The sequence below is a fragment of the Lygodium microphyllum genome, chromosome 16 (genome assembly GCF_053477565.2).
Source record: "Lygodium microphyllum isolate KBCC chromosome 16, Lygodium_microphyllum_v1.1.10, whole genome shotgun sequence".
Classification (NCBI taxonomy): domain Eukaryota; kingdom Viridiplantae; phylum Streptophyta; class Polypodiopsida; order Schizaeales; family Lygodiaceae; genus Lygodium; species Lygodium microphyllum.
In genome coordinates, this window is record NC_141150.1 from 5,769,226 (window position 1) to 5,841,314 (window position 72,089).

Consider the following 72,089-nt stretch of genomic DNA (forward strand, 5'->3'; position numbering starts at 1 on the left):
ATCCCAACTCGTGAGCGACCCACCGAAAGAGCAGTCTCCACAGTCTTCATCAATGGGATACAAAGTGAGGAACTCTACAAGGCCTTGGTTAGCAATTCAAGCTTGCAGCGAGATGCGCTAGCTAGGGTCTTTGACAATGCGATTAGAGTGGATGACTAGCTCAAAGAGAGAAGCTCCAAGAGCTCAACCCGAGAGGAGACTAATGCTAGAAACTTTGAGAGAGTTTCAACGTCAAGTGAAAAATCATTCCCAAGTACTTAGGATAAAGGAAAGGGCATAGGAGCAAGTCAGGAGCTAGCAGAGATGAAGACAAAGCTAGCCAAATTACAAGAAATGATGAGATGACCAAGATGCCCTCACATTCATGCATGTATTCTTGTGAAAACCACCTAACAGCTGAGTGTCAGGACCTAAGGTCTCAACCTTGCACCAATTGGTATGTTCGGCCACGATACCCTGCATTGCAGGTTACCGAGGAGACTCATGTACTCACAACAATATGGAGAGCCTTACCTAGTGAATAGGTTGCAAATTTTTTTTGAGAGAGGAGCCCCATTAGCTCTCTTAGAACCTAATGATAGCAAACCATCAATTCCTAGGATGGAAATAAACCCCACAGGCATACCTAGACTACCTAGACCCTACGTAGCCCATCCATCGACACTCCAGTCCACTGTGTCGAGGAGATACACTAGCTTAGACGTGACAGAGTGAGCAAACTTTGCTCGACTAAAAGATCTCTTTATTAAGAGATTCTCAAAAGCAGGATACTTTGATAACCTCAAAGTTTGACAGATGAATGTTAGTCAAAAGGACAAGGAGGGCATAAGAAACCATGTCACTCATGTGCGTAGCCTCTTTAAGAGAATCCCCGTGAATGAGCAACCCAATGAAAGAGCTGTCTCCACTATGTTCATAAACAGAATCTGTAGTGGGAAATTATACAAGGCTTTAGCAAGTAACTCTAGTTTGTAGCGAGATATGTTAGCTAAGGTCTTTGATGAAGCAATTAGGATGGATGATCAACTGAGAGAGAGAAGCTCTTGAAGTTCAAATTGCAACAACTCCAATCAGAGGACCTCAAAGGGGATCACAACCTCTAGCAAGGGATCAACCCCTTTCATGCAAGACAAGGGGAAGAGTGTAGATCAAGGCCACCAAGGTGAGGATGGAGCTAGCACGACTGCAGGAATTGGTGAGGAAACCAATGCGACTGCACGTCCAATGTGTGCATTGTGGCAGAAACTAACTCCGAGTCGAGTGATAGGATCCTAGATCTAGGCCTTGTGCAAATTGTGGTAAGTTCAGCCATAATGCCACGCACTGTAGGTTGCCTAGGAGATTCCCATATGTCCAACAGTACAATCCATTGTACCTATGGAATAGGCCGCCAAATTTCTTTGGAAAAGGAGCCCAGCTGGCGCTCCCAGCACCAAATGATGCAAAATCAGCTATCCCTAGGATGGAGATCAACCCAATGGGCATACCCAGGCCACCATGACCCTATGTAACCCATCCACCAAGCAATGCTCTAGTCCATTACATGGAGGAGACTAACGAAGATGAAGCCTATGTGAACCCTTACATCTCATACAACAAAGAGGGAAATCTAGTCCTGATGGACTATTGACCCGTATCGATGATGGTGTTAGGTAGAGTTAGGGGTAGAGGATTCACAAGGCCGCCAACCCAAGATCCAATCTTGTGTTGGACTTGCGCTCACCTAAGACATATCTCATCACGATGTCCAGAGAGAGAACAAGTGAATAGGGAGAAGGCTGACCTTAGATGTGTCGAGTGTGGCATCACTCATCTCTTCACCGATTGCCCTAGAGGAAGTCCTAGAGGAAAGCCATCCTCTAGCCTGGAAATTGTGTTATCAGCACCTTTGGGGCTATTCAGAGTCGACACATTCGATAGCGAGGATACACCCATCCCGCTGCATGTTATGACCAAAGCACAAACGAAGTAGGCACACATATCACTGCCAAGGCCCATCAATTTAGATGAAACCTCAATAGGAAAGAAGAGCCAAAGGTGAAGGAAGAAAAAGACTGACACAAAAGTCACACTTAAGACTAAGGATGCGATAATGCTAGTGACTGGCAAGAAGGTCACAAATGCAGAGGCAGAGACCACCGCTCCAAAGATGATAGAGAAAGGGAGTGCCAAGGTAGGGGAGTATCCTCACCCTAGGTGCCAACTTGAGGCAATAGCCAAAGTCAAGGAGTGGGTAAAGGAAGCCCAGGAGCACCTCAAGGAGGATGCTGAGCCTATCTTAGAGGATGAGATCAAGGATCTCTCTAGCATGAGCACACCGGTCTCGCCTGCACAACCAAGGTCTAGAGACACACCCATGCCATAGGCGGCACTGCCTAGGCCAAGTTTAGATGCTAAGGGCTAGCTAGTCAATAGACCAATGGCCAAGCACAAACCTAGGAGAGAGGCCTAGCAACAACAACCTCCTTGCAATGTTAGTGACCACCCTAGTGACTCTGCATTTAGGAGACTTGCTTAGGCAACACCGCACGCTATGGTAGGAGTTGAAACAATGGGTGAAAGAACCGATGGAGCATGCTGCCACTAACTTGTAGGATCATGATGCAGTCATGCAGGTACCCATCTTGATGTTGTACTGAGTGCCAAAGTCATTACACGTCAATGCCTTTTGGGAAGGCACTGAGACACCTTTTGGGAAGGCACTGAGACGCACACAGTCTTGCCTATCTTAGCCCTAGGAGACGTAACACGGAAGGGAATCATAGATACTGGGGTAGGAGTGAGTGTGTTGAGCCATAATGTGCTCTAGGCTTGGGGAAACCCACCTGTCAAAATTGCTAGGTTTCATCTAACGGAATGAAAGTAAGGCGATTTAGAGTCTTAAAGAATTGTCTAGTGAAGATCACGGGTGTCCAGTTCTTTGTGAACTTCATTGTCATGAAGGGAGTGGATTATGACATTATGCTAGGCTCACCCTAGATGAGGAACACTTGAGTCATTGAAGGCTGGGGCAATGGTATAATCTTTCTAGGAAACCGAACAGAAGCAACAAGGGTCAAGATGGACACTTGGAAGACAACCCGTGTCGACCTAGATGCCATCTCTGCCATGTTGAAGGGTGATGTGCCAGTAAAGGAATCGTACGGGCCATAACCAAGTACATCCCTTAACTTGAGGACGAGTGAGATTGGATGCACATCCTAATGACCATCGATCTCCCATTCTTAGACGAAGAGGCATACAAACAGGCTGCAAGAATTGTGAGCATGTCAAAGAAGGAGCCCCTTAGAGACCTCTTGGACGAACCTAAGTGGAGATGGACTAAGGTGCATGACTTGAACTTAATGTATAATTGGGCCTTCGTCAACAACAAAGGATAAGCTAGAGATGAGAGTCTAGGGGATGATGAGCAGTCAGGAGGAGCTGATTCTGACAATGAGTAAGAGGACTACCTCTTTGTTAGTGAGGAAAGTGAATAACAGATAGACACTATAGAGTACGACACTAAGGGAAGAGTGATAAAGCAGATAAGGGCAGACTCCAAGCCTAAAAAAGAGAGTGTTTACAAGATTGAGAGAGGAGTCATGCGGAGGGAGTGCGATTACTCCTAGTTGGAGCATGTAGGAGCAATAGATTACAAACAAGCAGGGATAGCCCACCACCCACAACACCCTTGCTTAGGACATATGCACTTACCGAGATATGACTACTAGGGGAAACTCCTTCCTCTAGCAAGGATTGTGAGTTTAATTCCAAATCAGAGGTCAATATAGAGAGTGACCGAGAGACACCCTGACCTCCTAGGACCAAATGCACCAAGGGGGACCTGCCAATCCACTTGAGGCACAGAAGAGTGAAGGAAGAAAGGAGAGAAGAGATGAAGAAGTCAGAGGCAGAACATCATAAGAAACCATAAGACCTACCAAAATGTTTCACGAAGTTTAAGAAAGGTGACAGGGTAGTGATCCTGCTGGGGGCGAAATGACAATAAGGATAGACAAGTGAGCCGATTGAGGGACCCACCAAGGTCAAAGAAGTCAACTTGGTAGGGGAAGGAGAGAAGCCTCAACCTATGTTTATAGTTGATGACCTGACCGAGGAGGAAGAGGCCAGTCTCATTGAGCCCTTGTAAGAGTACATGGATGTGTTCGCCTAGTCCTTAGATGAGCTCAAAGGAGTGGATCCTACAGTGGTGATGCACAACATACCAATGGCCTTGCGGTGCCTGTAAAATAACAACTATACCCTATGAATCCAAAACATGCCCAAGCCATGAAGGAGGAAATCAATAAGCTAATGAGGGCAGCATTCATCTATGAAATAGAGCACACAGGCTAGATATCACCAATTGTGATAGTCATGAAGAAGAATGGGAAGATTCGAGTGTGCGTGAACTATAAGAAGGTTAATGCTGTGACAAAAAGGTATAATTACCTATTACCATACATGGAGCACATGCTCAAAAGGGTAGCAGGTAAAGAGGCCTATAGCTTTCTAGATGACTTCTTAGGATACAACCATGTGCAAGTACATCTCGATGATAGGCACAAGACTGCGTTTGCTACTAAGTGGGGTGTCTTTTCTTATATTGTAATGCCCTTTGGGTTGATGAATGCACCTACAACCTTTCAGCATCTAATGTGCACCATCTTCAAAGATATGATTAGAAGAGAGCTAGAGGTGTTTGTAGATGACCTATGCATACACTCTAGTTGGGTAGAACACTTGGCTGCAAAGCAGCAGGGATGCATTCTAGGGCACGTGGTGTCCAAAAACAACATAGCCACTAGCTTTTCAAAAGTCAAGGTCATTTTTGACTTGCTGCCACCTAAGGATTATAAGGGAGTTCAATGTTTCTTTGGTCACACCGGATAGTATCGATACTTTGTGTTGAATTACACATTGATTGCAAGACCATTGTATAATCTATTGCTCATGTTTGAGTGGACTGACGAGTGCCAACGGGCATATGAGGAATTGAAAAATTCTCTCACAAATTGCACTAATCTTAAGAGCCTCAGACTAGGAGACTGGAGCATCACGTTCCATGTGCATATAGACGCATCTAAATTTGCTATTGGAGCTGTCTTGTATGCCAGCCTAGTGAACATACGTTGGATTACCCTGTGAGTTTTTCTAGTAGACAAATCACTGACACAGAGATGAACTACTCCACCACAGAAAGGGAGGGGTTGGCCATGGTATTTGATATAAAGAGGTTTCGACACTATCTCTTGGTCACACCTTTCATGTTTTTTGTAGACCATCAAGCCTTGTTGTATCTTGTGAATAAACCATGCGCTACAGGATGCATTGCTAGATGGTTGCTTCTTCTTCTAGAATTTGATTTCTTTGTGGTGGTACGTAAGGGCAAGAAATACTAGATGGTTGATCATATGTCCCGAATACCCACGGTAGAAGCCGCTAGACAATACATAGTTGATGATTTTCTAGACGCTCATCTTTTCAGCTTATCTAGTGAGAAATACTTGTTTAGAGCTGATCTAATGCCATGCTGGGAAGATGACGTAGTCCAAGTGTTAGAGCATGGTCTACCCAAGAGACCTATTGAGAAGGCCAAGCTTAGGAGACTTAATAAAAAAATCCAACCTTACCAATTGACAGCCGGTCAACTTTATAGGTTAGGGCAAGACTGGTTGTTACTACAACGATGTGTATGTGAGCATGACATGCACGAGAGAAGCACATGGAGAGATTGTTGGAGGGCACTTCAGCTGGGATACGACAGCCGGCAAGGTGTTGCAATCTCAATTGTAATGGCCCACCCTATTCCATGATGCTGCCAAGTTCGTAAACCATTGCGATGAGTGCCAAAAGACTAAAGTTCCTACATGAAAGGAAAAGATGGAGTTGCCTTGTCATTGCATAACAATCCTTTGAGAAATGGAGAATTGAATTCATTAGTTCCATCATCCTGCAGCACAATACTCATGGGCTAGATACATCGTCATAGCAACTGACTATATTACAAAATGGGCTGAGGCATGAGCCACTAGAAAGAACGCCGCTAGGACCACAACAAAGTTCTTGTGGGAGCAGGTTATCTCCCAATGTGGTTGCCCTATCGAATTAGTAAGTGACCAAGGCACTCACTTCATCAATGAGGTGAATGCCCACATGCTCTCAACCTTCTTAGTCATCCATAGGAAATCCTTACCCTACTACCCTCAAGCTAATGGCCAAGAAGAATCCATGAACAAGATCTTAGTCAATGTCCTTATGAAGGTAGTTTCTACCTCGCGAAGTGACTAGCACAACAAACTTATGGCATCATTATGGGCTTATCGAACAACCTATAAAACAATTGTGGGACAGATTTCCTTTAGGCTGAGCTATGGGACTGAGGCAATCTTGCCATTAGAATTATTTGTCCCTAGCTTGAGGATAGCAGTACATGAGAGATGGGAAGGGAAGGGAGCTTGGACCGACCGTCTCATGGAATTGGAATGACTCACTAAGACTCAGCTCCTAGCCATCCATGCCCTAATTTTTGAGAAAGCATGACAGAAGATGTGGTTCGACAAGCACGTCAAACAACATGACTTTGAGCAAGGAGACCTTGATTTGCTCTACTCGGTAAAGGGCCACAAGCAGAAATTGAAATTTCAAGGATTAGGACCTTCCCGAGTGCACACCATTAGTAGGATGGGTAACATAGAACTTGAAACCCTTGAAGGTGAGGGCATGGGCTTCTTTAATGGCAGTTGCATGAAGAAGTACTACCCTCCCACACACCCAATGCATGAGCCCCTATGCTAGAAGCCCTTGTCAATGTCCGCATAGCCACCATCACCAAACTAGAGGACGAGGATGAGGAGATAGTAGCACTAGCGTGACTGTGCATCACATCCACCGACCGGTGCGTGCACGTTGTCAGAGGGGTTTTTGTCGAAATGTCTTATCCATCGGGGATTAGAGATAGAAGGAGGTAGAGATAGAAGATGGAAGAGAAGAAAAAGAATAGACAAGAGGTAAACACAATAAAGACAAGGCACAATGAACCAAATCAATTTGTATTGATAGAACCTGAAATCCCTTGTTTGGCACTACTCAGAAGAAATCTCCAAGCATTAGATCTCTTTGAGCTCCCTCATAGACCAAAAATGTGGATAAAAAAATAGCTTCCTCTATGCTGCTCGGAACCGAAATTTGATGGCTCCGTTGGCTCCAAAAGGGGGGTAAAACTTTAGGACAGCTTCTCAAGAATCTCCCAGTTCACTCCTCATTCTTCCAGTTCAAAGTGTTGTTTTCAGACTATCAATTGTGATCGCGGTGCACGTGATTTTGCCCCTCTTTCTTTTTCATGAAAAATCCCAGAACTGACTAAAAAAGCAACTTGCTTTTTGCATGCCACCCAATTCTAGAACTTTTCTAGCTTTTTAGGATATTTACAATAAATAACATCCAAAAATAAAAAATAGGCTAGAATTGTCAAAAAATCTAGTATTTTTGGACCATCCATGCCGCTGACACTAGCACTAATGACTCAAATGACATTGACTATCTAGATCAATACGAAAGTTGGATGATGATGCATTCCAGAGTTTTTCACACTATGTTTGCGTAGTGGCATGACATCCAACCCCTCTAAACCTGTACATCCTCTGGTATGTGCCATTAATGCATCACCTGAATCAAACACCCATAGTGTCAACTTGTCACTCATCATGAATATAAGAAGGTATTCCCTTTACTCAGCATCTGCATAACTCTGGAGCCATACTTAGTATCCCTTCTAGGGTCATAAGGCCTTGGATGCATATCATACACTAGAGGCTATGGAATCTCCATATATAAGCTATCAATGTACCCATAAAAAATAACATAGCAACATGCTTGCTCTTTCAAAGTCCATCGCATGAGAAGCTACTTTTGATAACCTTTTTGCTCCACATGCAACATAAATTGAGCCTCACTTGCATCCAACACATTCTCACCATCACCAAAAATAATGAAGCAACCTATATCTTGAAGCATCTTAGAATTTCCTATCAAGGCCTCTGACAAAGCATCTGAAACATTTTCCAACTATGGAGCATTACATCTAACATCCTCTAGAGGCATATCTTTGAGTTCATGAACTGCCTTATAAATGATAACTTTATCATTCTGCAAATCATGTGCATCCACGTCACCAATCTCTGTTTGAGTCCCTACATAAAAAAAAACATGATCTTCGTAAACCTCTTCAGATGCATTAAGAAAATCTATAGGTGCAATGGTTGAATCTTCCAATATAGGATCTTCTAAGGTATTTAGACTACACCTAATATCCTAGTTGTTTGCCCTCTTGCTTGCTATCTTGTTTCTGCTCTTGTCTAACCTCTTCCATAACATACTTGGGAGGTGGTTGATTTACAACTTTAGAAAAATCCACACTTCTTTTTGTCACTTCTTTAGATATCCCTGCATTATCTTCATCTCTCTTCTGTTTCTCTTCCACAAATGCATCTGTGTTTTTCCCTTTTGCTAAATATGCATCCACTAAATATGCATCTACCGAGGTGATTCCCAACTAGTTATGTCACGAATGTCTTACCATGCACGAGACATTTCACTATCAAGTAACTTTTCTCTTTTCAGCTGCATGCAAAGCATGTGTCATATTGCAGCCTTTGGACCACTTGGCCATGCATTCTATCCAACCGTAGACCCCAAAAGTAGAAGTATGTACAATTGCATAAGCATTTCAGGGCCGTTTCACTCGGGCTCGTGCCTAGATCTGTGCCACAATCCCCATGCTCTCCTACTCATCAAGGCCTCACACTCACCCCGATGGGGCTGGGTAAAGGTTGCGTGTTTTAGCACCATCCATTTTTGGGGCTAGTTGATTCGGCAGGCGAGTTGTTACACACTCCTTAGCGGATTTCGACTTCCATGACCATCATCTTGATGTCTTAATCAATCAACACCCTTTGTGGGATCTAGGTTAGTGCGTAGTTCGAGTGCGTAGTTCGGCACCGTTACTTGGCTTTCGGTTCATCCCTCATCGCCAGTTCTGCTTACCAAAAATGGCCCACTTGGAGCTTGCATTCCATGCTGGGGTTCAATAGAGAAACCCCGACTGCTTACCTATTTAAAGTTTGAGAATAGATCGAGGTTGTTTCACCCCCAATGCCTCTAATCATTTGCTTTACATGATAAAACTGTGAGGAGCTCTGGCTATCCTAAGGGAAACTTCAGAGAGAATCAGCTACTAGATGGTTCGATTAGTCTTTCGCCCCTACACACAAGTCTGACAAACGATTTGCATGTTGATATCGCTATGAGCCTCCAACAGAGTTTCCTTTGGCTTTGCCCTGCTTAGGCATAGTTCACCATCTTTCGGGTCCGAATCTTGCCATCTTTCCAAAAGATGAGCTATCGTGTGCCAAGGCCTCCTGATAAGCAGTACAATCCTTCCTTTCATGCTACAAACTATCACACCACATACATCTTTTCCCTGGTTTAGGGAAAAGATGTTCCTTGTCTCCTTTCCTCTTTTCCTTTCTCATCCAATTTCGCGACCTTCAACTGAAGATATCACATGCCTTTGAACAATTTATCTAATACATCTTTCTCCCTAACAGTGGAAACAATAGCAGGTACAACCATAAGGTTAGCCACAGAAGTGGGTGGCTTACTGGATACATCAAATGTTTTGCTTGTAACATTGGGAAAGCTAGAGGCATGCAATCAATCTCTTCTTCTATGCTTTTTCACAAGTGTAGTAACAGCGTGTAGTTTGATCCTCTAGCAAATTATCAAGCTTATCTTGAAGCTCAGGATTTGTTGCTTGTAGAAAAAATTCAATTTTTTGACTTGCAAGAGCTTGCTATTTCGCAAGATCTAACTGCTCAAATTGACTTTCAAATTCCCTCAACAATTATGTAGCCACAATATCCTTATTGGGTTTTAAAACCCACTCCTGAAAAGTTTTTCGCGTAATCAAACTGGTATCTTCAATGTAAAATTCTTCCTTGAGTGTCTTCTTGAAAGCTACCTAGTCAACATTCTGCATGTACAATTCAGTATTTCATGCTTTCAATTCATGTACAACAATCTGAATAAAATACTGGCTGAGCCACTCCAAATATTTTCATCTTTTGAGCATAGGTATGTACATATGTAGATATATTCCTATTAAATAGGCAGGATCTAGAGCATGGCAGATGAGGAAGCTATGGAGGTTGGAAGAGAAAGAGTGAGTTCATGAAGACACTGACATGACTGTTTGTTACACAAGTGAATTAGGTTTCAAGATGGAAGCTTGGACTCATAAACACAATCTTGTCTATTGACTGACAGTGACACATAGACTTTATTGAAGGACAAAAGTACAATGGCATTGCATTTGAAAAGAGAGCAAGTACAATGCTTTATAGGAAATTGGATGGTAGCACTTCTCCTATTGTGCATATGGGATTATAGTCCTGAGCCCTCACTGCTCCTTACAAAGAGATTGAAGTAGGTGTGATTGCAAGCATCTCAACACCCCTCCTCATTCACAACCAGAAGTACAAAGCATATAGAGGATTTAGTGAAAGCAACACTTGAAAAGTGTGGGCACACCATAGACATGGAAAAACACCAGAGGTTGTCACAGAAAAGGCTAAGTGTGGGTACCACAAATATGGTGGACATCTAGAGGCTGTAACAGGGGGACTCACAAAAAGTGTATAGAGGCTGTAGTACAAGGCTACACGAGGAGTTTATAAGTTTATGTTTGAAGCATTATGGCTAGGCAGTACAAGGCTAAAAGAGTCTATCCGAATAGAAGGACTGATGAGGTTTTCTCCTAGTGATATTTTCTCGTTCTTCTTTGTTTGCTCCATGTTCTTCTTCTTCTTTAACATCAACTAGATAGACATTTTGGGACCTCTTTTTGGTGTGGCAGAACTTCTCGGTGTGTTTGGTCCTTTTGCAGAAGTCACAGAAAAGTTGATCCTTCTTGCCTTTAGCTTCTTTTCCTCCTCTAACAGTGATTCCTGGATATCAACAAGCTTAGGGTTTGGCATATTGATTAGAGTTGTTGATAGATTATTATATTCACGAGGCAAACTTTTAAGTAGAACACCAATGCAAACATCTTCTTCCATTTTAATGTTGATTCCTGCAAGCTGGGTTAGAAGTCCTTCCATGTAATTTAGATGTGTGGCAAGTGATATGGTGGACTTCATTTCAAGCTTGAAAAATTCAATCAAGAGACCATACTTTGATGACTTATACTGTGCACCAAACAAAGTGTCAGGTCTCTTCCATGGATCCTGTGAGCATCACAATTATCCACATGGTGGATATAGCTATTTTCTAGCTCCAATTTGATAATGGCATGAGCCTTATCATCATTCTTTTGCCAAGTGATTGCAAGGTCAGCATCACGAGGCTTCTTCTCTTTTCCAATGGTAATGGCCTATAGGCCTTTCTTCATTAGGATAAGTTTGATGTGGGTTTTCCAAGTGTGAAACCCGACTCCTTTGAAGGGAGCTATTGGAGAGTCTTTTGCATGTTGAATTTGCAAGAATAGTAGCAAATCAACTCCAGAATTCTCAGATTTTATTAGTAGAAGAGCTGATTACAATGTGTCAAGAGACACAAGTAATGACAATGTGAAAACACACTATGTAAAGACAATGTCTGAACTTGAATCTTCTTCGTTCTAGGTCGTCAATCCTTCTTCAATATTTCCAGGTCCTTCCCCTAGTAGATCAGAGTGGCAATGGGTTGCTCTAGGTGGCACAAGAGAGAAAATGATAAGATTTTTGAGCTTAGGTGAAAATGGTTATGGAGTCACAGTTAGGGTTTTTGGGGAAAGCCTGGTTTTTCTGACATTGCAGGAGCTATACTTGATCATTTTAAAAACTTTTTATATGGAAATGAAGCTTGAAGGATGGGCTATCAATGCCCTATGGTGGTTGTCAACATCGCAAACTATAGTGATGGCGGCAGCAGTACGAATGGCAGCAGGTGCATTCTAGGCATCAGCCACTCATTTTGGCAATGCTAGGCTTTGGAGTGGCCAATGTCAAGAAGTTATGGGATAGGAAGTTTATCCCTAAGTAAAGGAACAACTTTCTAGAAGGAAGCTTCCAAAGATATGACCTCTATGATGAGATATGAAAGCTCCAAGTACAATATGTCTTGTCTGGCTATGGTTGCCATAAGGTGACTGTGAGATTCAAGTGAGAAATGGGGGTCATGCACTCAAGTTGAGCTAGAGTGAGATGAAGAAAATTTGAGAGGAGTGAAAGGAGAGTTGTGCCATGCTTAGCTGAGCTTTGATACCATGTTAAATATGCAAGATTTAGAGCATGACAAATGCAGAAGCTATGGAGATTGGAAGAGAAAGAGTGAGGAAGACACTGACATGACTGTCTGTTACACAAGTGAATTTGATTTTTGCATGCCACCCTATTCTAGAAGTTTTTCTAGATTTTTAAGATATTTATAATAAATAATATCTAAAATATAAAAAATAAGCTAAAATTGTCCAAAAATCTAGTATTTTTGGACCACCCATGCCACTTACACTAGCACTAATGACTCAGATGACATTGGCTCTCTAGATCAATAAGAAGGTCGGATGATGATGCACTCTAGAGTTTTTCACACTGTGTTTGCGTGTAGTGGCATGATAACACATTTGATGCCTTGATCGATGAGGGAGTTCACTTTAATGTATTGACTCACGCTCATTAGACCCTCATTGGTCAACTACAATTGCAACCCACCAATGCTAAACTCAGCTCGTTCAGGGGAAAGTCATATGCACTCCTAGGGAAGTGAAAGATCGCAGTCTCTATTGAGTCTAAGAGCCTATTAATCATCTTCTATGTATTGCCAAATACGAAGGATGCACGTCAAGAATCGCTATTAGGATGCACTTTCAAGAAGCATGCACATTGCAACGTAGATTACGATCTATAGGGTATTCACCTTACCATTGGCAACATTCGAATTGTGACATCTTTCAGCAAGGGCAGCAAGGCTCCACCAAAGCATGCTATGCTAGCGATAGAGCTACCTAGGACAAAGCCTAGGGAGGGGGGTCGTGACTCATCACAACCCACCCAAACTACAAAACCACCACCAACTAAGGCCATCCCCAAAGCCATGGACCCCATGCTTAAATGGGTGCCAAAGCACCAAAAGTGACCTACTCATAGCATCAAGCTCTTGGACAACACTTTCACCACGTTTGCTAGGACAACACTTTCACCATGTTCGTTAGGAGCTATGAAAGGCTTGACCTCGGCTTGCTTGATGAACCCCTTGCCTCCGATGTTCGTTCCTTATCTTGCACTTGGGAAGAATATGCGTTCATGATTGTAAAACTCCCCAAGGTTGCAAAGGAGTTGATCGATAATGGTGAAATGTCAAAAGAGCACATGCTCATTAGATGGCTAATAACATCATACCACAAGCCCCAAAGGCGTGTGCCACCCACTGAGCTTGAGAAACTCACTCGTCTCGCTGATTCTGACTCATTTTTTTTACAAAAATAGTGCATTCTATGTCTCCAATGGGAGAAATGGGGTTGCCAAGTAATGACTAATGTTGAGTAGTGATGTGCCATTAAAATAATTGATTATGATCCAACTTACATAGCACCAACATTGTTCAGGGTCTTGGCCATCACTCAAAACAAACACCTAGACGACCAAGCCTTGGCCCATCCTTACATTGATTGCATCTTTACGAAAGAGGAGCTATATGTGGCTAGCCACATCAACTCGGGTGATTTTCCAACCAACGTCCTAACTTACATTACCCAAGTCTGCATTAGCCCTCCCATAGCTTCTGCATCTCCCATGTGAGAGAGTGAGGGAGTGAGTGTGTGAGAGTGAGGGATCGAGGAGAAGAAGCTCCCCATCTCCTCTCTTCATCTTCTTCTCTCCTCTTCTCTTCTTTTGTCTTGTGTGGCTATGGAGGATGGAGCTTGACGGAGAGGGATTTACATTGAGGATCGTGGAGCTACTAGTGTGCACGGGAGAGGAGGGTACTCGATCAAGCATCAAGGTAAGCTCACTACACCCCATAGGTAGGAAGAGCGTGTCGGCTATGTGAGAGGTATCCATGGACGCTTGGCTTGAAACACTTGACCAATAACCGGTCTGTAGGTCTCAGGGGTTGAGAGAGAGAGCTCCCTAGGGCTAGGAAATACAAGGCTAAAAAAGTCTATCAAAATAGAAGGACTAATGAGGCTTGTCCTTCTCCTAGTGGTCTTCTTCTTCTTCTTGATGACACCAAAAAAGCATAAAAACAAGGCACAAAAGAATCCAAGCATGCACCATATTTTTATGTTTTGTCAAGAGAATAATACTATATTGTTACAAAATCACTAAAATGATATCCCACATAAGGGGGAGGGGGGGCCACATCTATTAAAGTCAATGGTATGCTTTTAAGTGTTATGTGCATGCATTTGTAAAGGGTAGGAATACTCAAATTAAAGCAAAGGACTTATAATATCAAATGTATCAAAGTTTCAAAGAAATAATAAAATATGAAGGGGTGTGCTTTTTGGGGAAGAGGTGGGATGGAGTGCATGAGTGGTTATGTGCCTCTTTCCCTTCCCTCTCTTCTCCAATCACATATTCTCCCTTTTTGGTGGTGCCAAAAATTTGTTCTCTCTTCTCTCTCCTCTGTCTTTTGTGCAGAAATTTCTCTTTTCTCTTTTGTTCTTGCATAATGGTTGAAGCTATGGATGAAGATGAAAAAATTGTTTATTATTAAGAGAGATTTATGGTTTCTTTTCAATTTTTGAGATCAATGGCAAAGCCATGCACATAGATTTTGTGTGCTTTCTCCTCGGTCTTGTGGTTATTTATGTTTGTGGGAGGGTTGCTGTCATTTTGGTGTGCAGCCGGCTGATCTCAACAACAACTTGAGGGATATTTTTGTTGACAAGAAATCTTGATGTAGTGCTAAATTGAGAAGCTGGTGGCACACTCATAGTACACAAAAGAAGAGGAGAGAGAGATGAAAGGAGGAAGAGAAAGAAAAATAGGAAGATACACAAGAGGAAGAAAGAAGATAATGAAAGTCAAGCTAGAAGAAAGAATTCTATTTCTTTGTAGTTTGTTGTCTTGCCATGGTTTTGTGGAGCCAATGGGCATGATCAAGAACATGCTTTTCTCATTATGAGATATGAAACATAGAAAAAGAAAATAGTCTGCATACACCATAGCAAGAATTGATAGGAGAAGAAGAAGATAAAGGCATCTGTGTTAGGCACAGAAGAAGAGTCACATCCCATCAAAGCCTATCTTTGCAGGATCATGATCGACACCTTTCTTTGAGTTTTGCATAGCTCTTTCATTTTCAGAGGACAAAAGATGGCAAAAATCAGTGTCAAACCTAGTTTGATGCTTATAAAGAATGCAGAAAGGAGGAGGTTAGATATTGCTGGCCTTAATTACAAGGTCAACAAGAAAAGGGACTGAAAAGAAAAATAAGAAGCATCCAAAATTGGAGAGTGGTTGATAGGGCTTCACAAGCAAGGGACATGCGGAATCGCAACAAATGTACATGAGAGAGAGAGCTTGCTTTTCTTACAATGAAAACAAAATTTGAGATGTTGAGTAGAAGTTTGAAGAAGTCCCTACTTTGTTGCATTGCTGCCTATTGTTGCTTTTCAAGATAGGGGAAAATATGAATTGCACCTACACACATCCCATCGTCATGATCATCGTCCTCATCATTAGCTATAGAGAGAGATAGATTGACAGAAAGAGGGACATGCATGGTGTGTTCTTTCTATGTGTGTCTATTGGATGTTGTTGTCTATATGCCACATTTCTACAAACGAGAAGAAGTATGGGATAGTTGCTGCAAGAGATCAGAGAGTCTAGGATGGAATATGGATAGTAACCATTGGCACAAACAAACACCGATTCAAGAGAGAGAGACATGGATGTATAATGTACTCAGTACCACGTGACGGGCAACTTGGTTCCAGACTTGACGTAGACAGCGGATGCTAATGAGATGTGAGAGGAAACTGCCACACAGTGGTCATAACATTTTTGGCTCAATCATCGTCTATCCGAGAGAGAGAGAGAGAGAGAGAGAGAGAGAGAGAGAGAGAGAGAGAGAGAGAGAGAGAGAGAGAGAGAGAGAGAGAGAGAGAGAGAGAGAGAGAGAGAGAGAGAGAGAGAGAGAGAGAGAGAGAGAGAGAGAGAGATGACGTGTACATGAGGATAGATGAGGATAGGGAGAGCAACATCTACATGCTGTTGAGGGACTTGCCAACAATGAAGGACACATGGTCGTCCATCACTTACCTGCCATGCCACCTGCCACATCGAGACCCTACCCCTTCGGTGTAAAGTCACCCTCATGGTCCTTGACGAGTGAGTGAGAGAGAGAGAGAGAGAGAGAGAGAGAGAGAGAGAGAGAGAGAGAGAGAGAGAGAGAGAGAGAGAGAGAGAGAGAGAGAGAGAGAGAGAGAGAGAGAGAGAGAGAGAGAGAGAGAGAGAGAGAGAGAGAGAGAGAGAGAGAGAGAGAGAGAGAGAGAGAGAGAGAGAGAGGGTAGGATGCCCACCACATAGCGCTAGAAAAAAATGATATGTGCAGCGATGGAGGCACCTAGGCTTGCGATTGCATTTGCCATAGCACCGGTGGTGGCCGTGGATTCCAACAACCGACCCAATGCAGCAGCTCATGAAGGCAGAGGGTTCAGATGCCCTCTTGACAGTGGATCCGGTCAAACCTACCATGCATCCAAGTTTCTGGTTTGTGCAGGTTCATTAGGCTTTGGCACTCGATGACAAGGAGTCTACACCCGCTCAAGGACTCTTGATCTCTTTGTGATTCTCAAATTTCTTGGTGCCCTCTCGTGAGCAACTACGATGGCAGAAATAGAAGAAGAGAGTTTGCAAGAGATTGCAAAGGGGAGATGGTTCAAAAGGAACCTGACATCAGCAAGTGCAACATAATGCCCAAAATTGAAAGCAAAGTTGAAGCACAAAAGAAAGAAGAGTTGAAGCACAAGAGGGCATAAGATAGAGGGAGCTAGGGTCAACAAGATGCTGAAAACAACAAGCAAGAAGAGAAAGCGAGTAGGCGAAGATAGACACACAAGATGAGAAGATGAAGTCAAGTCACCCCTTCCATAGGATTAGTGTGTAGTGCAGCAAGGCATTTCTTTCCCCTTACCTTTCCTACCCTCTCCCTTATTATTTCCCTTCACCACAACCCTTCCATCACACCCTCCCTATTCAACTTCATTGTTGGCAACCTTCTTCATGAGTCGCCCACAACTCTTGCCCCCTCTTTCACCTTCTCTTCTCCTCTTGACCTCTCCCCCTTCCACCATGATTGTCCACTCACCACATGATCTGCATACCAGCACGGCCTCCTCTTTCTCGTCATCCCAAAGAATCCTATATTCTTCAAAAGAATACCCTTCCCTCTACATCACTGTTTGCCTGGTTCCCAACCAATAACCAAAGAAGAAGAAAGGAGAAGCATGAAGAAAGAAGGAAGAAGGAATTGGAGGAGGAGGGAAATAAGAAGAAGATGGAGTGCATGGCATTTGAGGTCTTCAAGTTGCGATGTAGCTAAGAAGGAAGAGAAGGACTCGTTGGCTTCATGAGCTCCATAGATCTAATGCCATCCATATAACAACTTCAGCCCTACTTCTTCATCTATGTGTCCCTCTCTCCCTCATCCTCCACACGGTATCCATGTTTGCTTTCTTCCCTCATCCCATCATATCCCCCCAATCCTTAACCTAAAAAAATTAATAAAATATTAATATGAATATTAAACACCATTGTTCTTACGTTTGATCTTACCCCCTTTCTCATCTTCCCCTTCAATTGTGGCACTTTCTTCCATCCCTTCGCCCTTTTACCTTATTTGTAGTACCTTAATATTACCACCCTACTTTTCTACATGTGGTGCTTTCCACCACCCATGATCACCATCAGCCTCTCATTCTACCATACATTGTTGTCATCCCTTATATCTTCCTTCTTCTTTTTCTTTTTCCCCCAAGCAACAACAATCAAGAAAAATGATAAGATAAACTGTTGAGTGTTGAAATGACCTATTTTTTGGCTGATTTTTGTTATTTTTGAGAGCTGAATGGTTGATTTTATGAAATGATTGATTGGTTTGGAAGTGGTTTGAGAGTGTTTTGGATAGGTTGGAATGGTTTTATTAAGCTCATGATGTTTATTAGTAGAGATGTGAAGTTCTGTTGATGTTCTGATATGTTCTGTTTGGTCCTGATAGCTTCTATTGAGCTTCTGTTTTGTTCTGTTTTCTCTTTGTATGGAAGGATGGAGTATTGATTGATAGGGTTTGAGATTGTTTGAAAGCTTATTGAGTGATTTTTGATGGTTTGGAATGGTTTTGGTATGAGTTATGTGGTTTTGATGCTTTCTGTTGACCTTCTGTAACTCTCTGTTGAGCTTCTGATGAGTTTCTGTAGACCTTCTGTATGCTTCTGTATGTGTTCTGTTGGATGAGAGTGTAGCTTGGGAAAGTTTTCTAGCCTTGGAAAGAGGTGAATACAAGTTCAAAAGAGCTAAAATAAGTGAAAGAAGTAGCTGCTGAAGACTCAAGTAAAGACTGGAGTGAAGTGACAGTAGTGAGCTATGAAAAGACACTGTAGTGGCTCTGGTGCCTCTTCATATCAGACATACCTCTTGGGAGGTGTATCCACGACCTAAGAAAGATTATTGAGGGTGATTATTGAGTGATTGTAGTGAGGAGATGATGTACTATTGATGGAGAGAGAGAGAGAGTCAGAGATAGCCAACTCTATCAAAACGGTGTAATTGTATATGAGAGATTGAGAGAGAGAACTATGAAGACATTGAAGATGAATAATATGTGATTGATTCCTATTCAAAGATGGTGTATTCCTTTGCTTTCTTTGTTATATTGATGGATTTTGTGAAGATGTTGAATAATATGGTTGATTCTATCAAATCCGTGGGAGATCTACATGATGCTGCATGAAGATTTATTGTGCATGGTGTTCTTTTCTTCATTGTGATCATATAAAACCTAATAAAAAAGCTTATTGATGTTACAAGATAGATTTTCTTGCAAGAGAATTTCCTTTTCCTTAGTGTTCCTCTTGGGGCTCCATGTTTTTGGTGCGCAGCCGGGGAAACTTGCCATCAACAAGCACCAGAAGAGGCTGAAAATGAAGGAAATGGCATTGCCAAGAAGAGAAGAATTCAATGGATGTTTGTAAAGTTCCTTCTTCCACTGAAGAGTTGGAATTTCTCATAATCAAAGCCACTTTCCACAAGAATTTCATCCCACAATGGCGGAAACATATCACCATCATGATGCATGCTCTATGTGGTGGATAGTTTCCTCCTCTTGTTGAAGCAACAGAAACTTGCATCTTAGTGGGAAACTTTTTGGGAACAAACTGAAGAGTAGAAATAGAGAGAATGACCATACATGGAAGATTTGGCATTCATTGAAAATTTTCCAGACATCATCAAGTGGGAGATTGTGAAGAAGCTTCAGGAGTCTTGGTCTGTGGAGGTTCACAAAGAAAAGAAGGAAAAGAGTTGGAATTTGTTCGTGGATGCTCAACAGCAAGATACATGGGATGCTTGGTGTTCTGACAATCTTCTGTTTGTTCAATTGGCAACCCACTGGAAGTTGGTAGACAGAGTGTTTTTCACAACATACACTATTGAAACCATCAGAAGCTAGCATTACTATGATGATGGCACCACCACAATGCTTAGACGTATGCATTTTGACACCTTCAGAATCGAATACCTTCCTCTGTGCAGTGGCATGAAAGCAAAATTCAGAGACGTTGAAAAGAAAGAAGTAGAGGAGATGTTGGCAAGAGAGTCCTCCAGAGACTGAAGCCTTCTGTTATCCCTCTATGGAGCACTAACAACATAGTGGAGCCAACCCCCTGATGAATGACACAATAAAGAGGCAAGCGTTAGAACGAGTCCATAGATACGTGAGAAGAGAGAAAGCAAGAATCAGAGCCGAGAACGAGCTCGTAGGAGAAGCCGCCTTTGACGCCCTTGCGGAACTCTTTACAGAAGTCCCAATGGCACATCAAGCCCTTCCTCCTCCTGCTGGAGGTCCACTTCCGAGCCTGATCTGTCGTGGAAATATTGATGATAGGCCACCGAATGTAGTTCCATGCCAGTTTTTAAGGGAGAGTACAATGAAGATCCTGATCTTCATATAGCAGAGTTTATGGTAGCATGTGTGGCTAACAATGCCAGAACCCCTGAGCATTGGTTAGCAATATTCCCCACCACTTTCAAGGGCGCGGCGTTTCACTGGTATGAGAGACAAGTAGCAGGAACTTTTGGCACATGGGATGACCTGAAGTTGGCCTTCCTCACTAAATTCAGGCGTGAAGGTTTTGAAGAGCAGATGTGAGAGGAATTTATGAATTTAAGTCAGTCCTCTGGAGAAAGAGTAGAAGCTTATGTCTCACGAATGGAATCCATCCTGAAGAGATGGACTAACCATAATCTAGATGATGGCATTCAGAAGGGGGTGTTTCTCAGAGGATTACAACCAGAAGTCCGTAAGTTTGTGGAGCTGCAAAGACCAGCCACACTGCAAGCTGCAACAGAAGGTGCAAGACTGTACGATGAAGTGGAAGCTAGATTGGCGATGAATCTAGGAAGAGGAGTCCTACCTCCTCTGATGCTAGGAATGATGTACCCACCAAATGCAATCCCAGAGACTGTCCCCTACCCCTACCAATAGATGCCCCCAGTATCACAGTACAGTGCACCAAATCCACAATGGCCACAATCAATGCCTCAAATGATGGTTCAACCACAACAACAATGGTCCCAACCAATTTCCGCAATGCCAAATCAATAGCAACAGTGGAACCCTACCAATTGGAGCCAATAGGCAACAGTTCAAACAGGAGCTCTGAATCAGAATCAGAACAGAGACCCCTCTACGTCAACCCAACCTATTTATGCAGTGATTACAGAGACTCCTCAAAACCCTACTGCCAGTGCCTTAGGAGGAGAAAGCTTGAAGGATTATTTATCCAACTCAGTTGCAAATATAAAAAAGGAGTTGATGGATGTGATTACAGAGCAGCTACAGATGCTGAAAGTGAATACCGCTAGCATATCCAATGTGGCAGGAGCAGGAAGGGATGTGATGCGGTCAAATACTTGGTGTGGTAAGTGTCATCAAGCAGGCCATTTAGCCACTGAATGTACACGAAAACCAACCATTCCTGGAGTCTTATGTTCCTACTGTTTGCGGAAGAACCATACAGAGGATATTTGCTCTTTGAAGGAGATGCATGATAGGAGAAGGAAGGAAGAAGACACAAGATTCAACTTGCTGGAATCCAAAATGACAACACAAGATATTGGACCCAAGCCTAGAGAGTTTGGTCCTAATTTCGGTCCAAGGAGGTTTCCCTCTCAAAGTTACAGAGGAAGACAGTCTGGCGGTGGTCAGAGATTAGAAGTGGAGTGTTTTAGATGCGGAGAAAAGGGACACATTTCACCAAATTGTCCAAATCCCAGAAAGTCAGTGGATTATAAGCCCTTATGCAGTCGATGCAAAGGAGAAGGCCACACTGCAAAAGACTATCCAAGCCCAACCCTAGTGAAAAACAGTGCTACTGATAATCCGGCCAAGGCCCAAGAGCCTACCTCCAATTTAGTGGAATTGGAAGGTGCTGCCATTACGCGTGCAAAGAAGAAGGAACCACCTATCCATAAAGAAAATAATCCTCTTGCCAGAAAAGTGAAGTTTAATCTTTCACCAGAAGAACAGAATAGAACAGAGCCTGACAGTGCCGTACAGAGCACTATAGTGCCACAAGGAGTCACAAAGACAGTTCCAGAAACAGGACTAGAGGTCCAGGAGATAGAAGAGGAGGAAGTGCCACAAGTGGCAGAAGAAGTTCCCATGATGCCTCTGTTGGAAGAAAAAAGGAAAATAAAAATGGGTGTTGCCCCATTCCCTAATCGGTTAGAGAAGCCAGTGGATCCTATTAAGGAATACGATCTGGTCAGAGATCTAGATACCTTTAAACCAAACCTCACATTCCGACAATTGTCGGTGTTGTCTTCCAGTTGTCGAAAAAGGTACAAAAGTATACTGACAAGAAGACATGGCTTAAGGATTGCTCCCTCAACAGCAACAAAGTCCAACAAAGCTTCAGAGCCTGTAAAATAAGTGGATGTGGCTAACGCCTTCCTAGATCCGGGTAACCCAGAGACTGGCGTGTGGATTGAAGGTTGCTTCATTGCAAATGCACTGATTGATGGTGGCTCATCAGTGAACATTATGACGGATGTGACAATGAAGGATCTAGGCCTACAAGGTGTGCAACCAACCCAATGGCTCATCAGACTGGCGGATCAGAGCATAATCAAGCCTTTGGGCATTCTCCCATATGTGAAGACAACAATAGCCAGAAAAGATTATTGGCTAACCTATCTGGTGGTGAAGCCAAACTCTTATGGTACATCCTACCCTCTGTTACTGGGCAGACCATGGCTTTTTGAAGCCAGAGCAAGGATGGATTGGTTCAAAGGAACCTTGACCTTGGGTAGAGGACCTAATAAAGTGGCGCTGAAGCTATATGGTGCTCAAAAAGGACATGGATCCACCTCCTTGGAATTATATTCTAACTCCCCTAATGAGGCTATAGATGGAACATTAGCAGAAGAAGATGTTATCAAACAATTCCTTCCCAAGAAAATAGAGGCACGTGCCTTAACAATGGATACGGTAAGCCAACTCCTAAAAGATGCAAAGCCATTATCAATGGGTGAATACTTCCTGCCTGAACCAATAACGATTTTTGAAATCACTTCTGACAGTGAGATAGAAGCATGGATGTACTGCTCTCCCTGTTACATGGCCATAGCAGAGCCAGAGACAGAGGCAGAAGATGAAACAGAGAACTTGTTCTTCTCTTACAGAGCTCCTACAGAGACAAAGACAGAGACAGAGACAGAGACAGAGACAGAGACAGAGACAGAGACAGAGACAGAGACAGAGACAGAGACAGAGACCAAAGAGGATGGAGATGATATTGAAGAAGAAGGTTATGAAAGCGAGACAGAAAAAAATCATCTACACGACTTTATTGAGGTCTATTTGGATGACTTCTGTGTCTATAGTTTGATCCGTGAACACTGGGGACATTTGGAAGTATGGGATTTCCCTCAACCCCGACAAATGCATCTTTGGGGTCTCTTCTGGAGTTTTATTGGGCCACATTGTCTCTGCACAAGGGATATCAACAGACCTTGCAAAGATCGAAAAGATTGCAGCTCTGACAGCACCCACCAACCTCAAACAGTTGAGGGGATTCCTAGGCCACGTGGGTTACTACAGAAGGTTCATAGCCCATTTTTCAACAAAGGCAACCTCCTTATACAAGCTTCTGAGGAAAGATGCAGAGTTTATTTGGACGGAAGAATGTGACGCAGCCTTCAGCACTCTGAAGCAGTGTCTGATAGAGGCACCCATTATGCAGCCTCCTGATTGGACGAAGGAGTTTCATGTACACATTGATGCATCAGTTGAAGGCTTAGGTGCAGTTATATGTCAAAAGGGCCCCTCGAAATTGGATCAGCCCATCTATTACGCAAGCCGAAAAGTCACTGATAGAGAACGAAACTACATAGTGACAGAGCTGGAGTGCTTGGCAATGATGGTGCTTGCCCTAGAGAAGTTTCGCCACTACCTCATATCTACCCACTTTAAATTTTATGTGGATCACGAGGCCCTGTCCTTCCTGATGAAAAAAGTAGACGTGAAAGGACGAATGATGAGATGGCTCCTTCTATTTCAGGAGTTCGACTTTGAGGTAATCACCAAACTTGGTCGTTCCCATGTTCTGGCTGATCATCTATCGCGTATCCCACAGACTGTAGACGAGGAGCATGATGATCCAGACCTCCCTGATGCTTCCCTATTCCTCATAGAAACTGTAACCCCCTGGTATGCAGACATCGCCAATCTGCTGGCAACCCAACAGTGCCCTCTTGGCATTTCTAGTCGGGAAAGGAAGAAGCTTCTATTGGAATCAGCCCCCTACACCCTGTTAGGCGGTGCACTGTACAAGAAAGGTAAAGATAAAGTGCTCCGAAGATGTGTTGCAGGAGATGAGATTGGGATTGTTCTAAAGGCTTGCCATGACGAGCCATGTGGGTGCCACTTTGCAGGAGAAGCCACAGCCAGGAAGGCTTTGCTAGCAGGATACTGGTGGCAAACTATTCATAAGGATGCCTATGATTACTGTAAGCGATGTGATGCTTGTCAGAGAATGGGAAAACCTACTAAAACAAGTGCCATGCCACTGCAACCTATCCTTCCTTTGAAGCCATTTGAGAAGTGGGGTATTGACTTCTAGGCCCGATCGATCCTCCCACCAGAAGGAAATAGAACAGATACATCTTGGTATGTACGGATTATGTCACAAAGTGGTGTGAAGCTAAAGTCCTAAAGTGGGACGATGGTAACAGTGTGGCCCTGTTCATGTACGAGAATATCATCACCCATTTTGGCAGTCCCCTAGAGCTGGTAAGTGACAGAGGCACTCATTTCATTAATAAAGTCATGGAAGAGTTGACAGAGTTGTATATGATCCGCCATCGCAAGTCCACTCCTTATTACCCCAGAGCCAATGGCCAAGTCGAAGTCACCAATCGCATCCTCAGCTCGATCCGGACAAGAACAATTGCCGCACATCATTGTGATTGGGATGATCGACTTACAGAGGCCCTCTGGGCGTACAGAACCTCCTATAAAGCAGTAACAGGACAGACACCCTTCCAGCTGGTGTATGGTATAGAAGCTGTTTTCCCTGTAGAACTGGAATTGCCCTCTTTGAGAGTGGCTATCAAAGAGCGTTTGGGGGACGATGATTCACTGCAACGCCGTCTCCTGCACTTGGAATGTTTGGACGAAACTTGCAGGATGGCTCTACAGTGCATGGAAGCCACGCAAGCCCGACGTAAGGCTTACCATGACAGCTTCATCAAGCACAAGGAGTTCAAGGAGGGTGATTTCGTCCTAGCCTATGATTCACGATTTAGCAAGTTTCCTGGCAAGCTTCAACAGCGATGGATGGTCCCATATAAGGTACTTGCCGTCAATCCTAATGGCTCTGTCCAAGTGCAGACCGTTGATGCCTCTGATGATCCCTTCCTGATCAATGGATATCGCCTGAAGAAGTACTTTCCTCCTTGGGGATCTTGACAATCACGGTCACCTGATCCTTTCCCTCATTGGCATGGCACTGTATCTCTTTTGATGCTACTTCTGATAGCCGTTCTTCAGCCACTCCTGATGAGGTGGACACAACCCTCTGTCCCCTCAGCCCCACCTTCCAGCCCTGATATCTTATCCTCTATTTTCCACCAGCGACAGTGGCAAGGATGGTTTTGACACATGGTATTTCTACCATTCTCCTTGTTACTTGAAAAAAAAAAGAAAGATATATCGATCATGGGAGAAAAGGACTTCGGTCCCTGTCATGCCGACCTATTCTTCGAGAAAAGGTGGAGACACCCTCGGGAATAGGAGAAAAAAAAAGGAAAAAAAACCAACCAAAAAAAAATTGTTATGGGAGAAAAGGAAGCAATTCCCTGTCATAGCAGGCCTCGTTCCAAGAAAAGGTGTTTAACACCCTTGGGTGGGAAGCTGGCTGTGGAAAAGGTGGCAACACCTAGCAGTCCAGAAAGTGGATTCATCAATTGACATCCCCAGGATCCAGTTCCGAATTGCCTCCCTTGGTACGCTGTGTCCTGTGCCTTTCTGCGGAGTGTTTGACAGTCCTCTAGCAGATGCTATGTCCTATGTAACACAACGTTCGATTTGATGGCTACCTCCCTGGGTATGCCTCTTCAACAACTAACAATGCGATCTTTATCGACAAACAATCCAGTGAGGCGAGCTTTCATCCTAATCGGATGGGGAAGTGAATATGGGTTGCCCTCTATATTTTTCAACAGAGCGTGAGACAGAGGGTGGGGTGAGAGACCAGTCTTTTCCTTTCAAATCAAATGAGAGGTGAGAAGTGTGAATGAAGTGTTGCACGCACGGGATGGGCCTCTCAATGCACAAAACACAATTTGTTTCTGTGCAATGCACCATAAGGCTTCCTGGCCTTCCTTCTTGCACCGTATGCCAACACAGGGCGGGATGCACAGTTGCACCATCAAATGCGCACAAGGCATACAACCTCTGCACAAGTGACCATAAGGATTACATCAATGGGTTTTAGGACATGGTTGCCCTCCGTCCCTTTCAACAGAGCGTGAGACAGAGGGTGGGCTGAGTGTGACTGGAGTTTCTTCAATCAATTACCAAGAGGTGAGGATTGAGGGATGTTACGACCTTTGGAGTCAGGTACATTTCCGTTTCCCTATGTACCCATGGGGTGGGTCTCTACTGTCATCACAGGACACACCACCCTGTTCTGTACACTGCACTGTAAGGCTCCCTTGCTTTCCTCCTTGCACCTATGCCAGACGGGTTGGACACACTGATGCACCATCAACTGTGAACCCTGGCATACTCCCTCTGTACCATTCCCTTGTTGATTCCTAAACTGGGTGTGAAATATAGGTTTTCATTCTGATTTCATCGAGAGATGTTAGTAATGGGTCGAGTGACTGTTCTCTCATCCCATCTGACTGCTGTAAGTTGAGTGACTCTCCTTCGTCAACAACACCGATTCGACGCGATTCCTTCAACTAGCTACCTCCCTGGGTGCTGCCGCGTGGTCCCTGCCATGAAGGACGTGTGATGTGAAGATACCTTGGTACCTCCTGCAGCCGACAACGACAGTGGACGTGCCATCGACAATCAACCTTGATTCTCTACTATATGGGTCAAATTTTTCTAACCCTACACCTTCTGTTTCTTAGTGACGATCATGTTTTAAGTGTGGGGACGTTAGGGGTTGGTTTGTTGAGTGGTCCTAGGTCCCTGTTGCTCGGTCAACCCTACCCGTTAAGGTTTTAAGTGTGGGGACGCGTCCCTGCGCGTCTACATTGCATATCCCTCTGCATATGCCTCAACCTGCTCATACATGTATGCCATGCCTTACTTTTACCCTGATGGGTCCCTTCCCACCCACCCGTTCATTTTTCACCCACCCTCGGGGCTGTTCCCTTGCAGTTTTCCTTCATTTCCCGATTCTGTTGTCCTGCCAAGTGTACGCACCCTACGTTCACCGAAATCCACATCCAACCTTATAGCCCTGTTCATCCCTTTGAATGACCATTTTTCCCTTTTACCCACCCCTGTTCTGGTGCACGGTTCTCGAGTTATTAATTTTAGAAGCATTTTGCGTAACTTGGACGGTTTTCCATGTGAACGCTTTGCTTGCTTCGGAACCGTGATCTGACTTCATAGCCCTGACAACAACTTTTCCCCAGACATTCTTCCTTTTTACTCCATGTCATTTTGATGCACGGTTTGTCCAATATTAATTTTTGCAGTTTCTCGAGACTTTTTCGTGCGTCTTTTTGACATTTTTCTATATGAACATGCCTTGTTTGCATCGGAATTCCAATTTGATTTGCCAGCCGTGTCCAAGTGTCTTCCCCACCTTTTTTCTTTTTCCTCCACCCTCTTTCGACTTTTAGATTATTAATTATTAATTTTTACATGTGTTTTCGGGTGTATTTTTTGTGTTTTTTGCATGTGAACCCCTCCTACTTCCACCGGAACTGCGTTCTAACATGAGAAACCTATGCCACCCCTTCATGCAGACATTTTTCCTTTTTACTGCATGTCATTCCAGCAAGCGGTTCATCCAATATTAATTTCTGATTCCATTTTCGGGTCTGTTTTTTGGGTTTTTTCCATGTGAACGCATCTTATCTCCGTCGGAACCATGTTTTGCTGTGATAGGATTGTTGCGCACGTCTTTTTGCACATTTTTCCTTTTTTCTGCCCCTCATTTCAATGCATGGATCTTTCGATATTAAATTTCGTTTGCATTTTTGGGGCCGTTTTTTACGTTTTTTGCATGTGAACGCTCTTTACCCCCCCGAAACCCCCGTTGCCCATTTCCCTGTCTTCCCCCTGCCGTCCGGTACAATTTTTGTTTTTACGGCATTTCGTTTCGATGCCCGGATTGTGAGATATTAATTTTTTCTTGTTTATACGTGTTTCGCGGAACTCATCCCGCGCGTGAACGCGCTTATTTTCGATTTTACATGTCTCCACACGCCCCGGTCGCGTCCGCGTGCCCCGTACTGACATCCCGGCGCTATTTGGATCCCGTCACAGCAATTTTTTTTTACCCTGCCCCGTGCACGTGCGCCGGACAGGGGCACGCCTTTCTTTTATTTTCATTTAATTATTTTAATTATTCATTTTTCCTTATTTACTTCACTTTTCCCCATTTCCCTCCCCACCCCCCATGGGCACCCCCCCTTTCTCTCTCCCCGACCCCTTCCCTCCAACCACCTCCATCTCCCTCTCACCCCTGCGTGCCCATCTCCCTCCTCTTCTCCATCTCCACCTCCCTCTCCCTTCCTTCTCCCTCCCTCTCCATTCCTCCTCCTCCTAATTTCCTCCCTCCTCCTCCTCTTCTCCTCCCTCCCTCCTCTCCTACCATCGCCCCCGCCTTGGAAACGCGCCTTGCCACGCCTCATCCACGTCCTTCACGCCCACAGGCCCCTCTTGCTCCTGTCGCCCCTGCGCTCCGCCACGCCGTGCAGCCCCCTGTCGCCCCTGCGCTTTGCCACGCCCTGCAGACGCCGCCAACGCCTGAGGCTGCCACCCCCGTCGCCAGTGCCTGCGGCCGCCGTCCCCGCCCGCCATCCGCCCTCCTGTCGCCCCTGCGCCCTGCCTGGCGCCCCTCTGGCCCGCCCGCCATCCTTCGCTGCCCGTCCTTGACACCCGGGCCCCGCCACGTCGCCATGCCACCTGCCACCTCGTTCCGCCCGTCGCTCTCCAGGGCCTGCCTCCTGGCCCTGCACCCCCATTCCACCCCACCTTTCCACCCCAAAACCCACCACCCCCCTCCAAGCCCCCATTCCCCCCCAAGGCACACAACCCCACAACCCGCCTCCCCCCCCCCCCCCCCCCCCCCCCCCCGGCCCCCGCCCCCCCCCCGTGCGGTGGTGTGCAGCCAACTGTTCACATGCAGCTGACACACAGTCCATTCCTGGGTATATTCCTGGATTTTTAATTTTCAAAAACCCGAAAACCCTAAAAATACATTTAAAAAATTAAAAAATTCATTAAAAATCAATTAAAAATAAAAAAAATTACAAAAAAATCTTAAAAGAATTTTCAATATTTCTTCAGTAAATTTCAATATTTTTCCAAATTGAAAATCTCAGAAAAAAATTTCAGGAAATTTTAAAAGTAAAATTACTTTAAAAAAATACACACAAAATGAAAAAAAAATCATTAAAATGGGTAAAAATACCAATTTGATTTCAAAAAAATTCTTGAAAAATTCATTAACTTTTTTGCTGATTTTTGGAATATTTTCTAAGCTGAAAATGATCTGCCATTTTATTCCATTATTTTTTAATGGTAAAAATGCTTCATTAAATGCTAAATTCATGAAAAATCCTCTTTAATTCCAAACACAAGTTGAAAAATCTAGAAAAAATCCAGATACCTTGGTTCTTTTTGGATTGCTGACCTAAATTTTGGGATTGAGAAGTGCGTATTCATTGCATACACATACACCCACTTCCAGGTATTTTTTATTTTATCTTTTTTCTTTTTTTTGCTATCCCAAAATTCACGGTTAATTTTTAACATGAATCCTAAACACCACCATGGCACGCGCGCTCGCGCCAAACACACATTTTTCTAATTCAAATCAACCAGCCGTTCACTTTGCACGCGCTACGTGCGCTTCAGAGGCACCTTAATATTTTGAATAACAATGAACCAGCCGTCACAAAAGCACGCGCTGGCAAAAAAGCGCTCCACATAATCTAATTTTTTAATAAATGAATTTGCATTTAGAGACCCAGTCTGGGTATTGAAGTCCGGGTTGCGTTAATGCACCGCTCCAACCTAATAATTTGTAATTAAAATTTTAAGAAGGAACCACCGTTTTCTTGTTAAGGTTTATCACTTAATTCAAAATTCACCCATTTCTTAATAATTCATAAAATTAACCTTTCATTAAATTAATTTTCCCTCACTGCACTTCTTTCCCCTTTTTAATGCACTCGCTTCGTGGGATGGGTACGCGAAGTCTTCGGAGTTGTCTCCATGGTCAAACCTGATTATCAAAGTTGTGGTCATGATATGTGTGGGTTGTTGTTATGTTTTGGTTCAGTTTCTTTGTTACGGTTAAGGGTACGGTGTGAAGTTTTTTTTTCTTTTTATTGCCTGATACGGGGTTTTGGGTGTTTGCATGTTGCATAGCATGAAGCTTTCGGTCGCATATGTGTAGAGGTCATGTCGAATTTTTTCTAGGCTATGGTTTGCTTGGGGATAGTTGATCGAGTCACGTTTTACCACCTTGGTTGATATCTTATCCTTGGTTTTTGTCTGTTGCTTTGCAGGCATTCTCTTTGTTTGTCTGTGTTTGTGGTGTGTGTGTGTAACCATTTGAATGGCGCCCTCTCGTACTCCTCCTCCGATTTAGTATGTTCCTTTGGCTGTACATGATTATTCTTTGTTACTAGATTCGGATGTTGTCGCTAAAGGCGGGCGTGTAAGTTCGTGAGCCTTTCTTTCCCACTGGTTCCAAATGATCCTACCATTTGTGACGAGTTTTTAACCTCTTATAGTAAGAGGTCTGGTCCAGTCCGTGGCACTACTGTTCTTCTGACACTGAAGAGTCTAGGCAAGGCTCTTGGTCTACCATATCGTGGGGAGTCTGTCCCCTACTGCCAGACAGTTGTTCGCCAATGACGATATTTTGAAGCTGTTGCAGAAGCAGACTCAAGATGTTCTTGATCCGAAGAAGGTCATTACCACGTCAGGAGTGGGTGTCTCCATGATTTCCAATCCCCTATGGAAACAGCTATGCCAATTCCTTCAGGACAGGTTCATGCCTGCAAAATCCCCATCTCATTATCTTTCCAAGGAGTTGTTTACAGCTTCACGAATGATTTTGAAAGGCATAACTATTGATTGGAGTACCTACCTCCTCTCCAAGATGGATCATCACTTTATCCGAGTTACTCGAGGAAATGTGACTAATGTTACATTTGGGTCCTTCCTCTATGTCTTCTTGCTACATGATGCCCCTGCAAAGGAAGTTCCTTTACCTCCAATTGATCCTCCAGAAGTTCCTCCTCTGCCTCATAATGAAGATGATGATGTGATAATTGAGGATGATGATTCTTCTCCTCCCTTGGTCATTCAGAGAAAACGCCTCAAGAGGGTGGCTGAGTCAGTGCCTATTCCTCCAGTTCCAGTGACAATTCCTGCCCAGCCTTGTAGCAGCTTGCCTGCATTCCTTCAGACGCCAAATCTTTTCAGAGCCCATAGAGACGGGATGGTAGAACTTACTATTCCTTCTGTTCACCGCCTGGTAACAGGAGGTGCTATTCCGTTCCTGTGCAAGGATATCCAGAGTTCTATTTAACTTTCGATGACTGCATGTATCCAGCAATTATATTCTTCATTTTATGATGAAGTTCAGCAGTCTAAGGAGGAACTGAATAAGATCAATACTGAGTTAGCCTCTGCTCAGGAGAAATTCTCTGACCTTTGTACGCAAATGGAGCAGCAGAGTAAGCTCATGGATACTTAGAAAGTTGAAATCTCTAAGTTGAAAGCTGAGTTGGCAGAAGCTAGGTCTCAAGTGGTTGCTGTAACAGAGGAGAGGGATAAGTTACAGAAGAAGAGTCAAGAGATGAAGGAGGTGATAGCTGCCCAAGTAGAGAAGTTTAAATCCCCCACAGCTATCTTAGGCCAGAGCAATGCTCAAATCCAGCAACTCAAAGATCAGTTGGCTCAGTCTCGGTCTAATACACAGAGTCTTGTGCAATCAGTTTCTCTTTTATCCCCTGCAGACTTGGTAGCTCTTCAGAGACAAGCTACCTTATGTCCCTTATTTTAGGCCAAGGTGGAAAGATTGCAATCTCGCATGGATTTATTATGGTCAGCAACTGGATGTCTTGTACTTTCATGCCCTCTGTTTGCCTAGCAGATACCTTGTCTTATTGGAAAGGATGTGCTGCCTTCAATTTTTTCAGAATTCTCCCAAGACATTTGTAGATGAATCCTTGTCCATGGATCGTTTTCGAAATCACCAATCCTTCAAGAGGGATCATCTTCATTGATACCTTTGCAATGTATTGTGGATGATTTTTAATGATAAATCTCTCTTTTTGGAGGAGTCATTCAGATGGTTGTATTGTGTGTAGTGTTTGTGTTGTGGGTTAATTTATGTGATAAGATCGTGGTGGTTGCCTATTCGATTTGCTTTTGTGCAAACTACATTTTTGGAGAATTGCGGTGATGGTGTTGCTGGTTGGATAGTTGAAGATGCTGATGCAGAAGAAAAAACCTCTTATATCCTTTACAAGTTTGTTGTGATTTCCAGTTTGATAAGAAGTGTTAATGTATAAAGGGTTTTCCTTTCGTTGTATTCTTTCTATCAGATACAGGTTATAAGTTGGGGTTGTGGTTGGATGGACTGTTTTTGAAGATTTATTGAAGATCATTTGGATAGGTTGAAATGGTTTTATTAAGCTCACGATGTTTATCAGTAGAGATGTGAAGTTCTATTGATGTTCTGATATGTTCTGTTTGGTCCTGATAGCTATTGTTGAGCTTGTGTTTTGTTCTGTTTTCTCTCTGTATGGAAGGATGGAGTATTGATTAATAGGGTTTGAGATTGTTTGAAAGCTTATTGAGTGATTTTTGATGGTTTGGAATGGTTTTGGTATGAGTTATGTGGTTCTGATGCTTTCTGTTGACCTTCTGTAACTCTCTGTTGAGCTTCTGATGAGTTTCCGTAGACCTTCTGTATGCTTCTGTATGTGTTCTGTTGGATGAGAGTGTAGCTTGGGAAAGTTTTCTAGCCTTGGAAAGAGGTGAATACAAGTGCAAAAGAGCTAAAAGAAGTGAAAGAAGTAGCTGCTGAAGACTCAAGTAAAGACTGGAGTGAAGTGACAGTAGTGAGCTATGAAAAGACACTGTAGTGGCTCTGGTGCCTCTTCATATTAGACATACCTCTTGGGAGGTGTATCCACGACCTAAGAAGGATTATTGAGGGTGATTATTGAGTGGTTTTAGTGAGGAGATGATGTACTATTGATGGAGAGAGAGAGAGAGAGAGTCAGAGATAGCCAACTCTATCAAAACGGTGTAACTATATATGAGAGATTGAGAGAGAGAACTATGAAGACATTGAAGATGAATAATATGTGATTGATTTCCATTCAAAGATGGTGTATTCCTTTTCTTTCTTTGTTATATTGATAGATTTTGTGAAGATGTTAAAGAATATGGTTGATTCTATCAAATCCGTGGGAGATCTACATGATGCTGCATGAAGATTTGTTGTGCCTGGTGTTCTTTTCTTCATTGTGATCATATAAAGCCTAATAAAAAAGCTTGTTGATGTTACAAGATAGATTTTCTTGCAAGAGAATTCCCTTTTCCTTGGTGTTCCTCTTGGGGCTCCATAAACTAAAAGGGAAAAATTTTTAAGAATCTAAATAGATTAAAGCTTACTAACCCTCATAATCCATTGTTAACATTCAAAAGTGAAAAATCTTTACCAAAGCAAAATACTCTCTCAAAGCTAAGCTTTGTGCTTTCAAGAGTTTTCACCTTACGTTCATATATAACAACAATATTAAATACTCTATGAGAAGATACATAAAGATGAACCCCCACATCAGAAGATACATGAAGCTACATATACAATCAAACCCTATTTTCTCAAGTGCCCCTTTGGAGCTACATGATGGAGTCTTATTTCTTTCTCCATTGGACAGAGAAGTTGTGCTTGTAATTCCTTGTGGAAGATTGAACCCTATCCTTTGAAGACTAGCAAACCTTTTCAGTGTGAGAGTGTGACATAGGCAGGTGTTCCCTTATTCTGGTGTTCATGGATTTGGAGTGCCATACCCTACCATGACTAGGCCTTGTGATTGAAGTTATTTTACTAACAATTTTGGAAGTGTTTTGTGTTAGACAATGGTTCTTCTTTGACAAGGTTCGCGAGGACGCTTCATATTTCAGTGTGGGAGAAAGTGATGACACCAAATAAGCATAAAAACAAGGCACAAAAGAATCCAAGAATGCATCATATTTTTATGTTTTTCTAAGAGAATAATACTAAATTGTTACAAAATCACTAAAATAATATCCCACATAAGGGGCAGGGGGGGCCACATCTATTAAAGTCAATGGTATGCTTTTAAGTGTTACTTGCATGCATCTGTAAAGGGTAAGAATACTCAAAATTAAAGCAAAGGTCTTAAAATATCAAACGTATCAAAGTTTCAAAGAAATAGTAAAATACGAAGGGGTGTGCTTTTTGGGGAAGAGGTGCGGTGGAGTGCACGAGTGGTTATGTGCCTCTTTCCCTTCCCTCTCTTCTCCAATCGCATATTCTCCCTTTTTGGTGGTGCCAAAAATTTGTTCTCTCTCCTCTCTCCTTTGTCTTTTGTGCAGAAATTTATCTTTTTCCTTTTGTTCTTGCATAATGGTTGAAGCTATGGATGAAGATGACAAAATTGTTTACTATTAAGAGAGATTTATGGTTTCTTTTCAATTTTGGAGATCAATGGTAGATCCATACACATAGATTTTGTGTGCTTTCTCCTCGGTCTTATGGTTGTTTCTGTTTGTGGGAGGGTTATTGTCACTTCTTCTTCCTTTGCTCCATGGTCTTCTTCTTCTTTAATAGCAACTAGATAGGCCTTTTGGGACCTCTTTCTGGCATGGCAGGACTTCTCGGTGTGTCCGGTCCTTTTGCAGAAGTCACAAAAAAGCGGATCCTTCTTGCCTTTGTACCTGTTGCCAACATATAATGCTTGTTCATCTCTAGAGATACTTGGTTCTTCCTTAGTTTTTAGCTTCTTTTCCTCCTCTAATAGTGATGCCTGGATATAAACAATGATGGGACCTAAAATGGGCCGGCATTGGCTATAGCACTAGCTGGATCTCTGACATGCACAAGATAAGCCCATGATCTCGCGGTTAGGAGCGTTTACAGCACACATTGCCCTGCCATCGTACGTACATTTTGCGTTTGTATCGCGTTTACAGTCCAACCCTTTACCTTATCAGACTCCTTAGAGGGAGACCCTACACATTCTAGTGTAATTCACCACGTAGAACAATATAGGAGGCACCCCTCGGCTGATTGGCGAGGCCCCACTACGACTCTCCTACACCTTGGGAAATGGCCTCTCGATGCGTTGCTAACACATATAACACATACGAAATAGACTCTGCTCTTGGTACCAATATTAAATCGTTCCAGGAATGTACTAGTCCTCACTTACTTGTCTCCTTGGACCCACCGTCTAGACATACTAGTTGGGTGCCTTACTCTCTCCAGTGTGGGTCATTTATAATTCAACCAATTGTTATGCATGCCAGGGATAGATACCACATATATACTAGTACTACTCGTGGAATAAACCTTAAAATAGTTATTATGCTCAAATATATGCTTGTTAGAGCATAATTTTCTTATTTATTTTTAATAAAAAATAGGTATTTTATAGTTTTTTTAAATGACTAATCATTTGAATCGAAAATCAACATTTTTTTTATTTTATCTCATGTCTACTCATTTTTTCCCACTCAAAATCAAAGAAAAGATCAATTTTCATAAAAATTAGTGATTTTTTGGGTTTTGAAAATTTATAATTGCTATAAATCAATAAGGGTTCTACATAACAGTGATTGCAGCCCTCAAACATAACGCAAGGAATATTTATATAAAATTTCAACCCATGCGCACACCATTTAGACCATGAACGATAAAAAACAAGCAAAATTATAGAGCATACCGCCTTTTTGTGTGTTTTGGGTTTTTTTAAAATTTAATTGGGACTATGTATCGACCAAACAGCCATGGATTTTAGCATAGATCTTCAGTCTTTAGCTTGCTTAGCCTCTTGGAACAATCCGGTGTCTCCCAGACAAGCATCCATCACCCGATTCTCTTCTTGATTCTTGCCACATGAAGTGCCTCTTAAGGGGAGAGAGAGGGAGGAGAGAGAAATATTGAATTTTGATCTCCAAAACTAGGCAGCCATTCCATGCGTGGTTTGGAGTGATAGGGAGCAAAGATTGAATGCATCTCAAGCATGTAATCAATTGGGGGGGTTGTATGTAAGTGCCATAGCCCATCTCTCAAGCAACTAGAATAATGGCACCTTCATTTGCACATCGTGTGGAAAAAATAGTCCCTCCCCATGATTTCCAAAAAATGAGGGGGCCCCCAAAATTCATGTCTTTTGGCCCTCCTAAAGTCTATTCCCACTTGACCTTGGATCTTGGCCTTTCGGGCATTCCCATTTCATCATCCGGTACCCAAATTGAAGTTTAAAAAATCATGGGCATCTGTCTTGAAGTCCCGCACTACCGAGCATCTCTCAAGGTCTCGTCTGACATACCAAAAAAGTTATGAAAATTCATCAATTGTCGTCGAGTGGGTCTTTTAAGCACTTTCGAGCATTGTCGCTTACAATCGTATTGATTGCCACCGCCCCCTTCGACGAAGTCTATTTTTCCCCTGAAATTAAATTTTTTTGGCTATTTTTAAGCACTTCTTAGCATAAAAAATCATCTATCATTGGCGACTATGGGATAGGGCGACTCATCCCGTCAAATCCCATGAACAAATCTGCACAAAAACAACCAAAAAGAGCATCAAGCTGATACGAAATAAATACACAACAAAACACATCACAGCTCTCACCCTACCCCGTGTCAAAACCAAGGCATGATTCCACGAGGAGTAGGTCTAGCATAATCTGACAGAATGTCTAAAGCTAGTCACTAACCAATTGCTCTAACACAGCCAAGCTAAAAAGAACTATCAAAGAGGTCATCCTAAGTGGTGGTCTGAACTACCTACCTAGCTAAGGACAACTCAACTAGGAGCTTCTACTAGGGGAGAACTCCTATAGCCTGATCAACAAATATTATCTTTTAGCACATTGGGTCTTTTAGCCTCTTATTTTCCATACTCTGGCATGTAAAAAGGAGGGAGCTGAGCGTAGTGACCCAAGGAGAACATGGCATCGGCCTCAAATCCTATCTCGGTACCCAAGAACTTGACAAGCCCTCGCAAGGCAACACTATTTCTTTTCTAACGCTCACTTTTATTTTCGCTTCAACCTTCTTGTATTTTGTGTTGTTCCAGCTAGATGCCACCCCTCGGAAGGCAAGGCATCGGCCTTGGGGTCTTGTCTCGTCCCCAGGAACCTACCAAGCCTTTGCAAGGTGATAAACAACAGATCAATGATTTTTTTTTCTTTCCTTTTCTATATTTTAGAGGGCTTAGAAATCCTTTTTACACACCTCTATATATTCATATATTGTCTTTTACATATTTAGGGTTTTGCCTCTTTCCATCATTATTTTAGTAGACTTCTCTAACTACCTCACAACTAACAGGAACTCCTAGAACGGCCACCTAGTAGGTCAGCAAAACATGGTCACTAGAATTGCCTTCTAAAATAGATCTTTCAATGCTTGACAATCCCTGATAATACCTTTGCAGGAGGCAATGATTACTCAGACCTCCCCCAGACTTATAGAGCCTAAACCTGGAACTTCATGCCTTGAGTGCCGATCCCCAATAAACAAAAGAAAATAACCCTTACACACACATATATCATTAATTGCTTAAGGAAAAAACTCAAAAAGGGGACGAAACCACCTAGAATGGCCATAAGAAGCTCATTCGTAGCAAAGGCTCCCTCCAGCAACTTCATCAACTTGTATGATACAATCACTACAACAAAAAACCATTAACTATACCTGCACCAAACCAACATAGGGCCCTCTTGGCCTAAAGAAATGGCACATTTCAGTGCAAAGTAGCTGGCCCTCTTGGCCTAAAGAAATCAAACATAACATGACAAAACTAACTGGCCCTCTTGGTCTAAGGAAATAGATCATTAAAACCTTAAAAAAACTAGCTCTCTTGGCCTAAAGAAATCAAGCAAACCAGCTCATATAGATCCCTCCTTGGAAGAAGGATATATACGAAAATACACTCCGTTCCAAGGGGAAAAATAGGGCGCTCAGCCCTAAACTAAATGCATCAAGTTCTGACCCATACCTCTTGTATATATAGCAAGAGGCGTACACATAATATGTCATCTGATCAACCTAGGGGTCCATGATAATAGTGGTAGATGGTCCTGACCACTCTTCGCATTACCCATATCAACCATTGCCTACCATATAAAGCGTGGTTCCCCACAAGTGGCAAGGTTTCATCTCGTTATCAAGAGTGACATCCGGACTAGGACCACAGCTGAAGAAGAGATCATCTTCAAAAGAAAAATTAGCTAAGGAATCCGCAAAATGATTCCAATAACGTGGAACCAGCTAAAGAGATACGCTCTCAAATTCATCAAGTAGGGTTATAGCAGTGCGATAATACATACGAAGGATGGGATTCCGGATTGTATATGTCCCATTGAGTTGATTTAAGATCAGCTCTAGGAATCCCCCTTTACCAACAACTGTCAAATACCACCTTTCTTGGCAATATTCAGTCCCATAATCAAGACTTTATACTCTGCCATGTTGTTAGTGAATCCTACCCCGAGATAAACTGCTAATTTCATTGCAACTCTATGTCGGGGATCTTAGATAACTACTTCGACACTCCCTTTTTTATTAGGTCCTCGGAACGCTCCATCAAAGTATAACGTATATGTCCATACTTGGTTTACACAACCATCCATCAAGAACTCCCCTATTCGTAATTATGATAGTCAAAATTCAGCATATTGAGAGGATGAACTGACGGCTCCATCCCCCCTTCTTCATTAAACTCAACAGGGATGCTTGTCAAAAATTTGCAAATAGTGATGGCAGAAAACTTTGATCTCCCACAGAAAGGTACCATCTTCTTGCTCAATCACTTTGTATCCTTTGCTCCACCAGATAAGCTTCCCCTGATGATATCTATGCTTGAGACATGGGTGCTCCAAATAAGGGATTAACTATCTCATCAACTAGTGTAAGCTCTCTTGCAGGTCTCAAATCAACCTGAGCATAGACCTGCAATGCATTTAGTGCGTCACCATATTCAAAAATAATAAGGTTTAATATTATTAAGATTAACCTTATTCTTAAATTCCACTCCTTGTAGATCAGCTAATAAAGCCATGGACTTATTTTTACCTAACCGAACTATCCCATCTAGGTTGTTCCAGCTTTCCTGGAAATAGCTCCCTACGCGCATCATAGTATAGAACTAACTACCCTTTCTTAAAGGTATATTTCTTCACATTTAGATCATGCAACCGCTTCATCCGACATTTAGCCACCTCCTGGTACAACAAACTTTGTAATTTAAGTTCATCCAAGTGGTCTATAGTCGTAAACCGCTCGAATAGGGCATCTTCATCACCCAAAGAATGATTCATTGCAAATCTTATGGTCGGAAACTCAATTTCTAAGAGCAAGACACACTCCTCCTCGTAAACTAATTTGAATGGGGTGTGGCTAGTGGCTCGATTTAACATTGTTTTATACGCCCATACTGTCACATATAATTTTGTATCTCAGTCCTGCTTCTTTTCGAAAACTATCGTGGATAGGATACCCAGAAGCTTCTTATTGGTACTTTCAACTTGTCCATTGGCTTGTGGACTATAGGGGATCATTTTATTATGCTTAATTTTCCATGCTTCAGTCAGGATTTTAATCACCTTGTTCAAAAAATGGATTCCACAATCTAATATTATTTCCTTTGGCAGATCAAAACAGCAGATGATCTGCTCAAGTAGGAAACTGATAGTCTCTTTTACATTGTCTTGCCTCGTCATCCATGCTTCTGGACACTTTGTAAAGTAATCGGTTTGCTACTATAATGTATCTTTTGTGAGTAGTAGATGGCTGGGTAATAGGTCCCACAAAATCGATGCCCCACTTCTCAAATGGAAGGGTAGCCATAATCGGCGTAAGTGGATGCTTCCTATTCTCTCTATTGTCATGTCTTTGACATGTATCACATCTCTTGACATAGTCAAATGAATCCTGGAAGATGAACGGCCACCAATATCCAGCTCTTAAAGCCTTCTGTGCTGTCAACCGCCCAACAAAGTGCCCTCCACAAGCGGAGCCATGGAACTCTTTCAATATAAATGGAACCTCGTCAGGCATCACACATCGGTGATAGATATCATCAACACCCTGCCGATATAGTGTTCCTGTGATCAATGAAAATTTCAATGCCTGTTGTTTAATTTTCCTCTTCTTTGATTTTGATAAAGTAGCTCCAGTCTCTCCCGTAGAAAGATAGTGCATTATAGTACATACCAAGAGGGAATAGACGATGTATCAATCTTGAACAAAGTTTTCATATCACTTCCTTTAGCCAAGACCTCTTTTGGCTCTTCAAAATCCACAAGACACTTGACAATGCCCTAAAGCTTCGGCGGCTTGCTCTTAATCTCGTAATCAAATTCTTGCAAAGTGATTAACCACTTTGCTAAATGATCAGGCGGTTGTAACTTATTCAACAACAATCGAAGTCCTTCCGCCTTCGTATAAAAAACCACCTTCTCATAAAGAATGTAGTGCCTGAACTTTTTGGTCACAAATACCATCACAAGGCATAACTTCTCCATATAGCATAGTTAATTTCCGAGATAACCAACTTCCAACTAGCAAAAGCTATTGGATGGTACGACTTCTCCTCCCAAATTTGGGATAAACATAAGCTAATACTATACATGGTTGCTATTGAAAATATATGAAATAGTTCGCCCTTTTAGGTGCTTTTAAAACAAGTGCTTTGGCAAGCTCCTACTTCACATCATCAAAAGATACTTTGCAAGCATCACTCCATGCAAATTGATAGTTAAAGGACAATAGGTTCTTCAGTGGCAACGTTCTTTCTACTAAGGCATTGATAAACATTCGATAATACCCTACCGATGACAAGAAGCTATGCACTTCTTTTGGAGTATGTGGCGGACTCATGGTGGTTATGACCTTGATTTTTTCAAGGTTAGTCGCAATCCCTATGGAACTAACCACATGGCCTAACAATAGCCCATAAGGCACTCCAAAGATGCATTTTTGCGGGTTGAGAGCTATGCAAAATTGTCTGCAATGATCAAAATACTTTCGCAAAATAATCAATTGCCTTTCTCTTACGCTGGCTGCCCCCAGGTCATCAATAAACACCTTTAACTCCTCTGGGGAGATGTCACCAAAGATGTTCTTTGCCACGAACCAGGTGCATTACATAACCCAAATTTCATCACATGGTACGCAAAGGTACCGAAGACAATGATAAATGTCATTTTCAGCTTGTCTTGCTCAGCAATTGCCATTTGGTTATACCTTGCAAAGTAATCCATGAACGAATATATTTCCCTACCTGCCAATTGATCCAAAATTTGGTCAATAAATGGCAATGGGTATTAATCTTTAACAGTTTGTTTATTTAGCTCTCTAAAGTCTACACAAAGATGGATTTGATTATTCTTCTTCTTTCTAATCACAAGTGGCAAACACCATTCAGTATGCTGTTGAACTGGAAGATCAAACCCGCCTTCCACAACTTTTGAAGCTCTTCAAACAGCCCGTCCCTTAGTTCAAAAGGCATACGCCTTACTTTTTGACATATAGGGTAGATACCTTCCTTTACAGGAATGGTATGCACAGCTAGACTGGGAGAAATACCCCTAAGTTCATCATAACTCCAAGCAAAAATGTCGTGGAACTCCTGAATCAGGGACACATAGTCCTCTCTCTCTTCTGAACTGAGCATGGAACCTAACTCGATTGGCCGCAAATCATTAGGCATGCCAAGGTCCAACTCAATAATGTCTGCATCTCTTATTCGATCTTGAGGTTCTATTAGCTCATTCAAGGTTATCTGATAAATATCCTCTGTAGTGGACCCTTCTTTAGATCCATCACTCGATGACGTCTCACTACCAAATGGATTATCTACTGTTTCTAATTCAGTGGAGGATAATGGAGCTCTCTCACTCTGAGGAGACTCAAGGTAAGCATCCACTATTACACGATGGGCACCTCGACCTAGAATCACTCGACCAGCGAGTATATCCACTTGATAGTCTGTCCGTAGAATCCATGGCCTACCTAGCAAAACTCGATGGCTAGGATGTCCTGCAAACCTTATCACCCTAAAGTCTAGATAGCATTCCACGCTCACAACTGTAACGTGGACTTTAGTGATGCAACCTTCTAGTTGTCTTAGACTATCATCAGCCATCCTAAGAAGTGTGGAGCCGTCTTTTTGGATCTCTAGACCTAACCTCTCCATCAAATCTGAACTCATGATATTGACGGAGGATCTAGTGTCCACGATAGCGTGCTCCACTAATATTCCATCCACATACGCTAGAACCCTAGGGCAATGCTTTTCAGCATGATCGAACCAATCTTCTCCCACTCTTGCTATGCCCAAAGGTTCTACAATATATGCTATACGTAGGATTTTCTTGAATTCCTTGTGTGCTCCTAGAGAAAGTTTAATAAATTGTAGGAGATTTACGTCTGGTTTAACTTCGTAAAGAGAACTTGTTAGGTCAAAGTCGTGGTAGTTAGCCAAAGTTCTCTTCTCGCACCAAACCATTCTCTCCTTTGGCCTTTCAATCGGCTTTGGTCCTCTTTTTTAGCCTTTACCTTCTTTCTTAGCAATCCTTTATCCTTCTCGGGATCAACTTTACTACCAACAAGTCTTAAAGATCTACCTTCCATATCAGGATTTGGGACTCACTTTTCCCTAGCATCTTGCTTAGGCCTTCCCTCGACAGGTTTTACAATTCCTTTGTCACCCTCTTTGATCTTTTTACCTCTTGTTACGTCTCATAGATTAGAAGTTTCAACATCATTGATACATACAGCCTCAATAAGGCTAACTCCACTGCCATGAGGCAACTCCTCTATCGTAGCCTTTCCTCATTACAGTATTTGTCTTGGTCCCTCATCTTGCTGGAGATTATTCCCTTGTGCGCGATGGTTAACTGGACCTGGTTTCTTACTCCATTATTGGAGAGAACTAATCTTACTCCAACAGGTAGTAGCTAAGTGGCAAGACTTTCTACAAATATCGCATTTGACATTCGGGCAATTCCTAGGGAAATGTTTGGTGCGCAGATCGGATGCTGTATGCTTGCGTAGTGAACGCCGGAAGGTCCCCAAGAACACAAGAACTCTACTTTTTGCACAAAACTCAAGGTAGAAAGCATGCACGACATGAACAAGAGACCAATTGGGTGCAATCTCCCCCCATGCCTTGTGTGAGCACTCCACAAAGCATGTATTTTTATGTATTAATCATCTTCAAGCTCAAATAATAGCCCAAATTACAAAAAAGCACGCTTTTGGCTTTTGAGTTTTCTTTAGCACAAAATAGAAATAAAGCTAATGGGTAGGCACCCAAATAGTTAGGCATACCCAATACAATGTCCAAATATCATAATCGTGGGCCCATGCGCATACAAAATAATAAATAAATATCCAACACCTTAATAAATAGGCGCGACAAAATATAGGCGTCATGCCTACCCATCAAAATATAAGTGATAACTCGAATACACGCTATCCTCCAATGCTTTCCTCTGCCACTGCTGCTATCTCTACACATCAACTGAAGCATTCATAATCGTTAGTAAAATAATACAATTAAACCAACAAAAGTGAATACCTAGCAGTCTTCAGCTACATAAATAAATCAACTGGTTAGAAATCAATCCTAACCTTAATGTATCACGAGTGCGCACTCTAAACTCATAAACGTTTATTAATTTAATATGTATTTTGTGGAATCACCCGCTATGAAATCACCCATGTACACACTAAATTAATGAAACGCCCAAAAAGGATAGGCGTCCCCATCAACTTCTCGCACAAAGAATCCACTTTGTGTATGAGCCCTGGTCAACAAAGTTTACGGAATCCACTGTAAAACCTCACGGAATCCACCATGGCATGGAATCCACCGTGAAATATGCCTCTTGGCATCAATGTTGGCCACCACACCACTTACAGCTGAATCTTGAGGGGGCACCCTCTTCAGGGTGTCAACTCCCTATCAAATTTTGCTCCTTCTTAAGAAAATTGACGTCCACAGCTATTTGTCTATATTTTTAGAGATCATATTGGTATAGTGCTTCATCATGTTCTTAACTTCGCCAAGGACATTAGAGGCACTCGACTCATAGCTACAATCATTTCTCTATCATGCAATCAGCCTAACTACTTGATTAGGAATTGGCTGCTGACCTATTAGGACCACATTAGGATTCATTGTTTGGCTTCCACCACTATTTAGTGAGGCTGCCTGACTAGCCATAGGCATAGTCATGCTAGGAGGAGCGGGTAACATAGGCAAATTCGGCATGATACTCCCTCTCCGGTTTGCATTTGACATGGGGTCCCCTTGAATCCCATTGATCAAGGCCAAATTATTACCATTCCAATTTATCCTTGCTGCATATGCCGCTTGCAAGTGCGGATCTACTCCTTCCGCTTGGGTAATAGCAGTGTCAATGTCGGCCAAAGCGACACTACTAAGCTGCACTTGGATATTGAAATCCAATCCATGTAGGAAATATTGCAACTGTGCAGCTGCTGGAATGGGAATATAAGTATTAAGTTTGCGAAGAACTTGCTTTAGTTTCTTGGCATAGGCCTGGACATTTCATTTGGCTCTTGGCGTGTTACATTCAAGACATGCAACCAATACTGTCCACCCTTCTCAGGAGCAAACTCTCTATGGAAAGCTGTAAAGAATATGGAAAGCTATAAAGAATTGGGTACTGCTAGTTATGGTTTCGGCTTCTAGACCATGATACCACACTGTCGCTCTTCCTTTTAACGTCATGTTGAAGAACATCATTAGGTATCCTTCATCTTGGATTTGATAGTTGAACATGAGCATTTGAAAATCCTTAACATGGAGTCCTCCAAACCCATGGAAAATGGGCAAAAGTGCTCCTAATGCCAGTAAATCCGTTATCCCTATTGGAATTGTGATAGGTTGTGCCATAGTAGCTACAACCAGATTGACAATAGGAGTTTGTGGGTGCCTTACTCTCTCCAGTGTGGGTCATTTATCATTCAACCAATTGCTATGCATGCCAGGAATAGATACCATGTGTATGATTCATGCAAAAGTGGACGATTGTGCACAAATAATTATGGTTTGAAATCAGCTTATGTGTCATACAAAAACAGCCCTTTTAATGAATTTTTGCTAATATGCAATGCTTCCTTATAGGAACCTAGCACACTAAGGCGAACCTCGTGCTGCTAGATCCATTATTTTCAAATAAACTGCATCCTAAATGTTATGCATAAAGAGAAAAATTAGACTTTGCATTCTTTCAGCGTTTAAACTATTGTATGACATCATCCTACCCCTCATTGTGTTTAAGTTTTGCTGCGATGCATAGGTGTAGAGGTTCTTTTATGTCAATAAATACGCACTTTGACACAAAGGACAAGGGCCAAATTGAGGCTTGACCTCCTGATTCAGCCCCGTCAGACATTCATGTACATAGATCTTATTTTTTCATTTTTTTCCAACGTAATAACCCAAAATTTTCCATTTTTTCCTATTTTTTTCTATTTATTTTTAATAGAAAATAGGTATTTTCTAGTTTTTTCTGATGAATGATCATTTGAATTGAAACTCAGCATTTTTCCTTATTTTATCCCATATCCACTCATTTTTTCCCACTCAAAATCAAAGAAACTATCAATTTCCATCAAAATTAGTGGTTTTTCAGGTTTTGAAAATTTAAAATTGTTGTAAATCAATACGGATTCTGCATAACAGTGATTGCAGTCCTCAAACATAATGCAAGGAACATTCAAATAAAATTTCAGCCCATACACACACCATTTAGACCATGAACGATAAAAACAAGCAAAATTCTTTCATAAAATAGAGCATACCTCCTTTTTGCGTGTTTTGGGTTTTTTGAATATTTAATTGGGACTGTGTATCGACCAACCAGCCATGGATTTCAGGATAGATCCTCAGCCTTCAACCTCCTCAGCTTCGTGGAACAATCTGGTGCCTCCCGGACAAGCATCCATCACCCGATTCTCTTCTTAATTCTTGCCACATGAAGTGCCTCTTAAGGGGAGAGAGAGGGAGAAGAGAGAAATACTGAGTTTTGATCTCCACAACCAAGTAGCCATTCCACGCACGGTCTGGAGTGATAGGGAGCGAAGATTGAATGCATCTCAGGCATGTAATCAGTTGGGGGGTTGTTTGTAAGTGCCATAGCCCATCTCTCAAGCAATTAGAATAATGGCACCTTCATCTGCACGTGCATGGAAAGAACGCACCCCCCCTTCCCACGATTTCCAAAAAATGAGGGGGCCCCAAAGGGAGCCCCCAAAATTCATGTCTTTTGGCCCCCCAAAGTCTATTCCCACTTGACCTTGGGTCTTGGCCTTCCGAGCATCCCCATTTCATTGTCCGATACCCGAATTGAAGTCTGAAAGGCATCCGTCTTGAAGTCCCGCACTGCCAGGCATCTCTGAGGGTCTCGTCTGACACGCGAAAAAATTATGAAAATTCACCAACTGTCTTCCAGTGGGTCTTTTAAGCACTTTCGGGCATTGCACTTAAAATCGTATTGATTGCTACTGCCGCCTTCGACGAAGTCTATTTTTCCCTTGAAATTCAGAATTTTTGGCTATTTTTAAGCACTTCTCAGTATCAAAAATCATTTGTCAAACAAGCTCAGGGTTTGGCATATTGATTAGAGTTGTTGATACATTATTATATTTAGGAGGCAAACTTTTAAGGAGAACACCAATGCAAACATCTTTTTCCATTTTAGTGTTGATTCCTGCAAGCTGGGTTAGAAATCCTTCCATGTAATTTAGATGTGTGGCAAGTGATGTGGTGGACTTCATTTCAAGCTTGAAAAATTCAATCAAGAGACCATACTTTGATGACTTAGACTATGCACCAAACAAAGTGTCAAGTCTCTTCCATGTATTCTGTGAGCATCAAAGTTATCCACATGGTGGATATAGATGTCGTCTAGCTCCAGTTTGATAATGGCATGAGCCTTATCATCATTCCTTTGCCAAGTGACTGCAAGATTTGGATCATGAGGCTTATTCTCTTTTCCAATGGTAATGGCCCATAGGCCTTTCTTCATCAGGATGAGTTTGATGCGGGTTTGCTAAGTGTGAAACTTGACTCCTTTGAAGGGAGCTATTGGAGAGTCTTTTCCCATGTTGGATTTGCAAGAACATCAATAAATCAACTCCAGAATTCTCAAATTTTATCAGTAGAAGAGCTGATTACAATATGTTAAGAAACATAAGTAATGACAGTGTGAAAACACACTATGTAAAGACTATGTCTGAGTTGATGTTGAACTTGAATCTTCTTAGTTCGAAGTCATCGATTCTTCTTCAATATTTCTAGGTCCTTCCCCTCCTTGATTTGATGCTAGGACAGTAGATCAAAGTGGCAATGGGTTGCTCTAGGTGGCATTAGAGAGAAAATGATAAGATTTTTGAGCTTAGGTGAAAATGGCTATGGAGTCACAATTAGGGTTTCTAGGGGCAGCCTGGTTTTTCTAACATTGCAAGAGCTATACTTGATCATTTTTAAAACTTTTCATATGGAAATGAAGTTGACTTGATGGGCTATCAATGCCCTATGATGGTCGTCAACATCGCGGACTGTAGGTGTAGCATCAGTAGTACGAACAATAGCAGGTGCATTCTGGGTAGTGAATTATTGTAGATGCAACGCCAGGCTTTGTGACAAGCAATATCAAGATTTGATAGGCCAAGGAGGAGCGCCTTGACATGAGGAATGATCCTCTAGAAGAAAGCAAGAGGAGATATTGCTTGAATGGAAAGATGCAACTCCTCCAAGTGAGTAGGGTCCTGTTTGGCTATGGCAACCATTGAAGCTTCATTGAAGGTAGAGTGAAAATTGGAACCATGAGTTGACATGAGGTTATGAGAAGTTGGAAGAGCAGAGAGAAGAGCTGGGTTGAGCTAAGGCCATGCTCAACTGAGCTCTGATACCATGTAAAATATGTGGGATCTAGAGCATTGTAGATGTGAAAGCTATGGAGGTTGGAAGAGAAAGAGTGAGTTCATGAAGACACTGACATGACTGATTGTTACACAAGTGAATTAGGTTTCAAGATGGAAGCTTGGACTCATAAACGCAATCTTGTGTATCGACTAACAATGACATAAAGAATTTACTGAAGGACAAAAGTACTATGACATTGCATTAGAAAAGAGAGCAAGTACAATGCTTTATAGGAATCTGGATGGTAGCACTTCTATTGTGCATATGGGATTCTAGTCTTGAGTCCACGTTGCTCCATACAAAGAGGCTAAGTAGGTGTGATTGTAGAAATCTCAACACTACTTTGGATACTACTTAGACAGGATCCCTCGCCACAAATGCATCACCTTACACTCCTATTTTTTGATGCCAATGGAATAGACAGGTGCGCCATATCAAGATTGATGATGTGAGCCCCTCTACTTCCTTCATTTTGCTTAGCCCTCCTGGAAGATATGAATGATAGCCATTTCACACGTTGCAATTATCCATTTCTTTCCACCACCACTCTCCAAGTATGCCTGAACCTCAAAGGGTATATGTCGAGTGGAAATTCCTTGTAAATCTTGTAAGCCCCCAACTCCACCCTCTCCCGACATGGATGACAAAGATTAGCCCTTGTCATGACTATGTAATTCCAAAAAAAAAGAGAGAGAAAGAAAGAATACCATGCTTAGGGCACCTCAAGGGCAAGACTTCCAAAACTTGTCGCCTAAGCTACACCCATCCCACCTCCCCTATGCACAAACTGGGTCCTCAAGTGTGGGACAACACACAAACGTTTTGCCTATGGTTGACCGAACTCCTAGTTCCACTAGCACGAGCACAATGCACCACATAGTAAAGTAGACATGCTCCTAGATAGTGCACCTTCTTTTCTTTCAGGTAAATACAAATGATTCAACCCAGCAACTTCTGAGGCCCCATCATCCACTCATTTCACTCTCGGACCTTGAGGTTGATCCCCATGAAACCCTATAATCATTGACTTCCATGACTATTGTCACTCGGCATGTCACCATGCAGCTAAAACAATGCAAAGGAAGACCAAGGAAACCCAAGTCAAAAAGTGAATGAAGAAGCTCATTCTGCTCAGACCGAAAAAGTGCAGGAGATGGCAATCTAAAAAAAAACGTGGGGAAGCTTCGAATATTTTGGGGAGGCCCCCCAAGGACGCAGGAGGTCCTATCAAGGATGAAGGATGCTCTCTCAAGGACAAAAGAAAGCACTGGATATTCTAGCAAGGCTCTCTCAAGGATGAGGGAGAGCCTCCGAATGCTCTCGCAAGAAAAGTGCGAGACACAATGTAAATTATTTTATAATAATGTCGGGTTTCCTCCTATGCAAGTGGTAAAGTCTACACGGAAATAGGTGAAGGGATAAGGCAACTTGAAGGGAATAAGGAAAAGCCATGTTAAGCTCACATCATAGCAACCTAGGAGAGTGCAAGGAGATATCTATCCAGCACCATTGTCAATTTCAAAAATGGATCCGTCCATCTGCTATTCTCCAAGAAGGATCCATCCAACATGATCTTCAATTTCAAGGGATAGATCCACTCAAGGTCAACGTCATGGAGGGACCTGCCCCAACTATATCTTCAATTTCAAGGGCCAATCCATCCAACACTATCCCCCACAAGGGCTTGTATACAAACTCAAAAAAGCCATTTGGCTATACCCATCCGCATTGTCTAACTTCTCACCCACTATCTGTGTGATGTTGTTACCCCTCTCACCATTTGCCATCTCTGTAGTAGCTCAAGTTACTCAATGCATTTTTCAACTAGATAGGTTGACTCCCTGCAAGCCTAGTTAACCTTTCACTTATCATTGTTTATGTAGGACAATTTCAAACCTAGAGTAAATAACTATAAATAACTTTGCAACAACCACTAGATTTTAGTGAATCAGAACCATGCCATACATTTAACTACCTATATATTCTTTGTCAAAGTGAGGTTATTCTCAGCTCAAACAAGCCACAAACCACAACAAACAGGTGTCACAACCTATGAGAGTCAATACATAACTCAATAGGCACCAATTCTTGTCTAGTTCTTCACGCAACAATGCCACATAAGCTAGCCATAGACTGCTAATAGTCAGCCCACTGGAATAATAGCAGTAAACTAGTTTAGAACAACTATGCATTTAATACTCACAACATTCCACAAGTCATCCAATAACAGTTAGGCATCAATGCATGCACTCCAAGACTTAGATTGTTCCAAGATTATGACAGCAGTGTGTTTGTGAACTACCTATACATGAAGCTCAATAGCTTCCATAAGTGCATAACCAACCAAAGGTATTGACATGATCACTTATCAATCATTGTACCCTTTGCAGGTATGGCATTCATCAACAATGGGCTGCCATCAAAATCATTGCCAGTGCAAAGAGAGCATCAAGTACATTTCAAGCTAGTCTAAGTGATTTTCAAGCCTGCTTGATACATTCATTGCTGCTGCAAACATGAGATATTTACAAGATTCAAATGGTATTCCTTGATGCCAACTATACCCTTGAAGTTAATGCTCAAGACCTACTGTACAAACCTGACATCATCTACTGAACTTGTCTTCACAGTCCAGAGAAGAACTAACACATTTTACCTACTATTAACGCGGACTACTATTGCTAAATCTTGCCTACAATGCTCATCATAGATGCCCAAGATGCTACACTACAGTAGCCATGAACGGCATCCATCAAAACCTCCATGCAGTCAGCCTCAAAATGCGCCCTTTCTATGTTGCTGTCCGCGTTGATTTAGCCACCATTGGTGCTGTCCACACTGGCCAAAAACACACGTTGCTTCTCTTTCACTGATGCTCCTCACTTAACTCACTCCTTGAGCTCCATTGCAAGCCATTGAACCTTTCATTTGATGCCTCAACAGGCCTTGGACAGCGACTACAGTGAACCAATATCACAGAGATTCCTCGAGCACAACATGCTCTTATGCCATGACAAAACTTCAACAGAGAAAGACAATGACTAAGATTGAGGCGGAGGTCAAGAGCTACATGCTCTCTTCTTCTTTATTATTCTGCCATAATACCATGATGCTTCAGTGTCTCCTAAAACACTAGAAAATCAACCTAGGTTATACATCTCAACTATAGTCAACTAACTCTAGTTAGTCTAATTGCTCGACTTATTTGGGACGCAAACTCATGCTAGTGACAGTTAACTAACACCGTTGTCATGTTGGTATAGGATGCCAGTGGATGAGCTTGACTCTCCCAACATTTTCAATTAGGATGAGGCATGGTCAGGTTCAATGTTAGAGATGCAATTGTGGCCTAGTGTTTTAAGATTATATATTGGCATATAACCAATTGCAAGGCTTGTGACAAAGTTATCCAAGACATTCCAATGGCACTCCTTGGCAAAGTCACGGGATCATCAGAATGCACGCGAGCTTCCTTACTATCAAAATTCCAACTCAAGAGAACTTCAGTTCTTGTTGCTAGAGTTCCTTCCATAATTGATAGTATGATTCCAAAGGAGCCCTATGAGACGGTGTATTAATGCAACTATAAAGTGCACAAGTATATAATAGTATGCTTGTGAGGGTGACAGTGTCTCAAGGATTTTGAATCAATCCTCAAGATGCTTGGACCTCGTAGTCTCCATAAACTTCAAGTGGATGTACTTAATGTTGCATACATTCTCGAGTGGGACTAAGGTATGGTGTAAATGGTACAACCAATACACTACTGATGTGGATTGGACTAACATGCTCATGCAATATGTAACCAAAGTTGTCTTCCTAAGTACATAGGATGAGTGTACATGAAATGCAAGCAAGTGTTAGAGTATTGTGAGTAGCATGTGCTCGTTGCGTGCTCTTGTGAGGATCTTAGTTGTAAGTGGGTGTGCTATTCCTATATGCAATGGTATGATTTGTGTGGGTGGTTCTATTGTCTTGAGGCTTAGTTAAGTGAGGAGGCATTGTGACTTACTACAACAAGTTCGAGATATGACGCCTAACACTTAGTTCCTAGCCAAATGGCGTAGAAATGATGGGATCTAAGGGTTGGTGGTGTTCCTAAAGGTATAAGATTTGTTGAATGCATAGTCAAAAAAAGGACTTGTACACTAACCAAGCGTGAGCGATGTGACATTAAGAACAATGGGTGTACTGCTTATTAAGAGCATATGTCTAAAAGTTTGATGTCAAAGAGTGCTAATGTCTACTCTTGCCATTCCTAAGAGTTAGTGCCCTAAGTTATCATGATGCTCCTAGCATGACATATATGCAAGAGTGCCTACACATGATCTATATGCAAGAGTACACGAGTCTGCCTACATATGACCTATATGCAAGGGTGCCATGACTAGGTAATGTATCTAGGGTGGATAAACCACTAATGCATTTGTGTGTCCATGTGACTAGGAGTCATGGTTTTGGGTGGCTAAAAAATGGGCGATCACTTGGGTGAGGATGAGTGCGAGTGCATACAATCATGTGGCAAAGCGACAATGCGATGGGGTGGCCGAGTGCATGGGGCAAGAGCTGGCCCAGCACGAAGGTAGGACTCAAGAGCGGTGTAACACTCTCGTAAGCCGAGTTTGAACACGTGGAGTTGCCCTCGCCCTAAGCTCCTCTCCTCTCCTCTACAATCAAATTAGGCATAGATTTATCCACAAAGAAATTTAAAGAGCCTCTATACCAATCTTATGTAGTTCCCGTAGCAATTAGCCAAGGCTGCCCAATATGATGGGATGCGACATCCCAATTACTAGCATGACATGCCAATTCATGATTAACCTTTGCCCTAAAATCGATATTTCCAAGTCCCTCAATGCCTATGTATTTACATAGTATTATTTCCCCTTCTCATAAAAATTGGACAATATCTTAGCATACCAATCTCTTACTTCTACTTCTAACAACAACTCCACAAACCATTAAGAAGAGATTCATCAAAGTTATGTTCCATGATATGTAGCTCTAGTTTGATTGGTTATGTTTCCTAGACTTAAAAATCCAAGAAAAAAATAATTGCATATTGATACGACAAAATAGATTTTGTGCAGTACACTTTTCCTATTTTCTTAGTATTTCTTTAAAAGCTCCATGTTTTTTGCACACAAGGAGGATACACTGCAATCATAAAGTAGTTTAAGAGACTACGTATACTGAAGTGCCTTAAAAGTGTGGAAGGAATTAGAAAGGACAAAAGACAAATGAGTCACGCGTGGGAGCCAAATATAATGTCTTAAAAATTTGGCTGGCTACAAGTAGTGTGATATAACACCAACGAATGCATAGGTATGCTAGCAGCTTGGTAGGAAGCAAGCATGCGGGAACATGGTAGGCTGTAGGCCTAGTAGTACTACTCCATTGAAGCAATTATAGTGCAAATCCAAACTTTGATGTTTGTCGGGGGAAGGGGAAGTTGGCGATACTTGTTTTGAAATGCGTGTAAGGAGTAGAAACGATTTGAATGGTGAGGGGTGAGGCGAGGAAGGCGCGCAGGAGGAAAGCGTGAGCTGCAAGCCAAACCTCTCGTGCGCGTTGGAAACGGAAGAGACGTCGTGTACAAATTTCAAAAGCTTCCAAGTTGCTTCCTGGTCGGAGAGCACATCTTGATCTACGTCGTATGTTACTTGTACATCATGATCAGACGACCCGCTCTCTCTCACAAAATCAGTACAGATTGTCCTTGCTGGATCATCCGTCCTCCCGTCCGTGCGCGAGCTTCGTGTTGAGAGTCGAGACTCGTGCTGTGGACAGACAGACGGAGAAAGAGAAAAAGCGAGTAGGAGTGCCAAGTGGAGTGTGCAAGCTCCTGTCGCAATCAGTTGAGCGGCTCGAGCTCATGCTAACTTCTAAGGATGCTCCCAAGTGAATCGTGATCCGCCCTGGGGCCGCGGGCCTGCCCGGGGAAGGGGGGGGGTAAGAAGGCGGCGAGAAAAATGAAAAAAATTTAAAGGCAGAAATACCTTTATCTCATGAAATTAAGAGATGCTTTCACGAAAATGCAATATTTATTTCAAACTTCGCACTAAAATCCCTTCGTTATACTTTCAAACTCAAAATTTGAAAATGTTATGTTTTTTCCCAAAATTTGAAAGTAGGGTCACACTAAACTTAGGGTTTTGTTAAAAGCACTAGGGGGGGAGATATTTGAAATAGTTAAGATGTCATGGAATCAAGTATATCGTATCGTTAAAAATATGGCTTCACAAGCATTCAAACCAAGGTTCAAATCTTAAGAATTTAAGCAATAGCATTTTGCATCCCTCAAATTTTGTTTTTACTTCTATATTTTGCATTCCCTGCTTGATTTGTTTGCTGATGATACTAATGGCACAATTAACAATCATCTTGAATCGATTAAAAAATTTTAGAACTACATACAAACTTTCTGTCTAGTCTCGAGCTCCAAGGTAAACCCTAATAAAACAAGGATTAAAATACTGATAAAACCTCCTCCTTAGTGGATCAAATGAGGGCTGTCAAGAAATAGAAGAGGATAGAGTATTCAGATTGCTTGTCTTGAGATGAAAAGCTCAACACATGCAGACATTGATGATTAGCTCTGTCAACAGTAAAGCCAAGACTATGTAAGTAACTGTTAATGCATACGTGCTAGTAGGATCTTGGAGCTTGTTTCGGCCCATAGAGAGCTTTTTTTAGTTTGTAGACATGGTTTGGATACTATGAGTGTACATGCCTTTTAGGCTGATCCATCAATACTTCTTCTTCTCCAGGTCACCATTCAAGAATGCATTTTTCACATCCATTTACTATAAATTTCTAGCCCTTTATTGTAGCCAAAGCAATCACAATTCTGACAATGCCATCTTGACAGTGTTGGGACAAAAAATGGGCCCAACACTGGCTCTAAAGCTCTAGCTAGGCCTCTATGCTCAACCAAAGCACCCCACAACCTTGCAGCCACCAAGAGCGTCTGGAGGCTACATACATTGATCTAACTTAAACATGTGTTTGTTATAGTTCAACAGATCCTTCCCAACTCCTCATAGGGAGTACCTAAACATAATGGTGCCTAGCATCTCGCAACACATACACAACAAGAGGCACCCCCCTCGGCCGATTGCCATGGTCCACTGCGGCTCTCCTACACCTTGGCGATTGGCCCCAAGATGCACCATTCAAACATATAATACATATGACACATAGTCCTTTCTTATCATCAATCATTCCAGGAGATAGTTTGTATCCTTACTTTGTTAATCCCCAAAGAAACCAACATACTAACCCTAGAGCTTGGGACTTCTCACTCTCTCTTGTGGTGTTGCGTAGGGATAGCACCAAGTATACTCGTGCTATTGAACCCTTTAACTTTTAAACCAAATGAATCCTATATGCGAAATACAATGAATAAATCAGATTTAAAACCATGATGAGCACTCATAAATCCCCCTCTCTCTACTGTTTAATATTATGCTTGCGATGGTAGGTGTAGAGAGTATTTTCATGTCATTTTCTTGTTTGAAAAGTAATAAATCATGCACTATAACATAGAAATGGGGTTAAGTTGAGGCTAAGCTTCATGCTAAGGCACACCATACATCTACACACATTTGTAATTTTTTGGTGCATGAAATCTATTTTTTTCCACTTCAAATCTATTTTTTATTTATTTTTATTTATTACTAATTACTATTTTTTAAATTCAACCTGATTAGAATTACAGAGATTTACTTTCATTCCCCATTTCACTCCATAAGAATACGATTTGACACACCAAAATCCCAAAAATCCATGATTTTTCATAATATCACAATTTTTGGGTTTTGCATGTTCATTGTAAAATCAATAGATGATTACTTCTTGATAATTTTCTCAACGTTTCTGATGGAACAAGTCATTTTCAATCAATAGAAACCATTTCCAATCTCATAAAATCAAATTGCATCATAAAATGATAAGAAAGCTTACTTACGCATTAAACCGCATAAAATCCCATGCATACTTTGTATTCAGGAAGCCATTGACCCTATTCTGTTACCATTGATGCCTCTCCAAATACTGATTTATGCTCCGTATTGATCCAACATCGTCCCATGATCAAGATCTCTTACCTTAGTCCACCCCCTCTCCCAATAGGATAAAGCATGAAAACAAGCACTAAGAGAGAGAGAGAGAGAGAGAGAGAGAGAGAGAGAGAGAGAGAGAGAGAGAGAGAGAGAGAGAGAGAGAGAGAGAGAGAGAGAGAGAGAGAGAGAGAGAGAGAGAGAGAGAGAGAGAGAGAGAGAGAGAGAGACACTAAAATTCTATCTTTTCATTCATGGCTTCATTTTTGGCAAGTTATTAGGCGATCTGAAGTGTGAAAATTGTGGATCTCATGCCTCCCTCCATTCCTCATCATTCTGATAGTCCTAAAATTTCCCAAATCATAAAATCGATGGGGCATAAATAAATTTGTGCCCCTTGCTCCCAATCGTGAGGATTTTTGGTTTTTTAAAGCTTAAGCCATCATTTATAAAATAACTAGTTCAAATCCTACATGTTCACACTTCTTAGCAAGTGGTTTTGGCTATGTTAAGGGTACAAACGGCCTCAGAATCGCAATCTAATTGGAAGGCTGGCTTCGTAGCAATGAAATCAATCAATCTAGCCTTCATCGCTCTCTTTTTGGCTCCCAGATCAAGTACTTTCTTTAGAATGTGAACCCTTATGGGGATTAAATAGGGGGTCAAATGGACTCTGATCAATGAACTGACACTTGCGTTGGAATTCCGTCATCGAAATGCATTTAGGAAAACTCCAGCTCCTTGTTCCGTAACCGTTTCATTTTCCATGAAAAACTGCTCTTTTACATCTCCCAATGTTTTTTTCACATTAAATTAGGCGCAAAAAATTTACTCTTATTGGTGACCATTGGATAAGGTGACTCAGCTGATTGAATCCACAAACTGATATGTACATAAAGAAACTATCAAGAGTATCAAGCTGTTTCAAAAAATAATACACAACAAAACACAAACACAGCTCTGACCCTATCCCTTGACAAAATTCAAGGCATGAAATCTACAAGGGATAGGCCAAGCATAACCTGATAGAGATCCAAAGCTAGTCGCTAACCAATTGCTCCAACACATACATGCTAAAAAAGAACTATGAAAGAGGTCATCTTGAGTGGTGGTCTGAACTATCTACCTAACTTAGGACAACTAGACTAGGAACTCCTACTAGTAGGTGAGGACTTCTATAGCATGATCTTTTATTTTCAGATACTTTTGATTCATCACCTTTTATAGACTTTAGGACTTGATACTCACGCGTGTAAAAAGGAGGGAACTGAGGGTAATGACCCAAGGAGAATGGGGCATTGGCTTCAGGTCCTGCCTCGGTACCCAAGAACCTACCAAGTCTTCGCAAGGCGACATTAAATCCTTTTCTTGTGCTCACTTTTATTTTTGCTCCAACCATCCTTATTTAATTTTTCGGCTAGACATCACCCCCAAGAGGACAGGGCATTGGCCTTGGGTTAGTGGCCCCAAGTCAAACTCGTCCCAAGGCACCTACTAGGCCTTTGCAAGGGGATGATTATATGCTCTTTGGTTTTTTTAATTTTTTTTTCATTTATTTTTCATTTATTTAGGTATTAGAACCCCTTTTTAGACACCTTCATATACTATAGTATTCAAATATATGCATTGTTATTTCTCTTTTTTAAATTTGATAGGCTTCTCTAGCTGCCTCACAACTAACAGAAACTCTTAGAAATGACTGCCTAGCATGCTAGTAGAACTAGGTCACTAGGACTACCTTCTAAAATAGTTCTTAGCGTGCTCGGCAATATCTTCACAAGAGGCAGACAACTACTTGGACCTCCCCAGACACACCTAACCTAAACTTTGGGACTTCATGCCTTGATCATCGGTCCCCATAGGAAAAGAAAGAAAAATCCCTCAAAAATCCCCACAAACACACATAACCATTCAACATAAGGAAAAGAACTCACAAAGGAAGGATATCACATGGACTTGGCCACAAGAAGCATCAGTACAACAAGAGGCTCTCTCTGGGTACTTTGTTGAAAACCTCTTTGGTACAACACTAAAATAGAACACCATTAAACGTACCCGCACCAAACAGGTACATGGCCCTCTTGGCCTAAAGTAAAAACCAATACAATTTATATACATCCCTCCTTAGAGTAGTATTGACACACAACAAGACACTCCATTCCAAGGAGAAACGAGGACTCCTAGCCCTATACTAGATACATTAGATTATGATCCATACCTCCTACATATATAACAAGAGGCGTACACATAAAATGTCATCTGACCACCATATGGGTCGAAGATAACAATGGTAAATGGGTTCAGCTACTCTTTGCATTACCTATACTAACCATCGCCTGCCATATAAAGTATGTTCTAATAAAAGTCCCCATAATCAACTAGGGCTTGTCTCATCATCAATGGGGATATCTAAACTAGGACCATAGTTGAAAACAAGTCTTATTCATAAGCATAAGTTGCTAATGAATTGGCAAACTGATTCCAATGTCGTGGAATCAGTTGAAGAGACACTATCTCAAACTCATCAATCAGGTTCATAGCAGTGCGATAATACATACGAAGAATGGGATTTTGTATTGTGTACATCCCATTCAATTGATTCAAAACAAACTGGAAATCCCCTTTTACTAGTAACTGGTGAATACCACCTTTCTTAGCAATATTCAATCCCATGATTAGGGATTTATATTCTACCATATTATTGGTAAATCCTATCCCAAGGTAGGTAGCTAACTTCATCGTGATTCTATATTCAGGATCTTTAATGACTATCCCAATACTCCCTTTCTTATTGGGACCCCTGGATGCTCCATCAAAAGATAATGTATATGTCCATAAAGGGTTCATGTATCATCGGCTCCTTTATTTGCAATAACTATGATAGTCAAAAATCAACAAATTTAGAGGATGAACCAAAGGCGCTATTCCACCTTCATCAGGATGCTCGTCAAAATCTGTAATAAGCAATGATGGCAAAAGACTGATCTCCCAAACAAATGTCCCATCCTCTTGCTCAATCACTTTATAACCTTTGCTCCACCAAACAAGTCTTTCTTGATGGTATCTTTGTTCCAAGGATGGGTGTTCTAAGGAAGGAATTAGCCACCCCATCAACCAACTTTTAGCCTCTTTTGCAGGTTTCAAATTAGTTCAACCTTAATGTGTAGGACATTTATCTCATCAGTATGCCTAAAAAGATAATAAGGTTTAACCTTATTTAGATCAACCTTGTTTTTAAACTCCACTCCCTACAAATCTACTAGTAATGTTGTGGACTTATTTTTTCCGATTCTAACGATTTTGTAGGGACCATCCCACTTAGGTTCTAGCTTCCTAGGAAATAGCTCCCTACATGCATCACAATATAAAACTAACTTCCCTTTCTTGAAGGGATATTTCTTTTCTTTTAAATTATGAAGTTGCTTTATTTGACCTTTAGCTACCTCTTGATGTAAAAAACCTCGGGTAAGTTACTTATGAATATATGTGTACATCACGCGGGTTCAAAAAAATGTATTTTTAAAATACCATTTTTAAACCTTTTTTTACATACAAAAGGGTGTAATATAAAGGGGTTATTTACAGATTGAATAGAAAAGGGTTATGTTTTATTCAAGAAAAATTCATAGATAAGGATATTTATAAATAGGCCTTTAACGCACGTGATGTAGAGGGCATGCATATAGTAACTTCCCCGAGTAACAAACTGTGCAATTTGAGCTCATCGAGATGTGCTAACATCATAAAGCACTCAAATAGTGCATCTTCATTCCCCAAATGATGGTTAATTGCAAATCTTATAGTCGGTAACTGGATCTCTAGGGGTAGTATGCACTCCTTGCCATAAACAAACTTAAATGGGGTGTGGCCGGTAGCTCACTCTTATTTTCTTGGCTTAGTCAAGTCTCTTGGCATAATTGAATGCAATCAACATTCACAAGAGGAGATACTTTTGGATTATCATGACTTGTATAGCAAGGCAATAATTATATTTGGGTTGGAACATGAACAGAGGTAGTCCATTTTGGAGTTCAACATGCACATCTTGCCTTAGACGTCATGCACATAAAGTTGTGGAAGTAACTCCATGTATGAGGATTTTTGCTTACTAAAGAAAACAAGAAAGCACAGGATGTTGTTAAGTCTTTAGTTCTTGATCCAAATATCTGGGAAGCAATTATGACCAATAAAAAGTTGTGGAGCTTACATAGTTTCAACAAGAGGCAAAAGGAACTTTAATTCTCTAAGATCGTCTTGGAGGATTGATCAACACAAATCTTTGTAAAAATTTACCTCTAAAAGATCATTTCTTGGAGAATCACAATTAGAAAGCGAGAAACAAATTGAAAATTGTCCCTAGTCTTAGTAAATAGTACAGCTACAAGCCAAAGAAATATGGTTGCAAGATTATTTAAGAAGCTTGAACCTATGTGTTAAAAAAAATACAGGAGCCCTGAAACATATACTGAGAGTAGCATGAAGAGGATAAGCTAAGTATAAGGAAGCGCATCGAGGAGCTTTGCAAGGCTATTGAAGATGCTGAATGAGATGGCCAAGCAGTTGTACATTCTCTTGCAAAGTAGAGACAATGAAGCCTTGAACTTGAAACAAAAAATTAGAAAGTGGCACAAGGCTAAAAGTTTGCACGATGATCTAAAGGATATAGGAAGGAAGCATGTTGATGAGTATATTCATGATTTGAGAAATTTCAAGACAGAGAAGACTTGTGAGAACTTCTCACTAATTAGTTTAAAACTTGCAAAGCTAAGAACAAGGTTATTTGTGAAAGGAAGAGTGAAGAGTGTTAGGAAGGAAGAACGTTTTGCATAGATAAAAAGTGTGGTACAAGAGAGGATAGATTGCCATAAAAAACACACTGTTTGAGGATATGAAAGTTCAACATCATCTTTGGATAAAGTACAGAGTAGCAATTTTTTTTTGACAAATACATTTATCTCAATATAAATATGGATGAAAAAGGAAAAACCAAAGAAAAGTGAAAAGCTTAGAGTTTAAAACCCTTAGGCTTTCAAGGATTCAAAATGTTAAAAAGCTTAAAAGCGTTCAAAAGCAAAAACACTACGTATAGTAGTCCTATAAAAGGAGGGTGTACGATGTACAAGGGGCCCTTGCCCTTCCTTTGTAATCCAAATCGTATCTTGTGGGAGAAGAGTAGAGGGTCACACGCAAGCAAAGGAGACATCATGTTGGATTTTGAGTTCAAAGACACAAAGGTTTTCAACATGTTGTGTAACAACCTTTAGCAAGGTATGAAAATCATTTGCAATTGTTTTGATGTTTGTGTTCGATGCTCTACTGGGAGTGTATTGTTGATGATTTTTCTTTTGGAGCTACAATAGACATTGTTGATTGTTTGGGTTCATGTGTGGATTATGTAGTGTTCGTGAAATATTAATTTTTAATTTTTTGTGTTGTATGTCAACAAAGTCAATACCCTATTTGGCACTCCTTAACATCTCGTTATCGGGTTGTGAGTTCTTGCTGACCACTTGATTAACAACGTGTGGCATATCGTTGTCACCTTGGAACTTACGGCACTATTTTTTGGGTGAAAGAGAACTAGATTTTTAAGCATTTTTTTTCTACTTTAAATATAGCATTTTCTAATTTTGCATGGAACCATTTGAGCGAGTTTCAAGGTGACCGTTTATAAATAAATACACATTTTGTTGTATACACAAACTTTTCTTCTATGCATTTTTTTCTCTTTTCCACAACCATACATCTTGTGCATTATTGTAAGACAAGGATAGGTGTGCTCTTGATGAAACAGGTTCATGATCACAAAGCAATATATTTCTAAGATAAGGTAGTTCTATTGGTTATTTCTCTTATAACAACAATTGTGATTTATTCTTAAATCTGCTGGAAGCAATAGAAATGATTGAATAAATTATTTTAAGGATGTACAAGTAAAGAGTCCATCTTTACTTTGTGAACGGTTTATTTTGTCCGATCAAACACAGTAAGACTCTAGAAACCTCCTATGGGACCTCTATAATCACGTTTCATAAATCTTAAACTCATAAATCGTGGATGTCAAATGAAACAAGAAAATTGTTGCCACGGTTTTTAACTTGGCTATAAACTCGTCTTTCATAAGTCCCAAACTCATAAATCTCCATATTACGAGCATATTCCAAGTGATATAGATTGAAAAATGTATTGCCATTTTTTGTTGAGTCATTTTGAGTCTAGGCCTTTTATTTTTTGCAGGGAATTAGGACTTACACAAATTTAAATTGCTTCTTTGGATGTAAGAAAATGGGGATTGGTTCTTTGTATTCCTAAACTTGTCTTGTTGTTTTAGAATTTCATTATGTGAGTAATCAAGATGACTAAAATGAAGATTTCTCTAGAAGGAATGGAGGAAGAGGATCTAGAGGATACATGTGATGAGGAGCTCTTTGATTTCCTCCATGTAATTGGAAATTCATCCAGATTCAACTACATCAAAGATATGCTGAATGTTCCCTTTGATTTGCAAGAGCTCTTGAAGGATCTTGAAGATAAACTGCAGGATTATAGGGAGTGTTATGATAGACATGTGCAGGGCCTAGAGATTGAGGGATTTGTCCATTACAGTGATGTAGTGGAAGTTACCAATGCAAGTAGAACAAAGTTGCAAACATGGTTTAACCTCATTGTTGATGAGGAATTCAAGAAGTGGGAAGCAGATGCTCTTTTCATCAAGATCAACATCAATGTCTTCTTGTCCACAAGGATGTTGGATTTCTTGTATATCTTTAGCATATGGACAGTTCTTCTTTAGATACAATAAAAGAGAAGAAGATATAGGATATTGCAAGTAAAGATAAAGAGGTTGAAGAGAAGGGGAAAATGTTTCAAAACAATGTTGAGAACAAACTAGTGCAGGGATTAGATATTGCTTTGTTTAAAAGTGAGAATATTACAAAAGTGGAAGAAAATGAGATAGAGTTTAGTGTTGTAAAGATTGAAGAAGGTCCTCTTGATTGTGTCCCAACATTTCCCACTTACCTCATCAACAAAAAGAGATATATATTGCTGAATGATACTCAATACCTTTTTGATCTTAAAGAATATTACTACTTAACAATCCTTGTAGGATGGGGGACCAAATTGATAATAATTTTTATAGTTTATGAACAAGAATTGCTAGCAAGTCTTAATGTAAGGGAGAGAATTTTCAAGACAGCTCTATATCCTTGCATTCATGTATTAATTATATCGTGGAATATGAAAAGGAGAGGCTATCTATAGAAGAAGAGTTCTCACAGGTTCATTAGAGACTTGGTATTGATAACATGGGCTATGAAGAGAAACTGAAGTCTCCATCAGAGGAGAAACCAAAAAGTTCAATAAATCTTTATGATGATAGTTTTTTTAAAGAAGATGAAAACCCTAAGATATGAAATATAATTTTAATATATCCATTGAGTTTTACATTAGAGTTTGTTATGCATTATAGAAAAATATTATATGATATTTATTTATTGACATTTTACACTATTGTGGTTTATTGTGCAAATAGAAATTGAAGATCTAGACAACTTTCTTAAAAGAGCAAAGGGCTCAAGGCCATTGAAGCTTGGCAAAAGTCAAGGATTTGGTCAATATATTAGAAGCTTAAATAATCAAATAGTTGCAATTTATCATAGCAAGTTGTGAAGCTCTCTAATCCTACCAATGACGGCTTTGAAAGCTATCTCCAAGGTGATTGGATCCCAAATTTTCAATAAAGGATCAGGTAAGATAATTTTGGTGAAGAAGGAAGAAGGTGTAAAAGTTTTTGGCTTCAATATGCTTGGATATAGTGGATCTAGGGTAGGATACTTTGGAGTTCTTGGCTCTTATTTGCTCCCCCATGTAGGGGATTCTAAGAATTTGAAGCTCCTTCTAGGCTATAGGAAACAAGAGTTCTTGAAATGTAGAGATCTTATTGAGTGGGATGAAACAAAAGATTCATCTAGAGGGCCTAGTGAGTTGCTTTGAAACTAGAGACTCTTTTGCCAACAAAGTCAAACTAAAAGATGTCAAGGGTTTCTTGAAATCTATCTTTTTCCATCTCTTTGTCTAGTTTGTAACCATTCTAAAAATCTTTACTTTGCACAAGAGTTTAAATATCCCTCTTTTTTTCTTTGGGTGACAATTTGTATAATCCTTTTCAAAGATGAAATATTACATGATGTGGTTGTATCTTTGAGCTTGAATTTGTGCCAAATTTGTCTATAGAACCATTGGAAAACCTCTAATAAATTGTTTTCTTTGTATCTTCCACATGCATGTCTCATGTGTCTAAAGTATTTCATTCTTGCTTGATAATGTGAATTTTCCATACCTTGGGTTGACCAGATAGATAGAGATCCATATTGCTTGATAAAATACGGAGCATGGTTGTGTAAAATATGTTGCATATTTAAAAAAAATTGATTAAAAAATTTATATGAGTCAGATAATGAAGAGACATATATATTCAAACTTCTTACCATATAGTGAGTGAAGTGTTGATCACCACAAGCTTCTATCATTGCATTTTTAAAAAAAAATCAATTGATTTTTGAATTCTTTGAGATCGTCATCATTCCATTAAATTTTATCATAATAAAAGAATATTGTGTCTAGTGTTTCCCAAGCATTCCCTTTTCTATTATGATATTGTCCATTATCAGCGTGATCCTTAACTACATTATATAGGGACTTCTAGTGATTTTATCAATAGTTGAGCTACCATTCCTAGAGTTTATCTTACTTAGTCTCCCATGAAAGCCTAGGAACCTAATAGCCTTCACTCCACCAATAGATGGTTTTTTGGGGACACAATTGCTATCCTTAGACTTTTGAAGATCTAGTTCAATAACAACAATACAAACCAAGACAGATAAGTCTTTTTCAATCTTTGTTATAACACTTGTTCTAGCTAATAATGGCTTTAGCTTCCATGAAAACCCTATATAAAGATGAACAAGATTCAATTATCTTACAAAGTGTATGAAGTGTATAGATATGGGCATTCACTAAAGGAATATATAAGACTAGCTTAAAATGTGGATCCTTGTTGTGTCTAGAGGAAGCTCTATTCTAATTTCTTGAGTTCAACTCTATGGCTGGGGACATGCAATATAGGCAAGGAGATCTAGAGTTGGCTCCCTTTGACACATTGTGCATAAATTTGAGTGTCTTTAAGTCACCATGTTGCTCAATATTATAGTTCCCAAATCCTTCAACAAATAGCTCTTCCCCTTCATGTTATCTCGTGATAACATCAGGTATTGGTGTTTGATGAAAAACCCTACACAATATATCAAAATCCTCTGTATCTACTTTGAATGCTCCTAGCCACCATATGGTGTATTTAGATTGAATACTAAATGACATTGAGTAATTGAAATGACCTGATGAAAGTGCTCTATTCACCAAGGTAATAGAGACTCTCTTTAATTTTGTGTATCTTAGAATCTCACTTTCATCAAGTTTAACCACAAATCTAGCCACTCCTTGTGCCTCTTCTAGTGACAAGTCATAGAATTTGATCATTAAACATTAGAAGATGGAAAATTTAGGGAAAATATTATTAAATTCATTGAATAAAACTTCATTTTTCCTGCCCTTGAAGCTAGCATTGATTTGAAAAGTCTCACTCAGAATCTCCATCACTTTGTTATTCACTCTCTGTCTAATAGTTCTAACCATAGATGGTCTTGAAAGTATGAGCTATAGAGATCAACCATCCAATGATCATATGAGCTATAGAGATAATTGGATGGTTGATCTATAAATAAGGATATGATTAAAAGATTAAATTGAAAAACTATATGAATTTGAAACAAGAAGGCAAATGATGAAGAAACTACTAAGGAGAGGAAAGAAAGAAGAGACTGAGAATGGAGGAAGGTAAGCAAATGTTGAACAACATTAAAATTGAATATTAGTTTTCATTTTAACAAGGATGAGTAAGATTTTCATTATGACAACCTTTGTCACCTTTATGGTAGCCTAGATTTTTAGGTTTGATGTAACCACGAGAATATCATGATAATGACTTACTAACAATTTTTGATATATTTACTTACCAAAATATAAAAAATTTAAAATATAAAAATTAATTTTATTTTGTAAAATATTTTCTCTCTCTAGGATTGTTGACAAGGCATTATCAAGACCTCACAACTCCCCTAATGCCTCAAGGAGTCATAAGACTCTAGCCTGGGGGGTCCACTAGGGTCTACCATATGGTACCATGTGAGTGTAAGGGAGGGGGTTATTTAAGGGAAGGAAGGTACATTTTATAAGGTAAGGTCCCATAAATAGGGGGTAGATAAGGGGCATTTTCATATATTTCTTGCACGTAGGTGATGTCTCCTTATTACTACTAGTGAATCCCCCATGGACTCTAGGCACCACTATCAAAGAACCAAGGCTACTCAAAAGACGAGATAGTCAAAGAAGGCTCCTCCACTTGATAAATGTGTAGAAACGCAGAGTCAATGGTAACAATAGGTGATGAAGTAGAGGTAGATGAAGGCTCCAAAGTAGAACCACCCTACTATCCCTCCTAGACAAAGGTGAGGGTATATCCTCTAGCAATTCTCCTCAAGGTGTGAGGTCTTCCCATAATGAGGATACGTGGGACATCCTCTATGCTGCCCCATAAAAGTTGTATCAGAGTCACAAGATGACTCCAACTTCTTCTTCTTTCCTTTCGTATAAGCACCACCATCATGTGCACGGGCTCTGCAAGAATTTCGCTCAATGTGATCTAGATTCTACTCAAGAACCAAAGGAACTAGCTCCTCCCAAGTGAGAATCTCCATGCTATAAGAAGCGAGAAAGATGGTTTAAAACACATCATATGTCGGTGATGGAAGATGTGAGCAAAGTGTCATACTAGGGTCCTCCAAAGAAATGTATGCACCAAAGAATGAAAGCTCATCTTGAATCTCCTCCATTCTATGGATGTGATCCCTCATTGTAGGGGAATCTAAGACAAGAAGCTATTGTAGCTTCAAGCCAAGAGATAAGACAAGAAGCTATTGTAGCTTCAAGCCAAGAGATAAGCGATGCCCAAATTTCAAGATCCAAAAGAGAGATGCCAATCTCCTCCAAGTATCTTTAGTAATGTGAATATGTCTAGCATGTACAAGCATATAATCTATACAACTCCAAATGAGAGAAGAGTGGGTTTTGGCATTCAACCAATCCTAGCAAGCTATTGAATCTACAATCACACCATCAAGAAAATCTATACTAGGTTGAGATATAGGGACTATAAAAAAATACCAAAGGTCATATTCATCGAGCAGACACTCCATGCAACATGATGATAGAGGTTAGTTTTTCCCATCTAGCTTATTAGATGGAGAGAGAGGGTAGGACTAGCACAGGCTAAGAGATGCCATCAATGCCAATCGAGGACTAGAAGCCATGAAAGAATATAATGAGAAAGAGTAATAAGATGGTGATCGATCTAAATGATCCTAAACCACACAATCCCATTGTATCTTCCCTTTGGTATCAAATACTCCCCATCTACCTTGCCCCGATCAGTCTTCTTTTGTATCTTGGCTCAACAGACCATGATTATCCCAAGGACACCTCTTATTGGTCACCTTTATTCTAGTGGCATCATCTTCTTTTGTTTTCTTGTAGGTATTTTATTTATGGAAATTTACGGCCGGCACATATGCTATGGTTGGGCAGAGAGAGGGAGCAGTAAAATGTAGAGAGAAACATGGCTTTGATAAAAAAAGACAATCAATCTAGGGGCTAGTAAAAGACCGGGAGTGCTCAACAATTGAGTCCCTCCTTATTGTTGGCTTGAAAAAGAGATTGCCTAGCACCGAAAAGAAGTCACCCTAGTAAAAAAAAGATCAACCAATTTAAAATGCAGTAGAGAAAGGATGTTCTCCACTTATAAACAAAGCCACCAACAAAGAATAATGTTGCCTAGCTGAGAAGAGCTACCACCTAGCCTTAAAGGGTGCCACATCTAGTAGAAAGGAGACTAGTTGATAGCAAAATGTAGATTTAAGGGGAGCTACCTATGGAAAAAACAAGCAATGCATGGCCTATTCCTATAGAAAGAGTGTTGGGGGCTACCTACAAAAAACACAAGTCTATTTTAGTAATGCCTAGCCAATCAAATGGCCACCTAGCTTGATTGACGCCACTTGGGTGCAATAATGGTGCCACCTAGCTTGGTAGAGGTTTCCCAAGAGAAAATTACAAATGTAACCTAGTAAACATAGCCTAAAGAAGGGTTGGAAAAATGCCGCCTTACCCTATTTGACTCCAAGTGTAAGGTCTCCAACATGTGTGGATGATGCCTAGCAAGTTTTGGTGTGGACAGTACACTCCTCTTTGAGATCTTTGGCACTCACACATGGCTTTGATACCATGTGAGAGTGCACAAGGAAAAGAGAAAAAAGAACGCTAAGAGAAGAAGGAGACAAAGAGAATGCATGAGAGACAAGGAGCAGCGCGACAGCAATGGTTGAAGGTACAAGGCTACAAGAGTTAGCCCCAACATATAGCTCTACACATCAATGTGGGTGCCAAATTGTAGCATAAGGATGAGAGAATGAGGGCTGGTTGATCATGAAGGATCAATGATGGATAATGGATAATGAAAGTGGGAGAATAGGATGCCTATATATAGGTGAAAAAGATAGAAAATCCTAAATGTGGTCAAACCCTTAAAAAATAGTCAAAAGTGCACAAAAATAAATGTACTAATGTGCCCTCCACCTTAAAGTGTCTAAAACACATAAAATGATAGACAAAGACAATGTTAGAGCTCCTAATGTCCTTGTCTAACTTAGACTAAGATTCATAGGTAGGAGATGACCACACAAGACACACATGACTACTAATGGTGATGACCAACCACTAGAATTACTATGTATTGTGTTATGTAAGCTACTATTGCAATTATTGATTTTTTGATTCTTGACTTGTAAGCTCAAGATTTATTGTATAGCTTGAAGGCTTATAAGCTTATATATTCAAAGGTCAACTTATTTTCTCTTGAGCTCTTCCCCTTCCTTCTATTGCATTTTCGTATGTTTCTCCTCCTCCCTTTGGGATTCCTCCTTAGCTCTTTCCATAGGCTTCTTCTCTTTGTATATAGCCTTTCCTTTTGTTATTGCTAATGTAATGATTATATTTCTTCTTCCTCCCTCATCAAAGGGTGCAGATCTTAGCAGCTCTAGTTGTGCTAGCTAGCTATTGTTGTTGTAATGTTTTGATTCCAATATGTTGTGCTTGTGACATTGAGGTTCTTATTGTTGTGCATATTCATTTTCTACAAGTTTTCTTACAGCCTCTTCTACTTTCTTTTGTATTTTCCTTAGATCCTTCTCTCTTAGATCTTCTGCAAGCTCTTGCATTGATGTTCCTTTCAATGTCAAATATAATTCTTGCACTAATATATTAGGAAGCTATTGAGGGGTGAAATGGCTATATTTTTAACTATTTTTTATTGGATTTTGGTCAAATTTTTATTGATTTGAGGTATGATTTACTGGTTTTTTGATGTTTTGGAAGTGTTTTGGGTTATTTTGAATGTGTTTGAGAAGCTCATGGTGGTTTTTGATTCAGTTATGATATTCTGCTAGGTTTTGAAGTGTGTTTGTTTGGTCTTGATAGGTTCGTTTTTGCCTCTGCTTTGATCTCTTTTCTTTCTATTTAAGAGGTTGAGATAGTGAATAAGTGCTTTGAAGAATTATTGAGAGTGGATTGGATGATTTTTTATGATTTGAGTTGGTTTTGATTTGAGTCGTATGGTTTTAATGCCTTCTCTAGAACTTTTGTAGTGTATTGTTGAGCTTCTGTGTATGCCTTTTGTTGTCTTTTATATGCTTCTGTGAGTATTCTATTTGATGAATGTTTATCCTGGGAATGTTTCCCAATCTTAAAAATATAAGAATGCAATATCTTAATATCTCAAAGAAGTAGAGAAACTAGTTATGGAAGACTTGAAATGAAGACTGAAGTGAGACTATAATTGATGAGCTCTCAAAGGACACTATAGTGGCTTTGGTGACTCTTCATATTAAACATACCACTTGGGAGGTATATCCATGGCCAAGAGAGGATTATTGGGAGATATTATTTTTTATTATCATATACTATTGACAAAGATCATATGTGAGAGAGATTGTGTATGAGAGATAGTCAATTTCTCTAAAGAAACATTGTATCTATATGAGAGAGACTGAGAGAAAGACTATGAAGGCTATAAAGATGATGAAGTATGAATACTACGTGATGAATTCCATTCCGATTTGAGCATTCATTTGTTTCATTTAGGTTCTTTGGTGGTTTATATGAAGAATATATTGAAGATTTGTTGTGAGAAGTATGTGGTAGATTCACTATATGCTGTTGCAAGAAGATTTGTTGTTTATGGTGTTCTTTTTCTTCTTGTGGTTGATTGAAGCATTAAAAACAAGCTTGTTGGTGTTAAAAGATAGATTTTATTATAGTAGTTTTCCCTTAGTGTTCCTCATGGGGCTCCATGTTTTGGGTGCAGAGCTGAGGAAAATTGCCATCAAACAACATGCACCAACAAAGGTTGGAAATGGAAGCAGTGGTACTATTGAAGAGAAAAAAATGCAATGAAAGAGTGTAGAATTCTTACTACTATTGAAGAACTGGAGATTCTCATTTCCAAAGATATTTCCTACAAGAAGTTCATTCCCCAATGGTGGATACATATCACTATGTTGATGTGGGCTGACAAGCTGATCCCACTATCTTTTGAAGCTACAGAAAGTTGTATCACAATAGCCAATTGTTCCCCACAAAACTAAAGAGCAAAACAAAAAGAATGAGGATCAATGGAAGATTTTGGTTTCATTGAAGAATTTTCAAACATCATTAAGTGGAAAATTGTGAAGAAGCTTCACGAGTCGTGGTCAGTGGTGGAGGTTCATAAGAATAAGAATAAAAAGAGTTAGGACTTGTTCATAGTGGATGCACAATAGTAGGACACATGGGACGCTTGGTACATAGATAATCTTCTATTTATCCAATTGGTGACCCACTAAAAGTTAGTTGATAGAGTGTTCTTTAGAACATACACCATTGAGACTCTCTGAAGTTGGTATTATCAGTACGACGACACTATGGGTGAGAAAAGAGAAGGCAAAAATCAAACCCGAGAATAAGCTAACAATAAAAACATTCTTTGATGTCTTGCATCATTCTTTATAGAAGTTCTAATGGCAAATCAAGATCTCCTTCCTAGCCAAATCTATCTTGAAAATGTTGATGACAAGATAGCAATTGTAGTCCTATTATTACCAATCTTTGAGGGAGAATACAATGAAAATCCCAATCTTCATGTAGCCGAGTTCATGATAGTATGTATGGCCAACAATGCAAGAACCCTAGAGCATTGGTTGGTGATATTCCCCACTACTTTTAAAGGTGTGGCATTTCAGTCGTATGAGAGGCAAGCAGAAATAAACTTTTGGCATATAGGATGATGAACTAAAGGATTTTCTCACCAAATTCAAGTGTGAAGATTTTGAAGAGTAGATGTATCAACCTAACGAGTTAGTGTAGAGATTACAAAGACTCCTCAAAACCCCTCTACAAGTGCTTCAAAATGAGAAAATTTGAAGGATTAGTTGTGCAATTCACTTGCAAACATAAAAAATAAATTGATGGATGTGATCACAAAGCAGTTATAGACATAGAAGGTGAATACTGCTAGCCTATCCAACACTATAGGAGCAAGAAGAGATGTGATGCGATCGAATACCTAATGTAGAAAGTGCCATCAAGTGGGACATTTAACCACTGAATGTACTCAAAAGCCAATTATCCCTGGA

At 40.9% G+C, this 72,089-nt stretch overlaps 1 pseudogene; it reads right to left on the reverse strand.

The window, feature by feature from the left end:
• Positions 1-8,703: 8,703 nt before the first annotated feature.
• On the reverse strand, positions 8,704-9,496 carry LOC148022492 (25S ribosomal RNA; annotated as a pseudogene; the record flags this gene model as incomplete).
• Positions 9,497-72,089: the final 62,593 nt, after the last annotated feature.